Source organism: Girardinichthys multiradiatus, chromosome 5, assembly GCF_021462225.1.
Source record: "Girardinichthys multiradiatus isolate DD_20200921_A chromosome 5, DD_fGirMul_XY1, whole genome shotgun sequence".
NCBI lineage: Eukaryota > Metazoa > Chordata > Actinopteri > Cyprinodontiformes > Goodeidae > Girardinichthys > Girardinichthys multiradiatus.
The window spans coordinates 48611575-48683663 of record NC_061798.1 but is presented as its reverse complement, the minus strand read 5'-3'; the positions used below and the strand labels follow the sequence as shown (position 1 = coordinate 48683663).

Here is a 72089-nt window from a genome sequence, read left to right as displayed (position 1 = left end):
CTCCAAAAGAAACAGGGCCGTTACAACTCAGGTTTGTTAAGTTGTTTCTGAATGAAGTACAAGAATTCCAGAAGGTGTACAGAAAGCAGAGCGTCATGCACAGCAAACCAGCACAAATCCCCCATACAAACGGTCAAGCACAGGGGTGGCAGGATGGTGATCTGGGCTTGGGCTTGCAGTCACCAGACCTGTGCACCTTGAGTTGATTATGAACTTCTCTGTATTCCAGAGTATTCCAGAGTTAAATACTAGGCCATGTGTGTAACAGCTGAAGCTCAGCCCAAACTGGGTCATCAACAGGACAATGGTCCCAAACATAGCAGCAAAGCTACAACAGAAAAGAATCAAAGTATAGCAATGGCCTAGTCAAATTCCAGACCTCAACCTAATCTGACTTGTGCAGAAACAAATGTTTGCAAAGCTTACTGAATTGAAACGTTAGAAGAAGAGTGACCAACATGGAAGACCCAGAATTAAATACCCAGTTGTTTTCTCACAACTGTGTTTTTATTCCACATTTTAATAAAAAGATATATTTTTGAACTGATATATATGCAACATATTTGTGACCGACAAGCAGCGGCTCTCTCTGATGTGTGATGATCACATCAAACACAAACATGGATGAAAGGCAAAGAACCTCCAACACTTCTCCTGTATGTGCCGTTACTTGCAGCAGAGTTCATTAGGCTGAGTGTGTAAGTAGAAATAAAGGCCCCTATGTTGGGGGATTTCCCCCTTCAAGCATGCTGCCTGAACATGACTGCTGCTGCTGCACAAATGCATGGCTGAGGGCGGATTCCCATCAGCTTTCAGATCCCAGATCCTGTCGTCTCTCCACACATAGATGGAAGTTCCTTCTTTTTAGCTTGCTGCTTACATACAGTGATGGAAATATGGCTTTGATACATATAAAAATTGATTTAAGGCTCTACTTTTATCATTGCTCACTCAGAGCTGGCGGCCCCGAGCACTCTATCCTGTGGAAAGGTACTTTTGGGGAGGAAACCACCTGCTTTGATTTATAGCCCCTGTAACCTGAAAGTTGTGGTCTGGACTGAAGAGTGTAAAACCCCAGACATCTCTTTTCAGCTCAGTCACACCTCTGAGCTCTGAGCAGACCGTATCTCATAGTTTAATATGTAAGTTGGAGTATATTAAAAAGTTATAATCAGGCGGCTTTGGGAGTGTATCACAGTACTAAAACTGCTTTAAAAATCTAAATCAGGAAGTTATCTCCTTATCGCTTCCGATAAAAGCCTTCTGTACGTGCTGTTCCTGTAAGATGTTTTGAGATTAGAATAGAAGCAATAAGGTTCTGGGTTCAACTCCCGCCTCGAGGTTTTTCTGCATGGAGTTTGCATTTTCTCCCTGTCCATGCATGGGTTCTCTCTGGGTACTCTGACTTCCTCTCACAGTCCAAAAACATCACTGTTCTGTTTATTGGTATTTGTAAATTGCCTTGCATTGTTGTTTGTCCGTTGTGTCTCTCTGTTGCCTTGTGATGGACTGGCAATGTGTTCAGGGTGTACCTCTAACTTGTAGACCACTGGAGATAGTGGTGCTCCCCTGCGGCCCTGTATGGAAGACGTTGGTATGGAAAATGGATGACTAGATGTATAGAATAAGTCAAAGTCCATACTTAAATCTAACTGGGAATCTGTGGGAAAATTTATATTTACAGAGGCTCTCCATTCCGACTTAAAGCGTAAAAATGTGAGCCTCTTGTGCAAAGCTGGTAGAGACATACCCCAAAAGGCTCACAGTTATCACATCTTCGCACCAGTCTTAGGACCCAAAAGCAGGCACATAGGAGGCCAGTCAAGATGCTAAATTCTCCAACTCAAAACCGACAGCAACATGTTTGCACAAGCTAAATATGACTTCAAAAATACCATGTCCAGGAAATACACAAAGAAACAATTTACCCAAACCAAACATCTAAATATACAGAAATTTACACAAATCCCTCAGTATCATGACAGAGATGTTTTAAGATGTTGCTCTGACTATCTTTGTTTATACAAAACGCAGACCTTCAGAGAAATTTCCACTGCACATAAGATGCTTATTACCTACTTCACAAAACCCTTCTTCAAAAATACAAGCGATGCCTTTTATGTTGATGCTTTATTTTGTAATTATTGTGGACTTTGCCAACACTGTTTCGTGGATTTGTCAGTTCAACAGTTTGCATGGGACATCCTCTGGAGAAGCTCGCTTGCGCTAACCGACGCTCTGAGATCTGCATTGGAAATGCAGTTCGTCTCCCGGGGCTACGGGCCCTTCTTCATTGTTTCACGGCTATCTTGACACCCACTCACCAGAATGGAGGCATGCCGCACTGAACCCTGGGATCTGCGATCCTGCCACCGATAGGCACAGCATCAGCACTGATTCCATTAAGCTCCAAATTAAAGCAGGCACATCAAAGGGGCCTGTGAGGAGGCAGCATAGAGGGGGAGAGGGGGAACAAAAATGAGTGAGAAGAGGAAAAACCTTCTTTATGCAATCCCTGAACGTGACAGAGTCTAATCCAAATCATTATCTGTGAGTGGTGCAGTGTTGCTACAATGCTAGTTTGGAACATATTAGCGGAAGATGAAAGCATCAAAGTGGTTAGCTTGATGAAAATATGTCTTTTATGTCATGAGACAAAATTAGAAGATTCTGTAAGAGTTGTCATATGTTCCTGCCACAAATGGTCCTATAAGGGAACTGATAGCTTTTACTCCTTTTTTTACAGGCTGATGTTTGATTGTTATCCCCGTTTCTAAAACCTCTTCATTGTTATTGCAGTTATAATTGAACTTCTCTTAATACCAGGCATGTAAGAGTAGTTCATGTGACATTTTCATACAAATAATCCCACCACAATAACACTTAAAGCCCAAAATTATTCATACCCCTGGCAGATTTATGTGTGAAGTAATATTTTCATTTTTCCAACATGTTTCCTCTGACTGGAAGCATTTGGAGCAACCAGACAACCAACTAGAATGTGTTAGACAATCTATGGAGGGAGCTAATGTTGAGGGTGATGGCAAGGATGCCTTCCAACCTCAAAGACTTGTAGCTCGATTGTTAAAAAAGCAGTGGAAACAATGCAAAAAGCAATTAAAAAGGGTTTGATGACAATGATGCAATATCAGTAAACATTTTCCCATTAATTATTGAGAAGGGTATAAATAACTTTTGATATGCATTTTTAAATAAAATGTAGACACATTTTTTTTTTCTTTTTTAAATTGATACTCTTTTACATTGTTTGGACCAACTTCGAGAAATACCGGTCTCCTTATCAGAAGCAAACGTCTTGCTCAAAAATATATTTGAAATAAATGTAACTAACTGTAAGTCAGCTAGGTGTATGAATATTATTGGACTTAGCAAGGTCAGATGTTAGGTGTGGTAAAATGTTTTTTTTACCTTGCTTGTTTTCATGGAATTACAGGTCCTTCTCAAAATATTAGCATATTGTGATAAAGTTCATTATTTTCCATAATGTCATGATGAAAATTTAACATTCATATATTTTAGATTCATTGCACACTAACTGAAATATTTCAGGTCTTTTATTGTCTTAATACGGATGATTGTGGCATACAGCTCATGAAAACCCAAAATTCCTATCTCACAAAATTAGCATATTTCATCCGACCAATAAAAGAAAAAAATTTTTAATACAAAAAACGTCAACCTTCAAATAATCATGTACAGTTATGCACTCAATACTTGGTCGGGAATCCTTTTGCAGAAATGACTGCTTCAATGCGGCGTGGCATGGAGGTAATCAGCCTGTGGCACTGCTGAGGTCTTATGGAGGCCCAGGATGCTTCGATAGCGGCCTTTAGCTCATCCAGAGTGTTGGGTCTTGAGTCTCTCAACGTTCTCTTCACAATATCCCACAGATTCTCTATGGGGTTCAGGTCAGGAGAGTTGGCAGGCCAATTGAGCACAGTGATACCATGGTCAGTAAACCATTTACCAGTGGTTTTGGCACTGTGAGCAGGTGCCAGGTTGTGCTGAAAAATGAAATCTTCATCTCCATAAAGCTTTTCAGCAGATGGAAGCATGAAGTGCTCCAAAATCTCCTGATAGCTAGCTGCATTGACCCTGCCCTTGATAAAACACAGTGGACCAACACCAGCAGCTGACACGGCACCCCAGACCATCACTGACTGTGGGTACTTGACACTGGACTTCTGGCATTTTGGCATTTCCTTCTCCCCAGTCTTCCTCCAGATTCTGGCACCTTGATTTCCGAATGACTTGCAGAATTTGCTTTCATCCGAAAAAAGTACTTTGGACCACTGAGCAACAGTCCAGTGCTGCTTCTCTGTAGCCCAGGTCAGGCGCTTCTGCCGCTGTTTCTGGTTCAAAAGTGGCTTGACCTGGGGAATGCGGCACCTGTAGCCCATTTCCTGCACACGCCTGTGCACGGTGGCTCTGGATGTTTCTACTCCAGACTCAGTCCACTGCTTCCGCAGGTCCTCCAAGGTCTGGAATCGGCCCTTCTCCACAATCTTCCTCAGGGTCCGGTCACCTCTTCTCGTTGTGCAGCGTTTTCTGCCACACTTTTTCCTTCCCACAGACTTCCCACTGAGGTGCCTTGATACAGCACTCTGGGAACAGCCTATTCGTTCAGAAATTTCTTTCTGTGTCTTACCCTCTTGCTTGAGGGTGTCAATAGTGGCCTTCTGGACAGCAGTCAGGTCGGCAGTCTTACCCATGATTGGGGTTTTGAGTGACGAACCAGGCTGGGAGTTTTAAAGGCCTCAGGAATCTTTTGCAGGTGTTTAGAGTTAACTCGTTGATTCAGATGATTAGGTTCATAGCTCGTTTAGAGACCCTTTTAATGATATGCTAATTTTGTGAGATAGGAATTTTGGGTTTTCATGAGCTGTATGCCAAAATCATCCGTATTAAGACAATAAAAGACCTGAAATATTTCAGTTAGTGTGCAATGAATCTAAAATATATGAATGTTAAATTTTCATCATGACATTATGGAAAATAATTAACTTTATCACAATATGCTAATATTTTGAGAAGGACCTGTATGCCAAAACATTGTGCTGCCAAATTTTATGGGAACATTACACAATCATGCGAATTTACATGAACCGATCAGTATCTGTGACAGGTTGTCGGTGATATGAAACCTGGTAATGGACTTCATTAAAGGAAAGGTGGTCCAGTTCATCTCTCTTTCTCCTGAAGTCTATCACCATTTCTTTTGTCTTTTTAATGTTCAGTTACAGATTATTCAGTGAACACCACACAGAAAGCCTCTTTTCCCCATCCCTGTATACGGCCTACTCTGCTAGGGAGTCTTCATGTGGATACCTAACCAACATTGCAGCACTTTAGGTTACCACTATCAGTTACCATGGTGACAGACCCAGGTAAACATTAAATTAGCTTCATTATACTGAAAGTCCAGGGCTGAAGTTACCTCGATAAACCACTAATCCTGCTTTTTAGTTTAGACAGTAGGTAAAAAATTTATTGTGCTTACACCATATATAAACATAAACTGAACATGATGTCATCTTCCAACATCCAACAAGTTAAGTTAGACGTTTGTTATGTAGAAAATGTTCTTCTGACAGCCTGTGTCCAGCGTTTCTGTCCTGTGCATCTATTTGATTGATATTTCTCTCATTTCTAAGCCTGTGCCTACTACCTAGCTGTTTTACCTCAATTCCTCAACCATCTCCAATATTTCAACAGAAATAGTTAATTCATTGATTAAATAAGGTTAATGTTTTTTTAAGTAATCTTTGTTCATTTATTCCTAGCTGAAAAATATGTGTTGAAATATAGTTTTGGGACTGAAATAGTGTTGATCCATTTCAGCTTCAGTCTGAGATGGATGTTTGGTTTTCTCGTCAGTATCTGTGAGGCTTCATCTGTGTCATGTGGAGGGTAACACGAGGGGGACCACTGGGATTCTGTTGTCTCACTTGATAATCTGTATTTATTTTTCTGTGAAGGGTGGAAAATTTGCTGCTAATCCCTCAGGTATCTGTAAGTGTTTTATCAACCCGAGATACTGCACGAGATAATACTGGTGATTAAGACAAGGAAGGACTCTACGTGATCCCTACCGCATAATCCCAGCAAGGTTTGTCCAGGAGATTTTCTTGCTCAGTCAACACCCAGAGAACCTCGGAGCTCGCCGCCAGCATCCCTCTCTCTGTTTGTTTCCAGAAGCAGAAAAAGGTGAAGAGGGGTAAGGCACAGCAGCGGTAAGGGTAGTGTTTGTGGCCCTACAGCGGTCTGCCTGATTACATCGCCACACAAGCGTGTCTTCAAAGCCTTCCCCTCCCCACCGCCCAGTTTGACCAGATAAGGGCCCCCTCTTGCTGTGGTTCAGCTAGGGGACAGGAAGACACACGAAGGGGTCAGCAGTAGTGCCATCTGCTCCTCATGTTCAACAAATACTGCACGTCTATGTCAACAAAACCCCTTTACTGTCCAAATACACCCACCCTTGATCATATTGAGACTTTCTCATTTATTTGGTTTAGGTTTATTTGACTGCTTCTACAAGTTTTACAATACAATAAAGACTCTTCACGCAGCAGTTAAACATGATTAAAACTGAAGTATACTATAGTGTTCTTACGTTTCTCTTCCGGGCAAACAGACTTTCTTGTAACCTTTGAAGTGATTCTTGATCTCTTTCAAATGTAAAGGCACATTAATCTTAGTGTAGGTACATTTCTGAATTTTATTAAAGTAATCAAAACAATTTTCTTATTCTGGTATTTAGCAAATAGAAATAATTCTGGTGCTCCTAACTGACCTAAAATAGGAAATATTTAGCCTGATTTAATGTGAGTGAGGAAAAAAGAAATGTACGTGTCTTTTTATACAGTGCAAATATCTGGTTTTACCTATAGACGCTGAGAGGTGCCCCCAGACATTTTTCACAAAGGGTGCCACATGGGGCCTTTAGAGGGGTGGGGTGGACACAAAGTGTTTAGACCTTTACCTTCAGGTGGGCGCTACAGAGCACTATTTGCAAAAACCACCGACATTTTCTTCCACCAGGCTGTCTCTGATAAACAATGTGCCAAGATCGATACCATGCCAATCTGTACAATTCAACCATGTGTTAATATTTGTTAAATTACTGTGTACAGTACTGTGCAAACGTTTTAGGTAGGTGTGAAAAAATGCTGTAAACAAAGAATGCTTTCAAAAATGGAAGTGTTAATCATTTATTTTCATCAATCAACAAAATGCAGTGAATGAACAAAAGAGAAATCTAAATCAAATCAATATTTAGTGTGACCACCATTTGCCTTCAAAACAGGATCAGTTCTTCTAGGTAGACTTGCACACAGTTTGTGAAGGAACTCGGCTGTTAGGTTGTTCCAAACATCTTGGAGAACTGACCACAGATCTTCTGTGGATGTCGGCTTCCTCACATCCTTCTGTCTCTTCATGTCATCCCAGACAGACTCCATGATGTTGAGATCAGGGCTCTGTGAGGCCAAACCATCACTTCCAGCAAGTCTTGTTCTTCTTTAGTCTGAAGAAAGTTCTTAATGACTTTGGCTGTATGTTTGGGTTCACTCACTTAGCATTTTGTAAATTGATAAAAAATAAACAATAATCATTTATATTTCTGAAAGCATATAAGTATATACATATTTACAAAAATTTTTTTATTTGCCGTTTATATTTCTAACATAAATGTCACTGAGAGCAAATTGGAACTCAAGCCAAATTCATTGTTTGTGTCCACAAAATAAAGATGATTCTGATTTAATTAATTAAAGTTTTTTTCCCACATGGGGAAATTAGATTATGTACAAACGTGAAAATATGTGGTTTCTCACCTGTTTCACATGAGTCTAGCCATGTGTTTCACATGTGAATATTAGGTTATGTTGAAACACATGGTTTCTTTTGTGCTTCCCATGTGGTAAACTACATGTGTTTTACCATGTTTCATATGAAATTAGATTTTGCTGTAACATGAATCACGTTAAACCACATATTAACAAATAAAACACATTTTGTTAAACGTGGGTTTTCATTTGTAAAATGCTTAGCATTATTTTCTTTCATGTGTAAAAAACATGTTTATTCAACTTATATGTTAGACCCAATCCCAACCAAATTATTTAAGGAAGTGTTCCCTCTGATTACCAGCCCCATTTTAGATATGATTAATCTATCTTTAGTAAATGGATCAGAACCACAGGCTTTTAAGTTAGCTGTAATTAAACCTTTACTTAAGAAACCTTCGCTTGATCGAGATGATTTAATAAATTACAGACCTATATCCAATCTTCCATTCTTATCTAAAAGTTTTGAGAAAATAGTTGCTTATCAAATGTGTGAACATTTACACAGCAATGACCTGTTTGAAGAGTTTCAGTCAGGTTTCAGAGCTCATCATAGCACTGAAACAGCTCTGCTGAAAGTCACTAATGATATTCTTATGGCCTCAGATAATGGACTTGTGTCTGTTCTGGTTCTGTTAGATCTCAGTGCTGCATTTGATCCAGTCGACCATAATATTCTCTTAAAAATGCTGGAATATGCTGTAGGGATCAGGAGAACAGCGTTGGCTGGTTTAAATCTTATCTGTCTGACAGTTTCCAGTTTGTTCATGTAAATGATAAATCATCTTTAAACTCCAGGGTTAATTGTGGAGTACCACAGGGTTCAGTACTTGGGCCAATTCTCTTTACTATATATATGCTTCCAATAGGTCAAATTATCAGGCAGCATGGGATACATTTTCACTGTTACGCTGATGATACTCAGCTTTACTTATCCATAAATCCTGATGAGCCCAACCAGTTAGATAGACTACAAGCATGTCTTGAAGACATAAAAACTTGGATGACTTTAAATTTTTTGCTTCTAAATTCAGACAAGACAGAAGTTGTCATCTTTGGACCGGAGTCTTTAAAAAAGAAACTGCTTAGTCAATCACTTAACCTGGATGGCATTAAATTGACCTCCGGTAATAAAGTAAAAAAACTTTGGTGTTATTTTTGACTAGGACATGTCATTTAAATCCCATATTAAACAGGTTTCTAGGATTTCCTTCTTTCACCTCCGGAACATTGCCAAAATTAGAAATATCCTATCCAGGAGTGACGCTGAAAAACTAGTCCATGCATTTGATACTTCAAGGCTGGACTATTGTAATTCTTTACTATCAGGATGTCCACAAAATACAGTTAAAAGCCTTCAGCTGATTCAAAATGCTGCAGCAAGAGTTCTGATGAAAATTAAAAAGAGAGATCATATTTCTCCTACTTTAGCTTCCCTTCATTGGCTGCCTGTTAAATCCAGAATATAATTTAAAATTCTCCTCCTCACATATAAAGCCCTTAATGATCTAGCTCCATCATACATCAGAGATCTGATTGGTCCATATGTTCCTAACAGAGCACTTTGTTCTCAGACTGCAGGTTTACTGGTGGTTCCTAGAGTCTCTAGAAGTAGAATGGGAGGCAGATCCTTTAGTTATCAGGCTCCTCTCCTCTGGAACCAGCTCCCGGTTTTGGTCCGTGAGGCAGACACCCTGTCTACTTTTAAGGCTAGGCTTAAAACTTTCCTTTTTGATAAAGCTTATAGTTAGAGTGGCTTAGTTTATCAGGGAGGGAGCCTTCCTCCCTCCCTGTTGGTTGGAGTAAGGGGGAGTCAGGTTTAGCCTAAACCGGCTCAGTTAAGGTTGAGGTGCAAACACACCCTCCATTTCTGCTACCCGTATGACCCCCTTCTCTTTTCCGATGGTTATAATCAGTCTGACAGAGAGAGGTATCCCAATCATTGTGGTTTTTAGTATAACAATGACCATCAGTGGGACCCTTTGTGAGGTTCCTTGAGACGACATTGTTGTAAATAAGCGCCGTTTCACTAAATAATCTGAACTGAAACTATCTGTGTAGTTATGCTGCTATAAGCTTAGGCTGCTGGAGGACATAATGACCACTTTCACCCTCTTCGCTACATTCTCACACTACTCTACAATTTTGCATTATTTGCTGTTATTTCAGCTTTTAACCTTGTTCTGTCTTTTCTCTTCCTAGAAGCTACACCTGGCCTGACTCTGTGTTTAGCCGTTGCACCTTCTTGGAGAGGGGCATCGTCCGAGCTTCTGCTGGCAACAACTTAATGCTCACCTTCTACAGATGATCCACATGGCCCTGTCTTTTAGTGTTTAACCCTTTCTCTCTCCTAGACATGGTGATTGTCTGAGCTTCTACTGTAACTAACTCTATGTGCTCTCTTTCAGACTCTAACCTTGAAAACTGGCTCAGAGTTTATCTGTTCTTTCTTTCTAGATGAAACGACTAAAGGAGCTACATCCATTAACATTTACTTTTCCTTCCCATAGAAAGTACTCCTGGATCAGTGCTTCTTTGTTCTCTTTGTGTCTCTGCTCTGTTCTCTCAAACCCCAGTTGGTCGTGGCAGATGGCCGCTCACACTGAGCCTGGTTCTGGTTCTGCTGGAGGTTTCTTCCTGTTAAAAGGGAGTTTTTCCTCTCCACTGTCGCTACATGCATGCTCAGTATGAGGGATTGCTGCAAGGTCAACGCCATTGACTGTCCACTGTCGCTACATGCATGCTCAGTATGAGGGATTGCTGCAAAGTCAACGCCAGTGACTGTCCACTGTCTCTACATGCTCATCCAGGAGGAGTGAATGCTGCAAGTCACTGACTGGATGCAATCTGCTGGGTTTCCTTAGATAGAAAAACTTTTTATCCAATTTGAATCAATAACTAACTCTGACTGCAATGTTCAATGATTAGGATTAATTGGATTGTGTGAACCTGACTGTTGTGAAGAGCCTTGAGACAACATGTGTTGTGAATTGGCGCTATATAAATAAAACTGAATTGAATTGAATTGAATTATGGTGGAATGAAATTTAATCTGAGTTAATTGTTGTGTAAATGGGGGATACTGTATCATGCACACCAACAGCAGTGTTGGCATGCTCTGCCTGGTTCCTCACCTCTGAGCTGATACATGGTAGCATCATCACCAGAGGCCAGATTGTGTTGCTCACTGAGCTGACTCTTACAACAACTGTTTTTTTAATATCTCCTTCATGGTGTTTTTTACTCGTCCTTACATATGGCGTCACTTGTTTCAGGAGTAAAGCATCATCAAACCAATCATGAGATAATATCTATCATCTCAGTCTACGTAGTTTCTAACAGCAACCTTGCAGTTCCCTTATCCTGTTAGTCTCCCACCTCAAAACATTTCTCTCGTGACCTCGCTTGAAAGGTGGTTTCCACTGATCGGTAGGTGAGACCTACAGGAGTCTGCAGAGGCCCCCCAAAGTCTGAGATTTCTCTAAGAATTTCAGTTACATCTGTGGTTTACAGGGTTTGATGATTGAACGGTTGACAAGGCGGGACAACAAAGGAGCTGGATGCATTCACCATGCTGGGTATTAAAATCTGGTAATATCAAAGTCAGCTTAAAGAATGAAATGTGGCGCATAGAATGAGCTGTTCTCCAAGCATGTGTCTGAGCAGTGAGGGAAGCTGCCATGTGGGGACTTGAAAAGGAGCCAGTGAAAACAGAATCGGCTTTGCATAGAAGAGAAAAGTTACACAACAGAGCCTGTAATACCTGGTCAAACAAACTTGTGACTGTAGGAGGATTTCAGACAATTGACTCGTTCAAGATTGAATAGGATCACAAGACTGTGCCCAAATAGACTTTTGATTTTTTTTTTCTGGGAGGGGCCCTCAGTGCTTTGCCCATTACTAATGATGTTGTGTGTGAAAAACTGATTTATATTTGGACTAATGGGAAACAAATAGTCTGAGCATGCTTTTGCTTTCAGACTCAAAGATTCCCTAATCCTGAACCCGACAGAATAAACAGACCTCAGAACTTTGGTTTGGTGAAGAGGAACAGTGACAACTAACACTGAAAGAGCCGGGTCAAAACCTCCACCAACCTAATAAGTTTGGTGGGGTTGATAGATATAAAAGGGTACTTTGATTTTTTTGTGGCAAATATTGAACAAAGTAACAGAAACATTCCTTAGAGACTTTGATCCATATTGACATGTTTGTTGCTGTAGATCTGCCAGCTGTACGTTCATGGTGAGGATCTCCTGTTCCACCATGTCCCAAAGGTGTTCTATTGAATACAGACCTGGTGACTGTGAAGGCTATTGACGGATCATGATCTGGTAAAAGGCACCATCAGAGGATGGGTTCACTGGTTAGAAAGGGATGGACATGGTCAGGAACAATACTCAAGTAGGCTGTGACATTTAAACAACAACAAGTTGTTACTAAGGAGCCCAAAAAAGGTGACAGGAAAATATCTCCCACACCATTATACCTCCACTACCTGCTTAAACGATTGACACATGGCATGACAGATCCATATTATATTGTTCTGGGAAATTCTAACAGTGCCATCTGAATGCTAAAGGTGAAATCCAAATATATTGGACCAAGAAATGATTTTCGTGGCTGTTATTGTCCAGTTTTGGTAAGTATTTTCAAATAGTTGAGTAGCACAGAAGATGTCAGGGACACACGCTAAAATAAAATCAATCTGGCAACGTAATATAATAATATAATCACATAAGAAGATGAAGTCACACTAAACAAGAAAAAGCATCTGGCTGCAAGCGACCACATACACAATAAAGCTCTTTAATTGATAATTGATGGCTGGAGGAGGAGAGATGCTAATGAACATTCACTTATAGTGCATCTTTATTGATGAGCCCAGATGCATCTGAGTAGAAATACATTTTAGTTTTATTTTTCTTCTCTGTTAAACCTTAGAATGTGGTGAATGTACATTATGGTGGCTTTAGATACAGCTCTGTGTGTTTTATGCCTGAGAGGGACTGCATGTGTGTGTGTGTGTGTGTGTGTGTGTGTGTGTGTGCATTCGATGAAAGGGTGGGGCCCTGAACAGAGGGCCCCTCTCGTCCAGACTTGAAAAGGCATTCTTTCATCATTGCTAATCTCCCAAACATAAACATGAGCGGATCCACACAATCTCAGGGCCAAAGTGGGGTGACCCTCCCAGTACTGGAGGGACTGTACAGGCACAGGGTCGTGCGTGCTGTTTGTGTTAGTGAGAATTACACCAGCAGTATCAATCAACATATCAGGTTTATAAAGTTGTTTAGGAGCAGATTTCCAGAGTATTCCTGGGTGTATATGAGGAAGTGTCTGCGTACTTGTTTTTGATTTAGTTTTCCTGTGCTGCTGCATAAACATCAAACCAGGAACTGATTCATCCCTAACTTTATTCCCATATATAAGTATAGGAAGTGTAATTGTTTGTGATTTCAACAGAAAATTGAGTGAAAAGTTGTTCTTAGATACAAGATAAAAAAAGATGCAATATCTTTGTCAACAAATTTGATTCCCGGCAAACCCTTCCACGGATCTGCTGGGAATTAGCATGTGACTTTCAGTAACCTTGAATAGTTGGAGCCCAGTTGCACAAGTGACAAGTCAGCACTTCACACTTAAAATAGTTTTAAATGGTGTATTTTATGCCAAGATCTAAATGTAGTTTTTACCCCTAAACAACAGTAACACCAAACCTAACCAAAAAGGAGAAAAATCTGATGTGTGGCCTGTCTGAAGAGCACTGGCAGCGAAGTTCAAAGCTTTAGAGATAGCATTAATAGGAGTCTATAACTTCACTGTCTGCTGAGGAGGCAGTTTAACCATTTGGTTCAGGTGTGTTGGAACATCTAAAAATTGCAGGGCACCAGCCCTCAAGGACACCCCTGGTGTAAAGGCATATTAATCTCAGAGTATGTATGCTTCTGTCTTTACAGAAAACACAAATACATAATATCTATTTATTCTGGGATTTAGCAAGTAGAAATCTTCTAGGCAATCCTAACTGACATGAAACAGGAAATCCTGATTTAATGTCAGACATTAAGAAAAAGGTATATTGCATTTCATACAGTGTACATAAATATCTGGTGTCAAGTGTACATGAAAACAGGTTTGTTTGTAGGTTTGCAGATGACTCGGTTTTAATTCGTCTGGTACTGGATGGAGAGATTCATCAAGGAGGCCAGCAGTTGATCACTTTGTAGACTGGTATGACTGGTAGACTGGTGTAACAACCACTTCCTAAAGTTAAACATCATCGGAACCAGAAATAGGACTATTACCTCTCAGAAATCCTCCCATTCAGCTGTTTTAACTGTAATTAGGAGTAAACCTGTTGAGAGCATGGACTGTTAGAAGTACTTGGGTACGATAATGGACAAGAATCGTAACTTCAACCTGAACTCAACGGCAATCTGCAAGAAGGGTGTTTTTGTTGCTTTGTTTCTACAATGTTAACCTCTCAATGTACAAGAAGTATTGTATGTCAGCTGTAGTGAATAAAGTAAGATAACTGGCATGCTGTTTTGTACATGCCTTTCTTTCTGATGGTTTGTCAGTGATCCTCGTTTAAGGAAGGGATTTGCTCTTCTCCCATCTAGTTGGAGTTATAGGCTAATTAGGTCAACTTGAAATAGCTTTAAGTTTTGCTTAGTTTCTAATGCAGGATAGCACCAAAATCCTGAACATAATTTTTTGGAGCACTATTAGAGGGCATTGACCGAAACTTCAATATAAAAAATGTCATAACTTATGCAACCTTTTTCAGGTGTGCAGGGAAGGCAGAAGTCAGGAGTAATCAGGAGTAATTGAAAGAAGCAGGGAAACAGGCATTCCAGTTAAATGAAAAACTGGAATTCTCACTGTAAAACCCACATATGCCCCCAAAGTCAAGACATATCGCGTAAAATCCACTTTTTTAGCCCTTTAATAAAACTTTTGTGCACTTGGCATCTATAGGAGTGCAGAGGAGTTGAATTTAGTGTTTCCAGGTGCTACAGAGATATCTGTTTATACTACAGATATCAGATTGGGGAGGGAAAGTCCATGTCCCGAACAGATACTAATTCTGTTTGGGTCATATTTTTCAGTCAGTTTTCTCTATTCTCTTTTATGTTTTTGAAGTATTATTTCACAGTATTTGCTGAGGAACTGCTTAACAAGGTCATGAACTTTTGGCTGACTGCAATTTTGTAGTCCAAGCACAAATATGTCGAAGCTGTAAGTGGATAAGTCTAAATGTTCGGTTGTTGGTGTATTAACCCACACAATTCATTACACCGTCCAACAACATCAGAACCTCTTCGAAATGCCTGGTTAATGACTGGTTAAATTTTATTTATCATGGAAATGTTGCCACATCAGTGGGGTAATTCTTCTTTGTTTGCTTGAAGCTCTTCAAGGACAAGTTCTTCAGCAACCTCCTCTGAAGGATTTGTTAAAAGACTTCTGCCTATTAAAACAATGGACATAGCAAAGATTCAAAGCCCAAAGCTGCAGATTATGCTCGCAGCCCTGAGGCCACCGTCAACTACATAATAGAGTATGAGACGGCCCACCATTGCTTTTCAGCTTGGGACCAAGACGCGGTTACCACACAACTGAAGCAGCATTCTGGAGAAGAGGTCCCAAGTGGATTTCATTCATTCTCCTTCGTTGGCCAACGAGAAAACTAAGCGAATTAAGCTTACAGGAATAAGAAGGCTTGTAAGTTTTCAACTTTACCGATCGAAGACGTGAGTTTAACACGTGACCAAAAAAAACCACGGAGTTTTCAAGGAGACAAAATTCTTCCTCCTTGTTTTTGTACCAGTCGACTAGTGACGGTCCGTCATAATTTTTCTACCTTTCTGCCACGGAGGCCACCAATGTATCTGCGGACGCGTGGAACTCTTCACTCCCCCCCCCCCCCCTCTGCTCAGAGGAGACAACGACAAGTAAAATCCACCTTTTATTTTTATTTCTTTATTAGGAATAGCTTGGGCAGGGTAAAGGAGGTTTTAGTGCAACGTAGAATCGCCACTTATAGTCTAATGTGTTCTGAATTGTATGTGCATGCAACCTTTTTTTTTAAACTTGACTGCTGTTGAATTTTGGAGGCCGCCGAGTCTGGCAAGTTGTGTTTTCATTGTGCGAAACCTGAGCGCAGGTGTGCTGTGAAACTGGACTGCTATAATAACCTTATGGTGAAAATCAACCATTTTCTTTGTCTTCAAATTCATGTTTTACTGGTTTGCCGCCAAAAAGGTTTATGATCCTTTGTGTGCGCTGAGTTTACAACTTTGCTTGGGGTTTTATGACCGCCCGTGTCCCACTGAGCTACACTTTCTGACGGGCCGCTTCCCAAAACTCCGCTCCGCGTCACATTATCATTTGTTTGCCATAACTGCTGGTTTGATTCCATACACACCCACTACTGTTTTGTTTTATTTGTTTAGTTAGATATTTTTTTACCCTTCTGTGTAGAACTTTGCATGTTTGATTAGGTGAAGAATACTGACTCAGAATAGCGAGGTGTATCAGGCTGTTAATTTAATAAATATTTACGTAGATAAAGAGAAGGCGTTTGTGTTTATTTTGTGTAAGAGTGATTTGTCAGTCAAAATAAGGTCAAAGTTCCCCACGTTTTGGCAGAAACGGTTGATTAAACAGTGACATCTAGTAATAGTTATCAATTATTACTGAGTATTTAACGGTTGTAATTATCAAATTACAACACCAGACGATATCTCTGGTTTCGATTCATAAATGAGGATTTTTGGTTAAGAAATTGATTTTCTGAAATTATGATTTTTAATTATAATTCTTGATGAATATTAATTAATCAATAATCATAATCCTAACACAGCATTACACTGTTATTTCTAAGACTGTGGAACTCCAGTGAACCACAGTGAAAAATATTGTCCACAATGGAGAAAACATTAATGAACCTTCATAGTAGTGGGCAGCCTACCAGAATTACTACAAGAGGAGGTCACAAATTAATGAAAAGAGCAACATCTATAGCTCTGCAGGACTGAATTTTCTCAGTTAAGGTCAGAGTTCATGATTTAAACAGGGTGTTTCAGGGCTGTGGTAGTGTAATGATCTGGCGCTACTTTGGTGTTATAGGACCTGGATGACTTGAGGGAACCATGAATTCTGCTCTCTGGCAAAACAATCTAGAAAGAGAATGTCTGGCTGTCATTTCATGACCTTAAAGTGCATTTGGGTTATCCATCAGGACAATGGTCCAAAGCCAACATCAGGTCTACCTCTGGATGGCTCTAAAAATAACAGAATGGTTTGTATTGGCCTAGCCAAAGTCTCAATATTGATTGGTATGCCTTTGAGTGCCTATGAGTGAGCACACGCACACACACACGCATACACACGCTAAGGCAGTTTTTTGTGGAGCATTTAAGAGATAAGGCCAGTGAGTTAATGCAGAAGAACTGCCATAATCCAGTTTTCCCCCCTTTCCGACTCTCATCCCCCTCTCTGCTCGTCTCTAACAGCTTCTTTGCGCTTCAGCTGCATATCTGTGACAGATTAGAGCAGATCACTGAGGATTACCGCCACCAGACACAGCCCCGGCACGCTGACCAGAGACACCCCCACGACATCCCTGCAGGGAGAGGCCGAGCAGCAGGGGTCCAGGATGGGTTTTAATATTTAGCTGCTTACGTATTGATCACGACCAGAAGGGGCTAACTGACAGTATTCTCTGAGGTTAAGAAATATTCATAAGAATGATTTTATTTGGTTTAGATGAAATGTAAGCACTCTAGGCATTCTGTTGTGTATTATTACAATGCTAGAAGGATGCATAATGCCCCAGTACCTGTTATTCCTTAGAGATTCTGATGCAGAATGAAAATAGGTCAAAGCTCTTCTAATTATTTGCATTTGATTACTGTAAGAAATAAGTTCAAAGTGCTTGGTACCGGAAAATAATCACCTAAAAACACAAAAACTCTCCAGCACCTAATGCCAAATATCTGCCAGAGAAATGATTAGCTTGTTTTCTTAATTCCAGACTCAACAACTTCAGTTTCTTTGGTTTCACATCTCAAAAGCATCCAGTGGTCACTCTGCAGGGATAGAAAGGGGGAACATGTAGAGAGGAAGTTTATCACATAGATTTGATGTGAGTTTGAGATAAAATTAAACTGATATCCCAGCACTTTTAAATGTGATGGCTGTGGGGCTTTTTAAGGGCAACATTTCAAATATGAAATGCATTTTAAATGAGGGAAAACTTTGCAGACAACTTTCCCAGAGTTAACTGTTACAGTCCAGAGAGAATATTTCACCCATTTTCATTAAAAGAGACTCTGAGTAAATTATTATCGCCCTTTATCCCTCCTCATCCAGCTACAGCACATCAGTTAAACCAGTGATATTGTTTATGATCAATAATATATGATTGGAATAACATGCATATATGATGGGTGTATATTAAATCCAGTTCCATTTGAATTTAATCACAATTATGTGCATGTTCTTTGTAAGGAGGTTTTTTGTTGTTTTATATTAAAAATATCTCTCCATATGTGACTGAACCAAAGCAATCGGATCAAAGAGAATATTTAGTGTTATTCCACCATGTAATTTAGTTTATAGTGAGGTTAAGATTAGAAGGAGTCCTCTCCTCCTTTACACATGGCGTGGAGGTGGGGGGGTTAAAACAATATATGTTTCATGAATCGCATGATTATAACCCTTGGATGAGCCAGGGATGCACAATTGATTTCAGTAAAGTGGAAAAAAGTTGATATTGTGTCATGTTGTATTGTACTGCATTACAATTTTTTACACCATATTTGTACCTTACCGCATATTATTTTATATCAGATCAAATTGTATCTTTTTGAATTATATCTTATTGCATTGTATCATATTGTAATATATCCTAATGTATCATGATGAATTGTATCATTTTGCATAGGATAATACTGTACTGGACACAAACTGTATCTTTTTGCACCTCATCAAAGTGTTTCAAATTACATTAAACATTTTCATCTTATTGCATTGGAACTTATTGGATCATGTTAAATTGTATCACATTGTATCACTGACTTGTGCCCATTTGCATTGTGGAACATCATGTTGAATTGCAATATGTCATGGTGTAAATAAAAATTACATCAAAAGAAAACTATTTTTTGCACCAGCATAAGTATATGTGTGGGTGATGGAGCAGGTGTGTTCAAAGCACACACACTGCACTGTTTAATAAATCGTACAGGACTTGAACGTCACATGCTGTGCGGGCAGGGTATTATAGTAGCTCCTGTCACACGGCACAATGGTAAATGCCAGACTCCACGACTTGTTGCTGCAGCACAATGACATCAGAGAGATCATATCAGTCAATCAATAAATGAACAACAAGTTACAGCTGTTCATGTGCTCATCAGGGCAAGAGAGAACAAGAATCAGGCGACTGTCCCAGCCGCAATCATGCTGCATGAATTTCCCAGAAAATATTAGACACTCCTTGATAATTGTCATGGGTTGTTTTCTGTCCTGGTAGCTCTAAATTAAAAGTTGTTGTGTCTGTTACACTAAACGACAACAGACCACCTATTTTAGATCATGACCAGATAATTTAATTTAAATTGAAGGATTGAAGCTAAGCCCGACATTAGGACATGGGACAGGGGACAGGAGGGGCTGGGACTCCACCTGAACATAGCACAAGCAGCAAAAACAACTATTATATTTCATCACACTGTATTGCATTGTATAATATTGGGCAAATATTTTGCACTGACTATTTCCTTATAGATAGATATAGATAGAAAAACAGGATAACAAACAACACAAATAAACATCTACAATCATAAAAAGCAATAGCATAAAATTTAATAAAAGACAACTGTACCAGTGTCTCACAGCTGAGAATGGTATCGTGTAGAGCTTAACCGTGGGTTTACTAAAACTATGATATTTTTACTCTCAGATTCATTTAAACAGTTTATAAACGTAACCACGTACAGCCTGCAGAGTGCTGTAACAAACATTTCACTTGCACTACCCCATCTAGGTCTTTCATAAGTACTCTCAGTGCATCATTGAAGGCAATCTTAGGCCTTTTCTCACTCGGCTTTTTGATAATCTGATCACAAGTATGCAGCATATAAAGGCATGCAGTATGCTTTAAAAGGCCTGAGTGTATAACATACCACACTGCCTGCTAATATCTGTCACGGTCTGCTGTTTAGGTGGACCAAAGTGCAGACAAGAGCTTGGCAGCAGCATGTTGAATAAGTCTTCAGCTTTATTCATAAATGTTTTCAAAAAACGAAGCAAAAGCACTGCAGGTACAAAAACATAGACGAAATCCAAACTTACATAAGTTGACTCTGCAGGCTCAAGGTAACACTTAACATAGTCAAAGGCAGTGAACCAAAGTGTAATAGCAGTGTAACGGAAGGAACCAGCGACGAAACTAAGAACATGACCAACTAATATACCGAGGGAGACAAAAGGCAGATAATCAAAGGAACTAAGAACAGGTGTGACAAGGAGGCAGGAAGGCTGGAGGAACAGGTGGAACTAATGCATAGACTAACACATGGCGAAGGGACTAAGAGAAACACAGACCTAAGCAAACCTATAGACAAAGATAAATAATCAAATGAAGCATAAGAAAACTAGAATAACCATGAACTAAAGGAAACAGAAGAACAATCTGAGACCTGGCAACCTAAGAATAAACAAAAAAAACCATAAAGAGACCCTGATTACAAAAGTAAACAAACATAAAACCACAATGACGGAATTAACTAGAAAAGAAGCAGAGAACACGAGGACTAGAATTAATACAAACAAAATGTAAATAATAACTAAAGCTGACCTAACAGGAGGGAGAACTAGAACTATAGAAACTAAACATAAAGAACCATGCAAAAAGGGACTACAACTATAAAGGAAACTAACACAGAGAAAGTAAGACTAATAAACTAGAAAAGTGCAAAAGAGAACAAATACACAGAGATACTAAACGGGAAACTGAACTAGGAAATCCAAGGAAACCAGAGCACTACAATAATGAATAATAATAATAATAATAATAACAACAACACAGAGAAAACCATATTAAGTCATAACTAAGAAAGCAACAATAACCAAAGGAGCTAAGAACGAGGAGAGATGACAACACGAGGAGGAAATAAACAATCAGGAGCAAGAGGAAATAAATGAAACAACCACAACTACAAAAATCCTAAATATAAACATCTTAGACGAAAAGTAACTAAACACAAAACCACAAACAAAGTCCAAAAATGTTGCACCCCGACAATATCATCATCATCTGTTAGGCCTTAATTACCGAAAATGACCAAGATATTCTGTTTTTTTACTGACACCAACTACATTATCTGGAAATTTTAGATATTTCTCCTCTTTTATTTGACAGATCATAACAGCACTCTTACAGGCAATATGCTTGATATCATGTTCTAAAGCATACATAGAACAGATGTTCAACAGCTGTTGGAGATCTGCACTTGATTGGACTGAAAACCACAAGATTATCTGCATACATAATATGATTAACTAAAAGAGATCCAATAAAACATCCAGTGTTTCATGCTTTCAGGTTCTGAGAGAGTTCCTCCATGTGCAAACTAAAAGAGTTCTATACTTCTATACTTTTCAATGTTTCTTTCAAAAACATATACACAAAGATCAGTGCCATGTTTAGTCTTAAAACCAGGTCTTAGAGTTGATCTATTCATTTATCCTAAAATGCAAGATTATTTTAAATAATTTTGATATAATGCTGTCGTTTTTCAACTACCCACCTCACCTGCTTTATCCTTGATAACTGGAACTAGCAGGACAGACAACATCGACTGTAGTTGCAAACAATGGCACATAAACTCTGTGAAGCTGGGGTTCATTACTTTGCTTTATTCAAGTTATTAGATATTCAAATTATTTTTATATTATTTTTACTGGAAGCAGAACCAGGAGATGCTTGGTTGTTTGTGAAAGAAATCCTGAAGATTTTCCTTCAAAATTGTAGATTTGCCAGGATAAGACAAATGGACACACATCAATAAATATTACCATCATCTGAGGGCTCTCAGTGATATCTCTGCTTTGGATAGCTATCCACCAACCTAATAGATTTTTAGGAAAGAAAAATTATGCTAGGCTTCTTACACTTTGGCGTGTATTATTGCACATATGTTCCAATTTTCAAATTGTTTTGTTACTTTTAAGATTTTCTGTAAGTTTCACACTAAAACATTGGGCCTCTTTTCCAACTAGAGGGAAGCCAAAGATAGTGACTAGAAAGATAGCACTAATGACATCACATTGCATTGTGTGTTGTAACATTTTGCATTGTAGCTTAATCTTATTTTAGATTTCTCAGAAGGATTCATAGATTTTTAGATTTCTTAGCATTTGATTTGTTTTTCTGTGTTTTTTGTGATTGTATTGTAACTGTATGTACAGCGCTTTGAGTGTCTCGTTACTGAAAAGCGCTATATAAATAAACTTACCTTACCTTACCTTATTGAACTGTATCATGCTGTATCATTTTGCATTGTAACAATGTATCAAGTTTATCAAGTTGTATCAAACTATGTCATACTGAGTTGTTTGTATCAACTTGTGTCATATTGTATCTCATTGTATTGTACCTTATAGTATTATTTAACATGGAATCGTATTGTGTCGTATTGTACCTTATTGTTCTGTATCATATTGTGTTGTATAATTTTGCATTGTATCACATTGAATCTTACAGTGTGTGTGTGTGTGTGTGTGTGTACTTGTTTCTGTTTCCTCCTATTTCTGACATCATGTACCTTCTGAACACTGTTAGGTGTTGTGGGGACCAAAGTTTGGTCCCAATCTGGAGGAACATGATTTTTAGGGTTAGGGTTAAGCTGTACATGAGTTTAAATTAAGAGTTGGGTTAGGAATGTACTGATAATGGTTAAGGTTGGGAAGACGTGCATGAATGGATTTAAAAAAATGATTGGAAGTCATTACAATGTCCTTATATAATACGTCGAATGTATAGAAATATAAACTTGTGTGTTTGCTTGTGATGGACCATTGTAACTTGGAAGTCGATCTGGTAATAACCCAACAGCAGACTAGCTCTGGATCGCATTAAATGTTATTATATGGTAACGTGATATTTTACATTGTATTATGTCAAACCTCATCATGGTGTAAATACAAGTAGCTTAACATTAATACAGCCTTTTTTGACTCCATATTTTGTAATTGCATGTGTAGAAACAACATGCTGTTTGTGTTAGATGGAGCAGGTGTGTGTGTGCGTGAGTGTGTGTGTGTGTGTGTGTGTGTGTGTGTGTGTGTGTGTGGCATGGGGGGACCTGAGACTCCACCTGGACTACTTAGAACAAGCGGGAGACCAACCGGGGACACGGACGCTGCACAACACACTACAAAAGGCTGGCGGGGTGAGGTGCACGAACGCCATAACACAGCCAAAGTCCCATTGTTCTGCCCCTGTTTCATCTCTCCTCCTTCTCTCCAAATATTTGGAGGAACGCTCTGAATAACATGCTGGTATTGAGAATATTGTGCTCTGTATATTGTTGAAAGGAACTCAGCCGGTCTGAGTTTTTTGCTCTTCAAAGACGCTTGCTTGCTTTGTTTTGTTTGGGTTTTGTTTGCTCCTGCATTTGAATTGTGCATCGTGATTTCGTGGATATCTCATTGTTCCAGTAGTTGAGATTGTTGGACAGAGAAGCACCCACTGGCTAATTTATTTTTATTACATAACGTGACTCATTGTAACTGGAACACAGTGGGAGAAACAGGCTGAAAAGGGTGTAAAAAATAACTAGCTCCTATTTCCTGCTGTCATAGCTGCTGTTTGTGAAAGAAAGTTTCATTCTCCTCCAACATTAGACATCCATTTGATTCCAGGGGTGCTCATTACCATACCCATGCCAATGGAAAATTGCTGATTAAAAATACAAGACCACAGCTTTTGCTTCAGAGTTCAAACACACAAAGCTGAAAGTGTGGAACTGAAGCATTAATCATGTGATCAGAGGGGGATGAGCTCGAATCGTAACAACGCAGGGTTACAGCACTGCCTTACAGAGCTGTTTGATGGGCCTTTCTGGGGACCCCAAAGTTGATTGGGCCCTGAGGGCACCCTGCAGCGTTGCCCTGTCACAGGGGCCTGACTGACAGCTCTAATGAAGTCTGCCATGGTTGGGCAAGGGACCACTCAAGTAAAGTCACTAAACTTCAATCGGGCTGAGTGACGTCCACAGAGTTTTGATTTCTCAGGAGTGAGGGGGTAAAGAGAAGGACCCCAAAGGGGAAAGGCGGTTCCTGGTCTGCCTTTGAATATTCCTCCATTTACCGCTTGTCAGTTCTTAGTGTCTGAAATGTGCGGAGGAGATGTAGGGGTTGATTGTTGTGAATTTTTCATAAGCGATAGGAGAAAAAGGGAAGGGGCCCACAGTCCCAAGAGAACTATTCTGGAAGCCAGACTCTCCGATGTCACTGTGCCAGTTGACAGTTCCAGCTGTTTTCTGAACTAAGTCCCTCTGATGTGTTTTTACCAACAAACCAAACGAAACCAACTCCAGGTAACTTTAGGTTTTTCTCTTTAGTTTGCATGAATAAGTTGCAACTTTTCAGAATCTCACTCCCTCCCATGCAAACAAATCCCTTCCCTGCACGATGGAGGGATGTTGAAGAGTAGCTGAGCCTCAGTAGACCCATCCTCACTTTGTTCTATTATTCACCATCTCTGGCTTCAGAACTCTCCGGGATCTCCACGGGGTTACACGCTCCGTCCTGATGGAAAGACTCCTGTGCCACTGAGAGCCTGTTTACTCTCTGGCCCTGAGTGCAGATGGAGCGTACAAGCAGTCACTGTACTTTTAACGCACGCATCAGAGCCCTTCAAACGCAAATCAAAACCAGAGCACTGCAAACCATTTGTAAATCTCATGTTTGCTGGCGCTTTTCGAATCCTCTTGCTGGATCAAAAACGATCTCTGAGACTGGCAGCTTGTTTTAGTTATGACATTTGGACAAATGTCAAACAGCTTACGATATATTCTTTCATAATGTTCTTTTCTAGTATAAACCTTTGGCTGATATGAACCACTCTCCTCTGACAATGCTCATTTGTACCCACATAAATAGTTATTTGAAAGATAAAAGCAAACATGTTTATTTTTTATTTGTCTACTTCTCCATTAACTCCCCAAAGGCCTTTATGAGCTCTTTGGTAATAAGGAGCAGAGAAGGATTTTGCTTATGCTTTGATGTACTCTTAGAGTAAGTGAAGTCTGCAGCGATGTCTACAAAAATACATGCGCCGCATAGACGCTCTTCCTCTTCGGTAGCTTTTCCTCTGTGCTCCCAAACCACCACGGCATGAAAAGACGCTATGGATGTTTTGTAGTTGCAGGAGACTCGTACGGACCCTGTCGAGAACTTCAGATGAAGCATTCCCCAATGCAACACAAGCTGGGGAGACTTTTTTTTACCCTTTTATAAACTTGTGTTTCTCCCAACGCCCCCTTCTCCTTGGAAATGTCTCAGCTTGTTTTTTCAATGCTGCTCGTCTTAAAAAAGATTCAGCAACAAGTCAAAACTCAGAGGAGGGAAAACCGTTCAGACGTTTGAGTCACAAGATGATGCGAAGAGTTTTAAGTCATGAAAGACTTTGTCATCTGTCACAAAACTTTCTTATTTAACTATATTACAATTACATTTTCTATGAGGATCTGATTAACCAGAAGCAGCAGCTGAGAATCTGGTCTTCGCATTTAGTACCAAAAACCTAAAATGTTAATTTCTTCAAAAACAGTTGAGCTGATTTTACAAATCAGGACCTTGTTCAGCTTGGGTTTGAGTTGGTTGTTAATGGAAGGTGGCATGAATAATTTAGCATGAACAAAGCGACTGAATTCAGATGAACAGCAGCTTTGAAAGCACATTAACTCCTGCTGGTGTGAGCAGTAATATTCTGGTGATATGAGGCTGACCTCTACTGGCTGGTTATGTAGCCTCATCCAGGGCTATTTCCACACTTGGCTGTAAACCTCAACACAACCTCATCGTAAACTAAAACCGAGAAAGTAAAAGCAAAGAAGCAAACAATCTGGTTGCCTACACGTAAACACCTATAACTAGGACCTTGTTTTAGTACCTTCTATCAGCTTGGCACATCTTGAATTGGTAATATTTGCCCGCTCTACCTTCCAAATGTTCTCAAAATGTCTCAGATTGTGATGACATCTCTTGCCTGTGGTCCTTTTTCAGATCAACTCACAGATTTTCGATTACATGTAGTTCTGGACTTTGGCCAGATGAAGGTTTGACCAAGTCCAGTCCTGAATCTGAGGAATGGCTCATCATCAGGGCTCTGTTGAACTGAATGACATGGTGATGAGGGATTTCATTGATTTGAGTGAGGTTTGTTGGAGCAGGGATGCACCGAAGAGTTGCAGGATTGTAACTCTTGAAGACTGGAGTTGGGCACCCCCTGGGACATGTTTTAACTCACTATGATGCTAAAAAAATAAAATCTCTTTATCTTCAGCTTTATAGCAAACATCTAAAGGTTTCTGGTCAAAACTGTGAGATATTTATCATTATTCAAAATATCATCAGCTGGACAAATAACACAGCTTTTAATCAGATCACTATAATTAATGGCAGGCATGAATTCAGGAAGACTGAATGCAGCAAATTGATCTAAAGGTCCTTCAAATACTGAAATCTGTGTACACTTAAGCAACCATGTAATGGCTGATTTTCTGAAAATATTTTTTCTCCACTGTTAGCGAGTGTTTTGGCTGACCTTTCTTTCCTGCACTGGTAATCCATCCATCCATCCATCCATCCATCCATCCATCCATCCATCCATCCATCCATCCATCCATCCTCCCTCACCCCAGTGACACTCCAGCTCATTCTGGGTTTAGGTAGTGTTTCCACCTTGTCAACTATTTATACAGTTATGGTATAAAGAAAGTACACCTCTTTTCATTTCAACGTTTTATGTATCAGAACATTACATGACATGGTATTTACCAATTTAAGAAAGAAAAGCTCTGTGTGAAAAATTAAGTACACCCCATGATTCAACTGTTTGTAGAAGCATCTTTAGCAGCAATAACTCTCAGTAGCTGCTTTCTGCCTGACTTGATCAGTTTCTCACATCATTGTGGAAATACTTTTGATCCACTGCTCTTTCCAACATTGCTTCAGTTAATTGAGATTTGGAGACATTTGTTTCTGGCAAAATTCTTTAAAGATCCAGTCCCAGCATTTCAATCAAGCTTAGATCTGGACTTTGACTAGGCCATTGCAAAACTTCATTTTTTCATTCGTGTTGTTGTACAGAGGTTGGACAATGAAACTGAAACACCTGTCATTTTAGTGTGGGAGGTTTCATGGCTAAATTGGACCAGCCTGGTAGCCAGTCTTCATTGATTGCACATTGCACCAGTAAGAGCAGAGTGTGAAGGTTCAATTAGCAGGGTAAGAGCACAGTTTTACTCAAAATATTGAAATGCACACAACATTATGGGTGACATACCAGAGTTCAAAAGAGGACAAATTGTTGGTGCACGTCTTGCTGGCGCATCTGTGACCAAGACAGCAAGTCTTTGTGATGTATCAAGAGCCACAGTATCCAGGGTAATGTCAGCATACCAACAAGAAGGACGAACCACATCCAACAGGATTAACTGTGGACGCAAGAGGAAGCTGTCTGAAAGGGATGTTCGGGTGCTAACCCGGATTGTATCCAAAAAACATAAAACCACGGCTGCCCAAATCACGGCAGAATTAAATGTGCACCTCAACTCTCCTGTTTCCACCAGAACTGTCCGTCGGGAGCTCCACAGGGTCAATATACACGGCCGGGCTGCTATAGCCAAACCTTTGGTCACTCATGCCAATGCCAAACGTCGGATTCAATGGTGCAAGGAGCGCAAATCTTGGACTGTGGACAATTTGAAACATGTATTGTTCTCTGATGAGTCCACCTTTACTGTTTTCCCCACATCCGGGAGAGTTACGGTGTGGAGAAGCCCCAAAGAAGCGTACCACCCAGACTGTTGCATGCCCAGAGTGAAGCATGGGGGTGGATCAGTGATGGTTTGGGCTGCCATATCATGGCATTCCCTTGGTCCAATACTTGTGCTAGATGGGCGTGTCACTGCCAAGGACTACCGAACCATTCTTGAGGACCATGTGCATCCAATGGTTCAAACATTGTATCCTGAAGGCGGTGCCGTGTATCAGGATGACAGGGCACCAATACACACAGCAAGACTGGTGAAAGATTGGTTTGATGAACATGAAAGTGAAGTTGAACATCTCCCATGGCCTGCACAGTCACCAGATCTAAATATTATTGAGCCACTTTGGGGTGTTTTGGAGGAGCAAGTCAGGAAACGTTTTCCTCCACCAGTATCACGTAGTGACCTGGCAACTATCCTGCAAGAAGAATGGCTTAAAATCCCTCTGACCACTGTGCAGGACTTGTATATGTTATTCCCAAGATGAATTGATGCTGTATTGGCTGCAAAGGGAGGCCCTACACCATACTAATAAATTATTGTGGTCTAAAACCAGGTGTTTCAGTTTCATTGTCCAACCCTGTAGATTTGGTCCTGCATCTGGGTTCATTGTCCTGTTGATGATGCAATTTGGGCCAAGCTTCAGCTCAGTAAAGACATTATCATATTTGATTCCAGGATACTTTCTTTGGTATTGAGCAGGGGTGTCCAGAGTCTGTCCTCAATGGCCGCTGTCCTGCATGTTTTAGATGTTCCCCTACTTCAGAACACCTGATTTCCATTCATGTCTGATTACCAGGCTTTTGCTAAACTGCAATCATCAGGTGAGTAAAAGCCTAGAAACATGTAGGACGCCAGCCCCCGAGGACAGACTTTGGACACCTCTGGTGTAGAGCATAGTTCTTCAACTATGGGGTCCCGACCCCTAGTGGCTCTGTGGAGGTACTGTAGGGAGTTTTGAGATTTTTGGTTAGACTTTTTTTATACTTTTTTTAAGTTGTTTTAAACACACATTACCATGAATCCAACATGTTGTAGCAAACTGATAGATAGATAGATAGATAGATAGATAGATAGATAGATAGATAGATAGATAGATAGATAGATAGATAGATAGATAGATAGATAGATAGATAGATAGATAGATAGATAGATAGATAGATAGATAGATAGATAGATAGATAGATAGATAGATAGATAGATAGATAGATAGATAGATAGATAGATAGATAGATAGATAGATAGATAGATAGATAGATAGATAGATAGATAGATAGATAGATAGATAGATAGATAGATAGATAGATAGATAGATAGATAGATAGATAGATAGATAGATAGATAGATAGATAGATAGATAGATAGATAGATAGATAGATAGATAGATAGATAGATAGATAGATAGATAGATAGATAGATAGATAGATAGATAGATAGATAGATAGATAGATAGATAGATAGATAGATAGATAGATAGATAGATAGATAGATAGATAGATAGATAGATAGATAGATAGATAGATAGATAGATAGATAGATAGATAGATAGATAGATAGATAGATAGATAGATAGATAGATAGATAGATAGATAGATAGATAGATAGATAGATAGATAGATAGATAGATAGATAGATAGATAGATAGATAGATAGATAGATAGATAGATAGATAGATAGATAGATAGATAGATAGATAGATAGATAGATAGATAGATAGATAGATAGATAGATAGATAGATAGATAGATAGATAGATAGATAGATAGATAGATAGATAGATAGATAGATAGATAGATAGATAGATAGATAGATAGATAGATAGATAGATAGATAGATAGATAGATAGATAGATAGATAGATAGATAGATAGATAGATAGATAGATAGATAGATAGATAGATAGATAGATAGATAGATAGATAGATAGATAGATAGATAGATAGATAGATAGATAGATAGATAGATAGATAGATAGATAGATAGATAGATAGATAGATAGATAGATAGATAGATAGATAGATAGATAGATAGATAGATAGATAGATAGATAGATAGATAGATAGATAGATAGATAGATAGATAGATAGATAGATAGATAGATAGATAGATAGATAGATAGATAGATAGATAGATAGATAGATAGATAGATAGATAGATAGATAGATAGATAGATAGATAGATAGATAGATAGATAGATAGATAGATAGATAGATAGATAGATAGATAGATAGATAGATAGATAGATATAGATAGATAGATAGATAGATAGATAGATAGATAGATAGATAGATAGATAGATAGATAGATAGATAGATAGATAGATAGATAGATAGATAGATAGATAGATAGATAGATAGATAGATAGATAGATAGATAGATAGATAGATAGATAGATAGATAGATAGATAGATAGATAGATAGATAGATAGATAGATAGATAGATAGATAGATAGATAGATAGATAGATAGATAGATAGATAGATAGATAGATAGATAGATAGATAGATAGATAGATAGATAGATAGATAGATAGATAGATAGATAGATAGATAGATAGATAGATAGATAGATAGATAGATAGATAGATAGATAGATAGATAGATAGATAGATAGATAGATAGATAGATAGATAGATAGATAGATAGATAGATAGATAGATAGATAGATAGATAGATAGATAGATAGATAGATAGATAGATAGATAGATAGATAGATAGATAGATAGATAGATAGATAGATAGATAGATAGATAGATAGATAGATAGATAGATAGATAGATAGATAGATAGATAGATAGATAGATAGATAGATAGATAGATAGATAGATAGATAGATAGATAGATAGATAGATAGATAGATAGATAGATAGATAGATAGATAGATAGATAGATAGATAGATAGATAGATAGATAGATAGATAGATAGATAGATAGATAGATAGATAGATAGATAGATAGATAGATAGATAGATAGATAGATAGATAGATAGATAGATAGATAGATAGATAGATAGATAGATAGATAGATAGATAGATAGATAGATAGATAGATAGATAGATAGATAGATAGATAGATAGATAGATAGATAGATAGATAGATAGATAGATAGATAGATAGATAGATAGATAGATAGATAGATAGATAGATAGATAGATAGATAGATAGATAGATAGATAGATAGATAGATAGATAGATAGATAGATAGATAGATAGATAGATAGATAGATAGATAGATAGATAGATAGATAGATAGATAGATAGATAGATAGATAGATAGATAGATAGATAGATAGATAGATAGATAGATAGATAGATAGATAGATAGATAGATAGATAGATAGATAGATAGATAGATAGATAGATAGATAGATAGATAGATAGATAGATAGATAGATAGATAGATAGATAGATAGATAGATAGATAGATAGATAGATAGATAGATAGATAGATAGATAGATAGATAGATAGATAGATAGATAGATAGATAGATAGATAGATAGATAGATAGATAGATAGATAGATAGATAGATAGATAGATAGATAGATAGATAGATAGATAGATAGATAGATAGATAGATAGATAGATAGATAGATAGATAGATAGATAGATAGATAGATAGATAGATAGATAGATAGATAGATAGATAGATAGATAGATAGATAGATAGATAGATAGATAGATAGATAGATAGATAGATAGATAGATAGATAGATAGATAGATAGATAGATAGATAGATAGATAGATAGATAGATAGATAGATAGATAGATAGATAGATAGATAGATAGATAGATAGATAGATAGATAGATAGATAGATAGATAGATAGATAGATAGATCCCATGGAAGCAGCGAAGGAATCGGTGGTGTGTTTTCGGAAACTTAGAAACTTTCGGAAAGTTAGAGTTCAATAATTTCAGAACCTGGTGAAGACCACATATCTTTTATTGTAGTTAAGCCCAAAATTATTCATTCATTATTCAAGTAATCTTTTTAAGCAGCGCTAAATGTTTTATTATTTCATTGTCTTTTCTTTGATGTCCTGTAAAGGACTTTGGATTGCAGCATTTTATGAGAGTCTGACTGAAACACTTTGCAGTCCCAAACTGTTCTCATTTTCAAAAACAACTGTAGCGTTTAATGATATACCTGCAACCCTAAGTAGCTCAGCCCACATCAATCCCCAGTGAAGAAATGTAAATGCATGGTTCAGTTAAAACAGGAAAACTTTTGATTTTCTGCTGGAATCTTGGTCTCAGCTTTTGTCTGAGTTGATGAGGCCACCTTATGTTTTTTCTGTCACTTTTAGGATTCTGCGACCAAATTTATCAGTCTGTTGGCTTACAGACTTATACAGGTACATCTCAGTAAATTAGAATATGAGTTCTGAAGAGGCGCGTTTGTCAGATTAAATTAACCTTTTGAAAATAACCTTTAAGTAGATCTTAAACATGATTTTCATTATGCCCACATTTCTGTATTGAGATTTATGTTTTTTATTAGTCTAATGTAATTTTCTATTCTTAAATGTGGTGTTTTCATTGGCTGGAAACAGAAAACGATCATAATTAATAGAAATGTTTTACTTAGTGAAGAAGCTACTGAACTAACATTCTAATTTATTGAATATGGCTCTATATCCCACTGACTCTTTTTAAAAAAGTCTCAAGACATATTTATTCAGGTGGGCTTTTAGCTAAAATTTGTTCACTGATTTTATATTGTTTTTATTACTGTTATGTTCCTTTTTTGTGAAGCACTTTGTGACTTTCCGTGTCTGTGAAAAGTGCTTTATAAATAAAGTTTACTTAATTACTTACTTACTGTATGAGAAGATGAACTTCCCTCTGAATCAGTGTAAAATTTGCATCCATAGAACTAAAACTTTCGGTGCTGTTGTGTGTTTAAAAAATGCTTTTCCAATAAATGTTTTAGCTTCCTTCACTCCTGTTCTCATTCATTTCTATGGGCTTTTGTCCTCTATTACACTATACGGCAACAATGCTGATTGCTTCACAGCAACAACAATAACAGATTGTGGGGTTATATCTACTCAAACTCAGCAAACATCGAGTAAAAATCACAAACACGCTCATCCAGCATGACTGCCACCCCACCAGGCTCAATTAACACTGCAGTTCCAAGGGCGTGAATTATTCCTCAATAAATTATTAATAAATAATAATAAAGGGACCCAGGAGACGCAGTCTGGTCAATTAGCAGAGAAGTGAAAAGTGAAAGCAGGCGGCGGGGAGTTGGAAGCAGGAGATGTGCTGCTGATCTGATCTGTGCCTCATCATTATCGCTGCCCGTCACACTGAATTAACCTCATCTTCACACACCCTGACACTTCAAACAACGGCCTCACACTCTGACAGTACTCTGGCCAACACACACAGCAGACACACCATCTCCAACAGCACCAAATAGATGTTGCACCATGTCTAAAATTGAAGAAAATAGATTCAATTAATGATTCATCTCATAGTCCAGTAAATTAGAACACATGAAAGAGCTTATTTCATCCTCGATGTTTTTCATCTTTGAAACTCCTGATTTACTGAGCCATCATCATTCCAGCCCTCACCTGTGCTCAGGAGATATGGATCCAGATCTCCTGTGCTCAGGAGATATGGGTCCAGATTCTGGATACAAGCGGCTGAAAGGAGGTTCCTCTGTAAGATGTCTGGGCTCAGGCTCAGAGAACAGCTGAAGAGCTCTGAGTGAAGCCGTTGCTCTTCCTCACAGGAGTTGCTGAGGTTGTTCAGGCATCTGATTTGTTTGCTGCCTGGTCGTCTCACTCCGGAGGTTTTCCAGCAATTCCCACTGGGAGAAGATCCCAAGCAGATCCAGAACTCACTGGTGGAAGTGTATTTACCTTACTTCATGCACAGACTTGCAAAGTTTTCACACCTCGTTTGTTTTTTGTGATAGCCCAACAAGAAGTGGTGCTTAACTGTGAAGAAAACAACTGCACCATCCATCTATTCATTTCTATACAACCTTGTCCTTGCAGGGAAACAAAAGCACATGGTTTAAATTTGCATTTTTCATTCAAAATTTACTTTTTTTTTTAAATCTAGTGCAACCAGTTGCCTTCAGAGGACGCCTAAGTAGTAAACTGACTCCAACTGTGTGCGATTTAATTTCAGTATGATGAGATGGAGCTTAATAGAAATCCGGGAAGAAAGCCTGAAAGAGACTAAAAGACCTAAGATTGGGTGAAGGTTCACCTTCCAGCAGGAGAACTGTAAACATACAGCCAGAGCAACAATGGTTTGGATCAAAGCATGTTTATGTGCTGGGTCTAAATCTCATTAAAATGTTTTCAAGACTTGACAACATGTTTAACTGCATAATGTCATTCAACCGCTGGCTGTCTAGGTGGTGTCCAGAAAACAATGTGGGCTACATTGATAACTGGCGAACATTTTGGGGAAAATCTGGTCTGATCCGGAAAGACGGCATCCATCCCACTTTGGATGGAGCAGCTCTTCTTTCTAGGAATCTGGCCGAATTTATTAGTTCTCCAAAACTCTGACAACCCAGGGTTCAGACCAGGAAGCAGGGTCGTAGTTTAACACCCCTCTCTGCAGCTTCTGTACTGCTACCCACCCATTACCCTATTAAGACAGTGTCTCGCCCACGGCCAAAATTGAATAGTTTAAAAAATAATCTAAAAGGAGGAAATTAGGAAAATCTCATAAAAATAAACACAACTCAGACCAAAAAGAAAAATGAAACAATCAAATGTGGCTTACTGAACATAAGATCTCTCTCTTCAAAGACATTGCTAGTTAGTGACCAGATTTGTGACAATCAGATTGATTTATTTTGCCTCACAGAAACCTGGCTGCAGCAAGAAGATTATGTTACTATAAATGAGTCAACTCCTACTAATTATTTAAATTTTCACATTCCTCGAAATACTGGGCGAGGAGGAGTAGCAACCATCTTTCAGTCCGATTTATTGATTAGTCCCAGACCAATCAATAGCTACAACTCTTTTGAATATTTAATCCTTAGTTTTCCTCATCCAAATTGCAAAGCACTAAAACCACTTCTGGTTGTTGTTTTGTACCATCCACCAGGCCCTTACTCTCAATTTTTAGATCAGTTTTCAGACCTTTTATCTGATTTAGTGTTAAATACAGATAAAGTTATTATAGTGGAGGATTTTAACATTCATGTTGACACTGAAAGTGATAGCCTAAATATAGCGTTTAATGCTATCTTAGACTCAATTGGCTTTGCTCAAAACAGTAACAAACGTACCCACCTTTGTCTTCATTCTCTGGACCTTGTGCTGACATATGGCATTGAGTGTAAAGACATAACAATATTTTCTCATAATCCTGTCCTGTCTGACCATTTTTTAATAACCTTTGAGTTTAATTTAACCAAGTACTCCACACCTGAAAGAAAATGTCATTGTAGTAAATCATTATCAGACAATGCTGTAATCAGGATGACATTGCACCAATACACACAGCAAGACTGGTGAAAGATTGGTTTGATGAACATGAAAGTGAAGTTGAACATCTCCCATGGCCTGCACAGTCAACACATCTAAATATTATTGAGCCACTTTGGGGTGTTTTGGAGGAGCGAGTCAGGAAACGTTTTCCTCCACCAGTATCACGTAGTGACCTGGCCACTATCCTGCAAGAAGAATGGCTTAAAATCCCTCTGACCACTGTGCAGGACTTGTATATGTCATTCCCAAGATAAATTGACGCTGTATTGGCCGCAAAAGGAGGCCCTACACCATACTAATAAATTATTGTGGTCTAAAACCAGGTGTTTCAGTTTCATTGTCCAATCCCTGTATTTTCTGCATCACAAAAAGGTCACGGAGGTTTATTTGTGTTGCACAATTCCGCTAATTCAAAGTGTGCTATAGGAGCATAAATGATAATTTAAGACAAATAAATAGCACAAATAAATTAATAAATACAACTTCCTAAAAGGATGGATTAGCTTTAGCTATGATCTATCCTCTGATCTGAGGAATTACAATTTGAGATAAATTTTCTGAACTGTAGACACTCTGGAATGGACCCAGATCTTTTGCTAGAGGTACTGACTGTAGCAGATTTGGAAAATATACTGATTTCAAAAATAAAAATTTGAGACCACTACCAGTTGTCCAGCACTAGATGGTGGTATAAAGCTTCCACCAATAGTTTCCTTCACATATTGAGCAACTACTTTTTCCAAAAACCCAAATTAGACTTCAGCAATATTTACTTGTAGATTTAGACCAGTCTTATCTGCAACAAATTGTTACTTCATATAAATAATAAAATAATATAATGCTCCTGTGCTTTTGTGAGCAGAACCCTGAGGGGTAAGCTTGTACCTCTGAAAACAGCAATGCTATGCTGACATGTTAGGAACAGAGTCCAATCAGGAGAGGTTCTCCATGCATCTGTACCTGGATCAGTAAGTATTCAACTGTTAGTAAGAAATTAGAAACATATGAAAACAAAGACACTTAGATTTTGTCCTCTATGGAACAACATTATACTGTCAGTTTTCCTACTTATTTAGCTATTTTGCTGTAAATGTTTATTTAATCTGGTAAAATTTCCCAAAAAACAAGTTTCCACATGCATATCTCTGATGACATCACATAAAGCAACCAAGAGTTAAGAGTTAACTAAAAATGTTCTTGTCTTTCCTGTTATCTTTTTTTGTTCTTTACATGTGTTTGCTTGTATTCTGCTCGACTTCAGCAAAATGTAATAAGTCAACAGTGAAAAACACATGGAAGCAGTTTGTGAAAAGGAGGAGAACGGACTGGAAGGCCAGATTTCATTATCAAAGCTCTTTAGCAATCATTTCTAGCCAAGGTGTTATATAGTTATAAGGAAGATTCTTTCCATTTAGATTATTTTAGCCATCCTTTCTATGGTCACTACATGCATGCTCAGTATGAAGGATTGCTGCAACGTCAACGATACAATGTAAGCAACAAGTCGTCTGTCGCTACATGCTAGTCCAGGAGGAGTGAATGCCGACACTGACTTGATCCAATCTGCTGGGTTTCCTTAGAAAGAAAAACTTTTTAGCCAATTCAAATGATAAACTGAACTTGACGGCATTTTAATAAATAGGATGTATTTGGAATGTATGTAATTGACTTGGAATCTGTCTGTATAATTGGATTGAATTTACATTTTCTGTAAAGTGCCTTGCGATGACGTGTTGTGAATAGGCACCATATACATGAACTAAATTGAATTTAACTGACTCCTTGCAACTTAAATGGAAACCCTTAATGCTTCTGACTCTATGTCAAAATCTGTCACAAGTCTCTCATCTACCCTATTTATTAATTCCAATTGATCTGCTCAATTTCTGTGCCTCTTGTGATGTCATCAGTCCAAATACACTCAAAACAGAATTAGCAGTTTTTATTTTTTCTTTGTTGAGGAAAAATTGCAGTGAAAATCCACACTTCATTAACCAGCTATGTTTTTATTGTCACTGTAATTTGTTGTAAAAAATACACCACTGGGTTTTATCTTTAATTTTGCCTTTACATTAGAAATATTTGTTATTCAGTTCTCAGACAACTGTCTATGCAAGCAGACTTGTTTTATATTAAAGTGCTACTTCTCCTCATAACCTAAAGCACATCTGCCAACTCATTACTGAAAAATACTTCCTATAAACCACCTCAATCAGCAGGACTTTAATTTTACTCCTTCAGCACAACCAGAGGATAAATCAGCTGGAAAATAACAAATTAAAGACTGACTGGAGGGAAGAAAATCATTTATTAACAGTAAATTTCTTTTTCCTGCCACCTGACAACTTTGGTGTCGACCAGTTTTGCCCGGCATTGAATCTTGGTGAAAGTTGAACAAATGCACAATTGTAATGAATAAGCATAGCCAGTTTGAGAAGGAAAAAGAATCCACTTGCCACAGGCGGGGTATTGATCATATGCAGCCAGCCCCTCTTCTCTCAGGGTGTATTGATGCATGCAGCCAATCTTACAGGACTCAAAGCACAGCTCTATGGTGGCTGGTGTTAAGAAAGACTGTTAAACGAACAGCTGCTTTTACTGAAATTTGGATCCACGATGTTTTAATGGGATATTGAAGGACGATTCAGGACATTTATCCAACTGAATCAGTTTTGGAGTATTTCTAACTCTATGTGTAGAAGACAGTTTTGAAGAGTGTGCTTATTAAATTGATCCAGGTTTAATGTACAGTGCTGGTTGTATTAACCAGGCTTCATTTCCTTTTATAGGATTAAATATTCATGAATTGAACAGACTCGGCTGCATTGTCAGTTAGACTTTTCCAGAATAGCATTTTGTTCACTGTTTCGGCATTAAACTGGGAGTTAATCCTGGGTGATCTAAACTATTAAACTAACAAGGTAGTCTCACTTCAAAGAAATAGAAAAACATATTTAATAACTTCCAGTCTATGACATGACTGTGACAAAAACATCCGTCTCAACTAGAATGCGTTTCGAAGACCTGATCGTTTTTTTGTGTCAGAGCTTCAACACACATGCAGGTTCATCTCAATAAAACAGAATATCATTGAAAAGTAAATCTGTTTTAGGAATGCAATGATTCTGGCTTACAGCTAATGACAACACAAAGCCAGGCTTCTCTGAAAGTGCCAACATCACATAACACCAATAAAATGATTTTAATACAGAAACATAATGTTGTGGCCTCCATGCTTCTGGGGACAACTGCTGACTTAACAGTTATCTAGCAGGACCCCATCAACGAGGAGGGTAAGCTACAAAATGGCAATGCTAAACAAGCATGCAGTTCACAAAGTGCTTTACCCAAGTATATGGAAAGTTGAGTGGAAGGAAAACATGTGGCAGAAAATAAGAGCACAAGCAACAGGGGTATACACTGCTCAAAAAAATAAAGGGAACACTCAAATAACACATCCTAGATCTGAATGATTGAAATATTCTCATTGAATACTTTGTTCTGTACAAAGTTGAATGTGCGGACAACAAAATCACACAAAAATCATCAGTGGAAATCAAATTTACTAACCATTGGAGGCCTGGATTTGGAGTCACACACCAAATTAAAGTGGAAAAACACACTAGAGGCTAATCCAAGTTTGATGTTATGTCCATTGTTGGGACCCACAGCCACAGATTTCAACATTAAACTCTGGTACGGACTTTTCTGAAACTTTCAAAATAAAGCGCATTAACCTTCTTCTGGCACAGCCAGGAAACGGGATAACTGCGGACTTCCTGTGACGCTGCTAGCCAAATAAAAGCTCAGCTGTTGCTACATCCGCCGTCTTCCACACGGCGTTTCCGAGGGACCGGATAGGGGAGAAAAGTGCGCTGATGTCTCTTTGCTGGCAAACAGACACAAACTCTTCAAACTTGATCCAAGAGTGTCATATGATCATCGATCATATGCAAAGATAAGTACGAATGAAATACTGTCTGTGTATCCGGTATTTTCATTCATGAACGGGTGTAATTAAGGTACAAGCATTGCTTGACTCTCTCTCCAAGCCCCGTAGGAGCAAATGGTGTTCAAAAGAAACCCCCTGCAAAGATGCGGTCTCCCAGTCTGGAAGAAGACAGCGGAGACCGCAGTGGACAGGACGGGCCGCCCAGCTACAGCTCCGAAGCTAACCCTTGTTGACTGTGGATACCTTCTTCAAACTTCATCGTCTTTTCGACAACATTCCTCACCACAGTTCATGAGGTTATGTTTGGGCAGATTAACAGTTAGGATGAAATGATCTAAACGTTTTTCATTTTATGAAGTTTTGTTTGTGTGAAACTCGGCTACCTTAGTGCTAGCAGGCTATCTGCAGCACACGTGCCCTGTTTTGTGTACTTTGTATGTGTTTAAAGTTAAGACAAACTTTATTTAAAGGGTGATTTTAAACAGAACATTGATCATAACGCGCCATCCGCGCTTATGCATTTTAACCCTTTTATTAACCCTGGTATTTTAAAGGTGTGTGTTTGATTCTGGTGCTAAACTATTAGCTTCTTTGTTAGCTCAACTGCTAACCGATAAGAACATGTGCTTGCTACTAAAGAGTATTAAACAGAAAGGTTATTAGTTTTCAAGCTAGTAAATAATAGTTCCCTAAACATTACTTTACTAAATCTGATAACTAAGTAAACACCATTAAGCCCTATTTCTCCAGAAAGATTTGGCTCTTTTCCAAAATACTCCCTTAATAATATTTCTTTAAATATTATTTTAATAAATAAAGGCAGCTAATTAGACACCGTTGAGAAATGGTCATCCAGAAGGTTGGTTTTATTCAGCAGATCATTATTTAAAACATTATTTTATTAAAATAATATTTTATTTTATTTTGCATTGTGAATGGTTGTCTAAACGTTTGCTGATTATTTTCTAAGTTGGTTCCACGACTAATTTAACTTCACTTCCAGATTCTTCAAGATAATCCTTGGTTCTCAAACATAAACATTGCATGGTAATGTTGCATCACTCTTTTGGTCATGATTTCAATCATCTTTAATCAACTTGTTTATATTGTACATAACTTAGTCTTCATTATTCTTTCATTCTGTTTGGTAGTTTAGTTGGATTGTTTTAGCAAAGTAAAGAGTTTGTTGATTGAAATATGTTTGACTTTGAGTTGACTTATTTTTGTTAATAAATTCTTGTATTTTAAGAAATTGTGTGAATTCATTCCATGAGTGTGCAGAGTTTATGCTGTTCAATAATGTTAGAGCTTTGTCCTAATACCATCGCCTTACTGGACTGGTATTCACAGGACAACCTTTAACAGACCGAAATATTATTTGATAAAATATTAATATTAAATAATACTTTAAGATTCATAATCACAACACTTTGCACTCACATTTATCCCAGTCTGCAGGTGTAACCACTCCTGTTGGAGATGACTAGGTGAGCCCCCCCAGGCTCGCTGTGTGGTGCAGATCTGCGGCAGCAGAGAGAAATCTGGACCCCCTGAGGGAAGGCCTGATGTCGGAGAGATTAATTACAGACTACGGAGCTGCAGCACGCTGGGAGCGCACATCGCTTGCGGGTCCAAATAGATTCATCTGTGTACACATACCATGTGTGCAGAGTTTATGCTGTTCAATAATGTCAGAGCTCGTCTCACACCTTTCTATTTTGTCCTAATACCATCGCCTTACTGGGCTGGTATTCACAGGACAACCCTTAACAGACTGAAATATTATTTCATAAAATATTAATATTAAATAATATTCTCAGATTCATAATCACAACACCTTAAAACAAGCTAAAATGAGGCTCAGTATTGTGTGTGGTCTCCACGTGTCTGTATGACCTCCCTACAACGCCTGGGCATGCTCCTGATGAGACGGTGGATGGTCTCCTGAAGGATCTCCTCCCAGACCTGGACTAAACCATCCACCAACTCCTGGACAGTCTGTGGTGCAACGTGACGTTGGTGGATGGAGCGAGACATGATGTCCCAGATGTGCTCAATCCGATTCAGGTCTGGGGAACGGGCGGGCCAGTCCATAGCTTCAATGTCTTCATCTTGCAGGAACTGCTGACACACTCCAGCCACATGAGGTCTAGCATTGTCCTGCATTAGAAGGAACCCAGGACCAACCACACCAGCATATGGTCTCACAAGGGGTCTGAGGATCTCATCTCGGTACCTAATGGCAGTCAGGCTACCTCTGGAGAGCACATGCTGCCCTCCAAAGACATACCACACCACACCATTACTGACCCACTGCCAAACCGGTCATGCTGAAGGATGTTGCAGGCAGCAGATCGCTCTCCTCGGTGTCTCCAGACTCTGTCACATCTGTCACATGTGCTCAGTGTGAACCTGCTTTCATCGGTGAAGAGCACAGGGCGCCAGTGGCAAATTTGCCAATCCTGGTGTTCTCTGGCTAATGCCAAGCGTCCTGCATGGTGTTGAGCTGTGAGCACAACCCCCATTTGTGGACGTCGGGCCCTCATACCATCCTCATGGAGTCGGTTTCTAACCGTTTGTGCAGACACATGCACATTTGTGGCCTGCTGGAGGTCATTTTGCAGGGCTCTGGCAGTGCTCCTCCTGTTCCTCCTTGCACAAAGGCGGAGGTAACGGTCCTGCTGCTGGGTTGTTGCCCTCCTACGGCCTCCTCCATGTCTCCTGGTGTACTGGCCTGTCTCCTGGTAGCGCCTCCAGGCTCTGGACACTACGCTGACAGACACAGCAAACCTTCTTTCCACAGCTCACATTGATGTGCTGGATGAGCTGCACTACCTGAGCCACTTGTGTGGGTTGTAGAGTCCGTCTCATACTACCACGAGTGTGAAAGCACCACCAACATTCAAAAGTGACCAAAACATCAGCCAGAAAACATCGGTACTGAGAAGTGGTCTGTGGTCCCCACCTGCAGAACCACTCCTTTATTGAGTGTCTTGATAATCACCAAAGATTTCCCCCTGTTGTCTTTTCCATTTGTACAACAGCTGTGAAATTGATTGTCAATCAGTGTTGCTTCCTAAGTGGACAGTTTGATTTCACAGAAGTTTGATTTACTTGGAGTTATATTGTGTTGTTTAAGTGTTCCCTTTATTTTTTTGAGCAGTGTATTTAGCCTTGAGGACACACAGACATAACCAGGATATGGACTACAACTTTCGTCATCCAAGTGATGAGCCACATCTGAACTACATACAACATCAGAAGTGTCTGACTTGGAGTGAGGAGAAAAAGAACTGCAATGTTGCTCAGTAGTCCAAAGGCCATCTTTTCAGATGAAACTACATTTTACATTTCATTTGGTAATCAAGGTCCCACAGTTTGAAAACTGGCCTGAAACCTATAAAGAAACTGTGGACAATTGTCAAGGGCCAAAGTCCGCTTTTACATTAACTTGAGCTTCACTGACACACCTCAGCAGGGCCACAGACTGATTGTCTCGATGCCACAATGCATTGATGCAGTGTTTCATACAAAAGGTATCCCAACCAAGTAGTAAATGCCTATAATGTGTATTTCAGATTTTGTTGGTCTGATATAATGCAGACTATATTTTGTGCTTTCATTAGCTGTAAGCCATAATCATTAAAATCAGCATAAATAAATGACTAAAATATATCACCCTATATCTAGTGAATCTATATATGAGTTGCTTTTTTAAATTTAACTCCTGAAAATAAATACACGTTTTTATTGAGATGCAATAGAGGTTCAGTGGGGTACCCAGGGCCGCGTTATTTTCTAATCCGGCAGTACTGGAGCCTGTTTAGTGGTTCTTTTGTGTTGAACATGCTGAGTTATTAACCGACGGGACGTGATGTGAATGCTGTGGTTTCTCGCGTTGGCCCGGGCCTGGCTGGGCTGGCCCTGCTGACTGCTCCACCCAGACACACCGAGCAGAAACACCGCAGTAAGGAAGCGGAGTTAGGCTGCAGAGCCGCGGATGTCGTCGGGAGGAACAGCCTGCTGTCCCCACCTCCTCCATTTCTGAAGCTGTCATCTGATCGGTCATTTACCCACGTTAAAGTGCAAAGCCGAGCAGTGACGGGCTTGTTGTAGGAGGACCATCTGTCGGAATGCTCCAGCGTCAGGGCTGAAGCGGCTGATGAACATGGCTTCGGTGCGGATGGTCGCTAAAGTTGGGACGGGACTTTGGAGAAGTCTTCAGCCTTTTCAAGGCGGTTTCACAGCTTCGCATCCGGTTACAGTTCTTCACAAGGTAAAACAGATCAGAGCCCTACCATTTTATTTCAGCGCATTTTTCTACACTGGCGCAAAGCGTGTTTGTTTGCGCGGCCGTTTCCTGGTTTTCCACGTCAGAACAAGAAATGCTGAGAGAAGGACTCCACTCCAAGTTCTACAACCAAGTTCTGCTCTGAACTCGTACGTAAAGAGAGGGTCTTCTGGAGATCCACCGCGCATGTTAATTGAACGTTTTCACATGTTGTCCCTCTACAACAGTGTCTTATCTGGGTTGTCTGGTCTCTACAAGCTCATTCAGAAACGGAACATTTTACCCTTTATTCTTTGCAAATCAGCTCAAGCTCAGTCAGATTGGATGGAGGGTTTCTGTGAGCATCCGTTTTAAGTCTTGCCACAGTCTCAGTTTAGGTGTGGACTTTGACTGGGCCACTCTAACACATGAGTGTTCCATTGAAGCTCTGGGTTTGTGTTTAGGGTTGTCGTGCTGGAAGGTGAAGCTCTCAATTCTCAAGACTTTTGCAGCCTCCAACCGTTTTTATCCCATGAGTGTTCTGTATTTAGCTCAGTCCAGCAAAAAAGCATCCCCTCAGCATAATACTGGCACCACCATGCTTCATGATGGGGATGGTGTGTTGATAAATAGATAGATAGATAGATAGATAGATAGATAGATAGATAGATAGATAGATAGATAGATAGATAGATAGATAGATAGATAGATAGATAGATAGAGTCCCTTTAGGAAGACTCCCTCAGGAAATCTGTTTGCTGTGTCCCTACATTGCCTGTGGCAAACTGCAAACATTCCCTCTCATGGCTTTCCTGCCACTCTTACATAAAGGCCAGATCTGTGGGAGCTCCTCCAGAGTTATCATGGGCCTCTTTACTGATTGTTTGAATAATGCTCTCCTTTTCTGGACTGTCAGTTTAGGTGTCATCTCTTGGTAGATCTGCAGTTTGTCCATCCTCTTTCCATGTTCTGATGAACAGAGCTCTGTGAGATGTTCAAAGCTTGAGATCTTGTTTTAGAAGCTAACTCTGCTTTAATTTTCTCCTGAACGTTCTCTCTGACCTGCCCGCTGTGTTCCTTGGTCTTTATGATGCCGTTTGTTCATTAATGTTCTCTAACAAACCTCTGAGGCCAGAAACAGAACAACTGGGTAAATGATACACAGAATGACTTTATTTATATTGGGCCACGGTGGCTCTGTGGTTAGAGTAGTCATCTTATAATTGGAAGGTTTTGGGTTCGATTCCTGCTCCCCATGTGCCACAAGATCTGCGTATCGATGTCTGAATGTGTGCAGGTTAGTGAGTGTGATTGGGTGAATGTGGGCCGCTTTGAGTGGGCCATATGGCTGGAGAAGCACTACATAAATTCAGTCCATTTACCATTTATTTATCATTGATTTTTGAAGGCAACTGGTTGCACTACATTGTAATAAGGGGTATTAAAAGCTTTTTTTTCACATTTCATGTTATTTATTTTTAAAATAACACCTATGTATAATTTTTCTTCCCCTTCACATTCATGCACTGCTTTGTGTTTGTTTATAACACAGAATCTCAGCGAAGACAGTTCGTGGTTGTAATGTGACAAAATGTGGAAAATATTAAGGGGTGTAAATGCTTTCACATGGCTCTTTAGGCCTGGACCTTAGGTTTAGTCCTCGCAAAACCAAAACAGCCCTTTCATCATATTTTCTGTCTGTATTGCATCGTTAAGTATACAGTGCCATTCATCACGACGTCTCCGGTTCTCAATGAAGCGCAGCCAATGACTTTCTCCACCAATAACTTAATGCATCTGTGAGTTCCGTGCAGGAGAGGAATGCTGCTGAATATTAGCACATCAGCACCATCAGAAGCTTGTTGTTGCACCAAAACTGTACACAGATTTATTGTAGAGCTGTTGGATTTGAACATCTATTTTTCTGGAAACTGCAGCAGTCAGCAAAGGCACAGCCGTGCAGGATCCAAACTTGCTGAGCAGAAAAAGCTGCCCTGTTATGCTCGACACAATATAGTCTCTCTATTGAGGGAACATTTATATTAGAACTGCAGGACTGACAGGCAAGCTATCATCATGACTCACCTCCCTGTGCATGAATGACTAAGATGAGCTCTACTTTTGGATTGGTTCTTATACAGAACTGGAAGTACTCTCAACATGGGAAGCCAGATATACTTTTTTGTCTCCTGAACATAAAGGATTCAGACTGGATTACTATTTTAATAAAGGAGAAGCTGCACTAAAGCCTTTTCAACAGCAGGTACAGGCCATGCTGGAACAGAACATTTACTATATTAGGAGAACTGCTGATTGAAGACATTTCAGAATCCACACAGCACATCAGCAGGTTTTAGGTCACTATTAAAGCTGCAGAGAAGCTTTGACATCACCAGATATAGGAGTCGGTCATTGAGGCACACGGGGTTGGAGATCATTGAAGTGAGGGAGCCTTGATAAATTTCCTTCCTTTCAGTATTTATCAGAGTGAGTCTTTGCTGACCCAAGCCTGTAGTTAATTTCCCAAAAATGCGAATAGAAAATGTGCAGCAAGAGGTGGGGGAGGGATAGTTTTCTGTGCTTCATACAGCTGGAGCAAACTCTGATTACTCCAGAACGATCTCTGCCCTCTCTAAAGTCAGAGCACATTTCTGTCTCTGCCTGGTGTCATGTGAGTAACAGACTGTTATTCAGCACCAGTTGATCCTGTGTGTTGAAAAAAATTCGTCCTAATTTTGAGTAATGATACAAAGCCTGTGGCTCCGAGTGGGAGGAGATTCCTTTAGGAGATCTCGATGCAGCTGACCATAGCTCAGTTGTGACAGAGATCTTATTAGGGTTACCCGTTGAAAGGCTGCAGGGAGACTGAAAGCATTCGCCACTGTAGGAGCAGGAAGTCACGGCCTGCCTGTGGAGGAAGATATTCACTGTATTCCAGGGAGTTTCCCTCCATTTTTCCCTCTCTCTCCTCATCCCCTGCTGGTGTTGCATTAATTACAGGTGACTGGCTCGCGGGGTAAATACACCCTCCGCTGAGTGTTGGGTACAGCAGCAGCTGGGAGAAATTATTTTATAATGAGCGGCAGATGTGTTTGATTGATTTCTGGGATAGCCGATGACCACCCAGCACACCGATTCAGCAGCAATGTGTTGGTTTTATCTAGTATGTTACATGAGTGTTTGTCATGGCTGGGCTTGTTCAGACTCTGCAGTCAACCATGTGTCCTAAGCTCGAGTGCCATGCAATGCATGGGTGTGTCTCTCTCTGCACCTTGGAGTGCACATGCAAAATGCTGTTGTCTTGCACTGGGGATACGCCCACTGAGTGCCAAACAGGGAGGAACGGGAAACGGCAACTGAGCAATCAATATTTAAAAATAAAGTTTCAGATACTAAAGCGATTTCAGCAAGTTAAAAAGAGATCTGGAATCATTGTTAGTAGGGATGCACGATATATCGCCTGATGTTAGTCAGATTTCAACATATCTGTCTGATAAGTAAAACCGGGCTGATATTAATAACCAATGTTTATGTCCATCTTGTTGCCGTCTGTGTTTCTGGAGGGGAAGGGGTTGGTCATGTGGTATTTGTTTGGTCATGTGACAGTGATGCTAATGCAGCTCGGGATTATGGGGTGTTTAACTGTAGCAGAGAAACGATGTCAGCGGTGCGGCCAATTTTTCATGGTGTTGAAAGGGTAGGGAAATATGTAGAATATCTGTTAATATCGTAATCAGCCATAACAGTAATATTAATATCAGATATCGAACCAAGTTTTCATATCAGTGCATCCCTAGTTTTTAGAGTCAGATCTGTCTGTCTGTCTGTCTGGAGATATAAAGTCACTTTTATTTACATATTTTGTCATCTGTTTTCAGTTTAGTATTATGAAGATTTTTGAAGTACACTAAATAGCTGATTTTGTTTAATTTCTATAAAACCGCACACATTTGGATCAATACCTCCTCGTTTATTTTATGAGATTGTCTGACAAGAACGTATTGGAGAACATTTCATGTTCTAGTCGGTTAACCATACTTCAAGTCAACAGATCTTTATCCTAAAACCTAATGAATGAACGTTTTAGATCATTGCTAATAAATTAACCCACACAGAGGGCACTTTCCCAAGGTAGATTTATTAACCTGAAGGAATGGATTTTCCCAGCATCAGACCCCAGCTGGCCTCCGTAGATACTGGCCCAGCAATTGGGGCCAAACAGATCACCACTGTTGGAACACCCATGAGTTTTAGTAGCCAGAAACCATCTTCCTCTGACAGGTGTGTTATTGCTAACATTTTCTAAATGATTGTCCTGCTCCATGAGGTCATCTGTTGCTACATTTAGGTGGCTACCCAAAGGAATCTGTGTTTCCAGTGCAGCGCGTCGGAACCAGCAGTAATACGAAAGCAGAGGCACAGCCTTGGAGGTGGGCTGTTATTCATCACTCGGCTCGCAGACTGGATTATCCGTCACAACAGCCACCTAATGTTGATTTACTACGGGATGGTAATAAGTGCACACAGCATATACACAGTGCCTAGAGGCAGCTTTTGAATTAGCTCTGGGTCATGATGGAAGACTCACAAAGTCATTTCCATTAAAAAAAGTCAGAGAACCATAGAGACATTTGATGATTAGTTTTAGATCTGTGGTTTCTTGTTAACATTATGCTCAGAAACATGCACCGTTGAAGCATGTGAAGCATGTTGTGTGCTGTTTATACATCCAGTGACTGCACCACACAGCTAAAAAGGAAAATCTGCATGCTGTGGTGTGGGAATAAAGGTTTGTTGTTCTGTGAGATGGGCTGTAATGTCTGTGTCTCCAACATTACCCCTGAGATTCTGTCCGTTTTAACGGACATCAGTGTTATTCATTTCTGCAGTAGTTCCTCTTCTCTGTCCTTTTGTTGTGGAAGGGGATGACCTCAATGTCAGTTGGAACTCGGTCTGTGAATGAATCTGGAAAGAAAATATATGAGGAAACTGGATCGTTGTAACATTTTATGCTTCCCTAGAGAGGCACCGACTACAGTTTTCTGAGCCAATCAAATTTATATTAGTAAAGCTCTGACCTGCTGGTTCAGTGTGAAAAACATATTTCTAAGGTTTTGTCTACTTGAAAAATTGAATGCACGGCTTGGTTATGGCTTTCTGTCAACAATGACTTTCTTCCTGCCAACATTTCACTGTGAGATGTTCAAATCTTTGGGATATTCCTTGATATCCCAACGGTTTTAGAGTCCAGCTTTCATCTGGAACTAGCTACATAGCACCGAACAGATTCATTTTCATCATTATGGTTGGTTAAAAGTGATCAAAATGAAATCAATAAAATCCTTGCTAACAAATTCTTATTACTTCTCTGACTGGTCCTTTCTGGTTCCAGCACTGGAAGTCCTTCCATAGTTGTCCTCATGTTTCGGGTTCCCATTCAAACCAAAGCTTCTCACACACTCCGTCTCCTCTCCAGTGGAGTGGAAAGGGCAACACCACCTCCCTCTGCTCAGTCACTCTGCTGCTAGCCTTGTTTCACACACCGCTCCTTTGGTCCTCTTTAATGTAGTATTGATTGAACAGAGAAATCCCCCCCGGCTATCAGGTGAAGATCCAAGTGGGATTTCTCAGCTGAAATAAGAATGCTGCCGAGGAACCAGTTTAACTAAATTAGTGTTGATTGTGTTATTCATGCCTTTTTTTTAAAAATATTGTTCAAATATTTGTGTTGGTTTACTGACATAAATGACTAAATTCATGTATTTTTACTGGATCCAGATTCCTGTAGCAGAGATGGCACAATGTGGCGTTCCAGCTGTAGGAAGGTGATCCATCGCCATGTGGTCAGGTTTATACTGCTGTTGTCAGAGCTTTTAGGACGAAAAGACTGACAGAAGTCACTGCTGTGGAGAATTAACTGCTTGTCGGCGACCATCTGTTCGCTCTTTGTTTTCTGATGACACGACAGTTTACCTAAGGAAGGGTGTTTGGTTACACCAAGAACCAACCGTGTAAACTCCTCCTCCTTTAACTTTTCTTTTTCTTCCTGTTCAGGTTCAACCCAGACATCCTTACCTGATCTCTGCAGCTTTGTTCTCAAGTTCTCCGCCTCCCTCCAGTGGTAAAATACTCTTACTGCATTCACATAAATTGCTGAAGTATTTGAACCTTTTCACATGTTGTCACACGTTACAACCACAAACTGCAGAGTATTTTATGGGGTTCTTAAGTGATGGACTAAATAACTGTAAACCACAGGGAAAGAATACATGGTTTGCAAAATGTTACACAAATAAAAAATCTGAAAAGTGTGGCATGCATTTGTATTCTAACCTCTTTACTCTGATGTCCCTAAATAAAATCCTCTGCAAATAAATTAGAAACCAGTTCAAAGTAATTGTAGTCCATCTGAGTGTAACGTTATCTTAGTTCTGTGTTATAAATACGGCTGTCCTGGGAACCCTTAGAGATTTGTTAGAGAACATTAGTGAACAGAGAAATTAGAACCGACAAACTCTGAAGGAGCTGCCGAGATCCACAGCTGAGGTGGGAGAATCTGTCAACAGGATAATTATTAGTTATGGTTTCCAGAAATCTGAAACCTTCCGAATCTTCGTGGAAAGGAAGCCAGCACAATAAGTCCTTGTTTGGATTTTTGGTCTACATACAAAGCAGGCTTTCAGGTGGTAGGAAATTACTATTGAATCATCACCTTCCCCATGATGAAACATGGTGGTGGCAGCATGATGCTGTGGGTATGCTTTTCTTTAGCAGGAACAGAGAAGCTGGGTGTAGCTTCGCAGTTACGCAGCACTTTGTGTTGGTATATAACATAAATGCACTGCAGGTTGTGACCCAACGTGAAACGCTGAGATCAACTCTGTAACTGTACCATCTTTCTGCTCACAGCTCGTCAATTTCAGTTCATCTATTTCTGGCTCTAATATATATTTATTAGATTAGATTCATTGTTTCATTAGCTGTGAAAATCTAAACTTCTAAAGCCAGACTTCGTCTCTCGCTGTTGCAGGCGTGTCTTTAAAGCATCAACATGGCCGCCTGGTTCTGGAGGTGCCGTTGCCGTCCAGGAAAGAGAAGTGTCTGTTCTTCCTGCGGCCCATGCTGATGACTGTGGGAGACCTGATTGCTGACCTGCAGAGAGAGGACTCTGGAGCCACTGCTTCTCTTCTCTCTACAGGTACAGACTTCATATTACAGCAGGTTGATTGCATGCTACAAGTGGCGCCGGTCCGGTTGGTCAGGCTGGGTTTAGATCAGCCGGAGCGCAGGCTTCTCTTGACAGGATGTCTCCAGATTTTACGTACTGTTAGTAAATGTGGCAAAATTCTATAAACATTATGTGAGCTGGTTACACTGTGACTGGTCCTATTGTGATCAGCTGTGTGTGTATAACAGATTAAACTTCAGATTTTTACAGTGCATTTTTCACAGTTACAGTCAGGGTAAAAAGAAAGTACACCCTCTTTTACTTTTAGGGTTTTATGTATCAGGGGTTAATAAAAATGATCACAATGTCATACTTTATTAAATAGAAATGAAGCCAAAATTAAACTTAAATTAAACAATTAAATCCAAATGCTTGTGTTTTCCAGAGCATTTTGATATTCAGACTACAGCTTCTTGGTTTACTAAACTCCTCCCTTCCTCTTTCCGCCTTTTCTCCTTCTGCTGATTTTTCAAAACACAATCAGGATGACCCCGATGACTTCGGTCTTCGAAAGGGGTGGAAAAGCTCACGTCAGTCGGCAGACAGTGGGAAAGAAGAGCATGCTAACAGAGCAAAATACTTTTTTTTTTTTTTTTATAAATTTTTGACTTTGTGTTGGTTTGGAGGCTAAATTTAAATTAAATGATAAATCAGAATAATTCACAGTAAACAATAAGTTTTGTTTTGTTAAAATAACATGAATGAAGTGTTTTTATGTATAAAAACCATGATGGTTACCATGGGAATCTTCCAACTCACATACCTTTATCTGATTTTTTACTAAACTCCAAATAAAACAGTGAAATCAGAGAAGGTGCTGTTTCGTTCATGTGTTTAGGGTCTGAGAATTGGTGGGACTTTTCCGTTTTCATGGACCTTGATTACAGGTCAGAGGTCATCAAGGGGAAAACTGTTGCCTAGCGTGAATGCTGTCAGGTTGGATAATCTGGATTTGGGTTTGTACAGGAAACAGCTGGAGGCCCTGGTATTACACACAGTGTTTGCAGGGGAGCTTATTTCTATTTTTTACATCCTGGGACTTTATTAAGCATCTCTGAAGATTAACTTTCAGGTTTTATGGATAAAAACAGAAAGACGTTTGGTCACAAGAGATTTTAAACTGCTGTTTTTGCTCTATAATGGAACATTAACCCCCTTTTGCTATTGAGGAAAAAGTATTTTGCAGCTCAGCAGCAGCAGTCACTGTAACAGAGAAAATCTTCTTTCCTCTTGTGTCTCATTGTAATATGAGACAGCAGAAAGTAAGTCAGTTCAGTAACAATGTTTGGGTCAGCCAATAAGAAATCATCTGAAAACAACATTCCTTTTCTAGACGGACAACGCGTTGCCAACATGACGCTGCTAGACACCCTGCTGGAGAAGGACTTCCAACTCGTCATCAACAATGAAGTTTACAGAGTCAGCGCTCCTGAGAAGGGTAACAACACCTCATCAGAAAAACGGTGGCTCCTATCTCACACGTGACTCCATTTAGTAAATCGTTCCACCCGGTTGCTTCCTCTGTTGCAGTGGTCACCTCCAGTGAGCACGCCAGGAATCTGGAGGACATGAAACACGTTGTGCAACTCCTGCACACAGCGCTCCACCTGCCTGAACACCAACTGCTGCAGGAGAGGCAGCTGCTGGAGAGAATGGACACCATCAAGCAGGAGCTCTCACCTCTGGAGAAGGTAGCAGAAACACCTGAACACTGGGTTGGTTGGTCAAGCTGGTTTCTACATATAGCGTCAGTATCACTCTGAATAGTCAGTAAAAACTCTGGGTAACGTGTTTCTTTGAAAATGCTCCTAAATTTCAGTTCTATGAATACGAGTATGATTGTGAACAGACTGAAGGTAAAATGTTTTTTCCCTAACTTATCCTGTTGTTTCTCCCAGATGAAGGCCCAGCTGTCCCGTACTGCAGAGTTTCAGACCTCCAGGGCCCTCTGGACTGGCATGGCCCTGTTGTCTGTGCAGGGCGGCGCTCTGGGCTGGCTTACCTGGTGGGTGTATTCATGGGACGTCATGGAGCCCGTCACTTACTTCATCACCTACGCTACCAGCATGGCAGCCTTCTCCTACTATATCCTCACCAAGCAGGCAAGATTAACAGAGAATGAACATGCTTCAGTATTTTTCCCTGTTATAGATCTGTATTTGTTAACTCCTTTTAGTATTTCAATTCAATTCAGTTTATTTATATAGCACCAATTTACAACACATGTTGTCTCAAGTCACTTCACAAAAGTCAGGTTCATACATTCCTATTAATCCTAACAATTGAACAGTGCAGTCAGATTCAGTTATTTATTCAAATTGGTTAAAAGTTTTTCTGTCTAAGGAAACCCAGCAGATTGCATCCAGTCAGTGACTTGCAGCATTCACTCCTCCTGGATGAGCATGTAGAGACAGTGGACAGTCACTGGTGTTGACTTTGCAGCAATCCCTCATACTGAGCATGCATGTAGCGACAGTGGAGAGGAAAAACTCCCTTTTAACAGGAAGAAACCTCCAGCAGAACCAGAACCAGGCTCAGTGTGAGCGACCATCTGCCACGACCGACTGGGGGTTTGAGAGAACAGAGCAGAGACACAAAGAGAACAAAGAAGCCCTGATCCAGGAGTACTTTCTATAGGAAGGAAAAGTAAATGTTAATGGATGTAGCTCCTTTAGTCGTTTCATCTAGAAAGAAAGAACAGATAAACTCTGAGCCAGTTTTCAAGGTTAGAGTCTGAAAGAGAGAACATAGAGTTAGTTACAGTAGAAGAAACCTCCAGCAGAACCAGAACCAGGCTCAGTGTGAGCGGCCATCTGCCACGACCGACTGGAGGTTTGAGAGAACAGAGCAGAGACACACAAAGAATACAGAAGCACTAAATCTTTCAACAATTTGCTCCTCATTTTTGAAAATAAATGGTTTTCTTTTCCTTTTAGCTTGTGTAACCCTGCAAGAAAGCTAATAACTATTTCTGTTATGTTTCCAAACAACTGTTTTTAATATTTATCAAAGTCACAAGGCCTAGGCAGTAATATTAATCAGTCAGCTCCGTCTCAGTTCGTTTCAAAACAGACAAGTAGATAAAGATTTTTATTAATTGTCATGGTTTTTCAGAGTTCATGATGTCATACCACCCAACAGGCCCACATCATGACATAACCTCCACCTTACTTACTTAATAAGTTCAATATTAGTCTAATTTGACCAGATTTAAGTTTGGGATATTAGGACAGAAAAGTTTTTTCCTGGCATTCTTTCAAACAAGCAGCTGGAGTGTAGAAGGAGTCTAGCGGTTGTCACGGAGACCTGCTGACCCCTAGGATGCCACTGCCACTACAGTGTTTTAACAGTGAGCTTCGGGTATTTTTTATCTCCCTCACCGTCCTCTTCACTGTTTGATGGCACTGTGTTGTTTGTCATAGTTCTGGTTGTTTCAGACATTTCATTATTTTGCTGCCTATAGATATGTGTAGGTTTAGACAGTAGATCAAGACATGTCTAACTTACAGGTCCTTCTCAAAATATTAGCATATTGTGATAAAGTTCATTATTTTCCATAATGTCATGATGAAAATTTAACATTCATATATTTTAGATTCATTGCACACTAACTGAAATATTTCCGGTCTTTTATTGTCTTAATACGGATGATTTTGGCATACAGCTCATGAAAACCCAAAATTCCTATCTCACAAAATTAGCATATCATTAAAAGGGTCTCTAAACGAGCTATGAACCTCATCATCTGAATCAACGAGTTAACTCTAAACACCTGCAAAAGATTCCTGAGGCCTTTAAAACTCCCAGCCTGGTTCATCACTCAAAACCCCAATCATGGGTAAGACTGCCGACCTGACTGCTGTCCAGAAGGCCACTATTGACACCCTCAAGCAAGAGGGTAAGACACAGAAAGAAATTTCTGAACGAATAGGCTGTTCCCAGAGTGCTGTATCAAGGCACCTCAGTGGGAAGTCTGTGGGAAGGAAAAAGTGTGGCAGAAAACGCTGCACAACGAGAAGAGGTGACCGGACCCTGAGGAAGATTGTGGAGAAGGGCCGATTCCAGACCTTGGGGGACCTGCGGAAGCAGTGGACTGAGTCTGGAGTAGAAACATCCAGAGCCACCGTGCACAGGCGTGTGCAGGAAATGGGCTACAGGTGCCACATTCCCCAGGTCAAGCCACTTTTGAACCAGAAACAGCAGCAGAAGCGCCTGACCTGGGCTACAAAGAAGCAGCACTGGACTGTTGCTCAGTGGTCCAAAGTACTTTTTTCGGATGAAAGCAAATTCTGCATGTCATTCGGAAATCAAGGTGCCAGAGTCTGGAGGAAGACTGGGGAGAAGGAAATGCCAAAATGCCAGAAGTCCAGTGACAAGTACCCACAGTCAGTGATGGTCTGGGGTGCCGTGTCAGCTGCTGGTGTTGGTCCACTGTGTTTTATCAAGGGCAGGGTCAATGCAGCTAGCTATCAGGAGATTTTGGAGCACTTCATGCTTCCATCTGCTGAAAAGCTTTATGGAGATGAAGATTTCATTTTTCAGCACGACCTGGCACCTGCTCACAGTGCCAAAACCACTGGTAAATGGTTTACTGACCATGGTATCACTGTGCTCAATTGGCCTGCCAACTCTCCTGACCTGAACCCCATAGAGAATCTGTGGGATATTGTGAAGAGAACGTTGAGAGACTCAAGACCCAACACTCTGGATGAGCTAAAGGCCGCTATCGAAGCATCCTGGGCCTCCATAAGACCTCAGCAGTGCCACAGGCTGATTGCCTCCATGCCACGCCGCATTGAAGCAGTCATTTCTGCCAAAGGATTCCCGACCAAGTATTGAGTGCATAACTGTACATGATTATTTGAAGGTTGACGTTTTTTGTATTAAAAACACTTTTCTTTTATTGGTCGGATGAAATATGCTAATTTTGTGAGATAGGAATTTTGGGTTTTCATGAGCTGTATGCCACAATCATCTGTATTAAGACAATAAAAGACCTGAAATATTTCAGTTAGTGTGCAATGAATCTAAAATATATGAATGTTAAATTTTCATCATGACATTATGGAAAATAATGAACTTTATCACAATATGCTAATATTTTGAGAAGGACCTGTACTTTAAATGACTCGTTCTTGTCTTTTCTATTTTGAGGAGTGCCTAAGAGAAACAGGTTTGATTTTTCTAAATTTCCCAGTATCAGATTATGCTATCACAATAAAAGATGCATGTACTTTAAGGCTTTTTACATCAATAATTGTAGAAATGCTGTAAAACCTTCTCACTAACAGCTTTTTCTGAAGTAATTACATTTAGTTTTATGGTTTTATTAGTCTTCTGTCTATGTTTTGTCAAACAGACTAATGTCTGTGGAAGATATTTCTAGAATTCAGCTCATCTGTACGATGTGAACTGATGTTTTTCCTTTAACTCGCTCCTTCAGGATTATGTTTATCCAGATGTTAAGGACAGACAGTTTCTGCGTTACTTTTATAAGGGGGCCAGGAAGAAGCAGTTCAGCGTACAAAAATACAACAAACTGAAGGATGAACTCAAACAGGTGACTCATTTAATGTATTTAGAGTTCTTCTTTTTAAATGTTAATCTCTACACAATCTCTAAACAGTTAAATATGATTGGATTTTGTCAGGTGGAAGAGGACTTAAGACGTCTGAAATATCCAAATCAACTTCAGCTACCGCTGGAGCAGATCCAGCAGAAGCCATAAATGATGTCAGCTGGAAGGACTGAGACTCAAACAGAGCCAAATGTTTGTTTTATTCTGATGATGCCGTATTTTTATCTTGAAGTCTATGATTCTGTATTAGTAACCTTCTTGATATGGATGCCGTATTGTATCCTCAAGAAGTTCACAAACATTGATAATTAAAGTTGCATTACAAATATTTTTAATCTTTGTTGTGTGTCAGATCATGTATTTTTATGTCCTTGTTATCTGCATATTAAGATAAATACTGGAGAGCGTGGTAAAGCTGCACAACATATCACGAATATATCGTCATCTTAATATCAGCAGTATTGTTTTGCAATATTTATGTCCCAAAGGATGTTTTGGAGTGCAATAATTGCTGGCTGATATATTCCAGTGTTCTGAACTGGTATTTTACATTCTAGTGTCATATTTAGCCGGTTGGATGGAGTTTCACAGCAGCAGATGTTCACACCGGACACAAGATGCTGAAGGTCACAGAGTGAAAGAAGAAAATAGGCAGATTTTGCAACTGATATCACAATATTTACTAGTACCAAGCTTGTGCAGAAGGTTGAGAGATGCTGGGAGCATCTCTCTCCGTCCAGCTGAAGAGGTCCTGCAGGAGTCAGAAGAATTTAACAGATAAACAGGCACGTAGAAGTTACCTCAGTAGTGTCTTGTTTTGGGTCAAGTTCTTGGGGCCATTCAGTTACATGGTCTCACTGAGCAAGGATCTTTGTACCAGAGTAGTTTGAACCAAGTGTGAAGTAGTTGTGATGAAGAGCAGAACCATGAAGCTCAGCTGGACATTTCGAGGAGTCCCTGGTGGTCAAGCCCTGGCTCCAGGGCCCGGCCCGGTTCGGCCAAAATAGCAGAAATCAAAAAAACAGCCTCTTCTTTGGGGGAGCTGCGCAGCAGATCTTCTGCTTCCTCTCACCTGACACCCAACATCCTTCTCCTTCACTACATCCATCAACCTTGCTCCTCTTCTACGTTTCATCCTTCCTGGCAGATCGGTGCTCAGGATCCTTTGTCCAGTTTATCCACTATCCGTCCTCTCCACATGTCCAAACCATCTAACTCTGTCTGTGAAGTACTCATCTCTAATCCTGTTGAGCCCATTTTTGCCCTCTCCTTGTTGAATCATGACCTCTAACCTTGCCTACAGATGTCGTTCTGGGTTGTTTTGTGACCTCCTGGTTGAATCGTTGTTGAGGTCTTTGGAGTAATTTTGGTGGACTGTCCTCTCCTGGGGAGGTTCCCCACTGCTGCGGGTTTATTCCAGTTGTGGATCATGGTTCCCACTGTGGTTCTCTTGGGTCCCAAAGCCTTAGAAATGGTTCTACAAACCTAGATGTCAATGACTGTTTATTAATCATTTTAGGCGACTTGTTGCTTTTTCAGACCCATCAGCTGAGAAGTTCACGTTCAATTTCTTTATTACACCTGCAGGTCAGGTAATAAAGGCCTTTAGATGATGAAAGTCTCAGCTAGGGGGGGCAGTTACTTTTTCTAGAGGACCAGGTTGGGTTAAAGCTTTTTTTCCGCCTAATGAATTAAGATAAATCTTGCTTTTACACAGCTGATCTTTTTATGATACTAAAATATGTTTTATGGTCTGGAACATTAAATTGTGGAAAAAAGCAAAACCCGAAGAAATCCGTAAGGGAGCAAATGCTTTTTCCCGGCACTGCAGGTGACGAGACTTGATGTTTCACAAGTAGCTTCATCTCACCACGTTTCTACTCACATAAAATGCGTTTTTAAATACGCCAACATATGTAGCAAGATATGTAAGTGAGTGGCAGAGATTTAAGACATAAGACCATTGGATGATGAAGTTCAAGTTTCTACTGTAGGAGTTCATTAAACACTAATTGTTAAACGACACAAGCTTTGTGCGTATTAGAGTCAATGATCAGCTGGCCTTAGGAAACAGTAGAGTAGCTGCAGGATGAGCAGCTTTGACAGATGTCAACATGTCTGACTGCCAGCTAACGCTGTTTATTTCACATTAGTTCCCTCTGGTGTTGAGGAATGAAGCCGACGGTCTTGATGGTGCATGGCGATCGTTCTCAGCGTTCATCCTGCAGAAAACATACTTTAATCCAGCAGCTTTTTTACCACAGACGTTTTTCTGAATACAAGGAAGCACCCTTGCCTTATGTGATGTCACCAGAGACGTGAGTGAAAGCTTGTTTTTGGGAGTTTATCTTGCTAACATTTACAACAAACCAAAGAAATGCTGACCATGACGTTTTAAAGTGAGGGATTTTATAGAAAGGTCTGGTTAGTAGCTTTAGGATAAACACCAATATTAAAAAAAGCTTTCATTTTGTTTTGTTGGTCTGATTCTAGTGAAGAAAGTAATGTGTTTAAATGTGTCAGAAGAAAATGATTGAATTCAGTGTTGATGGCCATATAAAAGGTTTTTATTTTTCACAGCTAATGAACACAGAAATAGGACCAGTGAGACAGTTCATCATGATTTCAGACCACAGTACAGCTTTGAGAAACACCCTCTCTCCGAGGCTTTGTCGCTAGTGTTATCAGTTTGGGTGCAAATCTGCATTTTTAGACGTACCAAGAACTGGTTGAGACAACAGCACACACATGAATTCCCTTTTTTCTTTATGAGGAATGAGCTTTAAGGCACAGCATGAAGACAGTGTTTGTACTGCAAGTTGCTGAGATATAACTGCTGCCTCTGAGGAGTTACCTGAGAATAGAAAACACCCTGAATCATTTCTGCTGCTTCCCACCACAGATTCATTAAAACTAAGATTAAAATCCTCTGACAGTTTTAGCTTTATCAGATACAGTGATTTACGAGTGAAAGGCTTCTATGTAAAAATGACCTCCTGGTTTCCTCTGCTCTTCAGGAATGTTTTAACATCTAGGCGGTCTAACATCATAATAAACCTGCTGTTAAAGATGTTCTTAAAGTACGACATTTGTTCTTATTTTTGTGGGAAAACGCAGTCAGGAATGCCAAAATCTGCAGCATCAGCTGAAATATGAAGGCTTACAAAAGGATCGGACCTCAGCTGTCCACTGGTCAGGTTGCTGCTCGTTTTATATTTTAAAGCAGCTAATTAAACCACTGCGTTCGCAGGACGCTACTTCTTTGGTCGGAAGTACAGCTTCTTGGTGAGCATGGAAGCGAAGCACGGTACTTGTTTCTTGCCAATAGCACTCCGGTCGTTGCTGTTCCCGACTCTCCTCATCGACACCTTTCTGTTGACCAGCGTGAGCAGCTCCGTGAATTCTAGGGAGCTGCCGTACTTCCACAGCAGCTCGCACAGATCCTGGATGTACCACGAGCCGTTGATGGTCTCTCGGTGGGAGTAGTAACCTAAGGGAGTGAAGTTTGTACTGCATGTTAGGTTTAACACACTTTTCATTGAAGTTACATTTCTATAACAAATGATTTTTATTGTTCTGATGTAATTTTTTTTTTTATCTTAAATGTTATGTTTTCTTTGGCTGGAAGCAGAAAATTAACAGAAATAAAGGCTTGAAAACATCAGTCTGTGTTTAATTCATCTATATTATGTGTTTCAATCAGTGATGGAGTTACTGAAATGAATAAAATTCTAATTTATTGAATATGACTGTACAGTAAACACGATATATTGTCACAGGAACTACTGTTCTGGCATTTTTTCTCACCATCATCTCTCAGATGATAACGTGGACAGCTCACCTTCTGCGACAGAATAACACATGATGAAATCAGCCCCAGCAGGGAGGGTCTGGATGGCGCAGGAATCCACCACCGTCTCGTTTGTCTTCAACTCGTTGTCCACTACATCACAGGGGGTCACCGGAACGTCGTGTTTGTCTCCACGGCACGCCTGTCAGACCCACACATGGAGACATCCCAGTTTAAATCCGTTGTTTCCTAAAACCAGAGATTTCAGGGAGACTCCTCCGACCTACCTGCACAACAAAGATCTTTGGTTTTCCGACGAGGGTCTGGCACCGGTCTCCTTTGAACATGGACGTGATGTCCTGGATGCTGATCTTGCCATCATACGTGTAAACATGATCATTCTCACCGTGGCTCAGGAAGGCGAGCAGAAAGCAGTCAGCCTCTGAATGATCTTCCTCGGCAGCTGGAAGAACATCATGTTTGTGAAAGGTTTCTTTAGTAGCCAAGGCTCATTTCACGTCTTAGATTAGGAAGACAGATCTCCTTCATTTGTCCCACATTTTCAATTAAACATTTTATACGTTTTAATTTACGACAAAGAAATGAATTAAAAACAGTCTTTTTAACAAGGAAGCTTGGATTCAGGTACCTTCATGGATTTTTTCCAGGACGTCCACCTGTTTGTAGTCATCATAACTCCTGACCTCAAAGTTTAGATCCAGCAGTCTGAACAAACAAAAAAATGAGCTCAGATCAAGAGGAACATGGAAGAAACATCACAGCGTTCCTTATTCTCACAAACCCTTTCCACTGAAAAGACTTCCAGCTGCCGCACATGTGCAGTCAGTCCTTCCTCCAACAGCTGGCTGAGAAAAACGTACCTTTTCTCCAGGTTGTAGCGGTCAGCGTAGGTTCCACTTCTGTTGTTCAGGCCCAGGCGCCAGAAGAAGCGCTCCTGGTTGAAAATGAGAGCGAGGCCTCGACGTTTGTTGGTCGTCTTGTACTCCTCCGCAGGATCCAAAACCAAAGAGCTGTTTCACAAAGAAAGATCAGCAGACAGACACACGAGTAAATCTGCACGTTGTTAATGTCAGGTATCTTCAGCTGACGCCAACACAAAATAAATGTACCTTTTGAAGAACGCATCAGTCTCTGTTAAATTCTCTGTAGATGCTGTAGAATAAAATGGATTTCTAAATTAATAATCCATGAAATGTGCAACCATTTGTCAACGTCAATACTGCTCTTCAGGCTCTGGTGTCTTTGCTACAGAAGTACAGCTGATCCTAACTGGGTCCACCAGCCTGTGATGTGAAACCTCTGCAGATGGCTCAGAACGCAGCGATGCGTCTGGTCTTCAATCAGCCTATAAGAGCACACGTCACCCGGCTGTTTGTTGAGCTCCACTGGCTACCCTTAGCTGCTCACGCCACCTGATGTTAGCCTACAACATGCTTAATGCACCAGCTCCCATCTCTTTCCTCCCGCAAAGGCTTACATCAGGACTTGATCACTCCGGTTGGCTAGCAGTGCCTAACTCACACTTAAGACAATCTAGTCTTTCCATGTGTTGTTCCACGATGGTGAAATGACCCATCGAGCACCACCAGAACCGGGGCGTCTCCATCTGTCTTTAAGAAACTCTTCAGAGATCATCTCCCACCTTGTACTTCCCTACCCTCTGCAACCCTGTCACAGCCTGACTGGTGGTCTTTCTTCTAAGTTGCTTCATGTTAGCTTTCATCCTTATTTGGAAGTTGCGTTGGATAAAGGCGTCTGACATTCCTGCAGCTGTTGAACAATTATGCTTCTGCATTTGGCAAACAACTTTTCTTATTATCAGCTCAGAGATCTGAGACTTTCATTGGTTGGGATGGCAACCAATAAGGAGGCAGTGAAACTGTTAAAGGTTATAGTTCTGATGAAAATATGACTGTTGAATACTGAGACAAAGATATTGATTGCAATTAAGATGTTTTTTTCATTATTCTCCTTTTCAGTCATCATTAAATCCAGACTGTTAGCATCAGGTTAGCTTAATTTTCAACCATGTCAGATCAGTTTAAACTACATTCTTGAACATTGTGAGGAGTTTACTGTTCTCCAGTGGCCTCCAACAAGTCAGCAGGAACTGTGATACCATCAGGTCCAACGTGGAAAGGATCTGTGAAAAATGTTTTTCTGACACCTTGAATCTATGTCACAAAGAATGAACGCAGCGCTGAAGGCAAAGTGAGCTCCAACCCTGTGCTGGTAATATGAACCTGGCCTGTGAGTGTTTCCCACACCTGCATGTGTTTGCATGTCCCCTGAGCAGCATCTTTTATTACTAAATATTTAGGTGCACATTCCTGCAGCATGTTTGTCACCAGGATTTACAATCCAGCCTGTCAGGAACCTTACAGATAATAAAAACCCTTAATGAAAGGCTGTTCAAATATATTACTATCAATGAGATGTAACAAAAATGTTATCTTTTTATTGCACAATGAATATTGATATTAGGGATTACAATAAAAGAGTCAACTCATTTTAATCAAGCTTATTTGTTATTTCTTAATCTTCTTAGTTTCGCTTTTATTTTATTAGAGAGGTGCACAATGTAAAGGTTACTCACCCACACTGTCTGTGGCTGTGGAGACACTTCCTGGTGAGAAGGACGGATAATAAAACAGTTTCAGTTAAATGATCTACTGACATTCCTGAACCTGTCTAACAAGTTGCAATAACCCACAAACAGAAAAAACACAAGGGGCTGAAAAATTCGTGTTCGGTATATGAAACCAAACACAGTTAGCAGCCAATTTAAGTCGTGAATGTGATGGAGTTCAGTTGTTTTAAGACTTTAAATGTTACATGCAGGTCGTGTTTTCTGGACGCTTCGAGATTCAACATATAAACGTGTATTAAAGGTGTTCTTTACCTGCGCTGCTGCCCGACATGGTGACGATAGTCTTCGCTCCGACTGGGAGACTGCTTCCTCAAACAGCCAACAAACTAGCTGACATTTAGTCCCGCCTCCGTGATTTGATTGGCTGGAAATTAGAACCGGAAATAACGATTGGTCGTTACATACCACCTAGCAACACGTCTAGGCGGAACGGAATCGAGTGGCGCAATCAAGGGCCCTGTCCCAATTCCCACCCTACGCCCCTCTATGAAGTGTGTACTTTGTACAAGTGCATGTAGGGGTTGAAGTGCGCAGGTTACAAGCTGCGAAATTGGAGAATTGGGACAGTAGGGGTTACGTCATCGACTTGCACCTCTGCAACGTCAAAAAGGGCGGGAACCAGCACTGTTTTCACAGTCTTGCTGCTAAAAAACTATTTAAAACCGCATCAAGCAATTGTTTTGAGGAGAAGAAAGAACAGGAAGCAAAGGAGGTTTAAACACCAGACTCTCACCGCACCAGTGTTTGTTTGAAAGGTAACTTCAGTATTATGACCCAGACTCACTCTGAACCCACTGGTTTCTTACAATGTTGAGCCTGGAAAACCAGTAAAAAATATATATATTTGTCGGCTTGCTGTCTAAAGTTTACGCAGTTCTTATTATTCTGATTGGATGGCTGGTTACGTTGACGGTTGTGATTGGTGTTTGCTCAGAACGTCATCTGCAGCAGTGAATTGTGGGTAATATACTTCGGCGAAGCCCGCATCGAAGCGGACTTCGCTGAAGGGCGGATTGAGGGCACAAAGGGGGCGGGGCTAAGGACCACTCTGGAGAATTGGGACTCGAACCATCAACGGACTCGAACCATCAACGGGAACGCGCAATTCAGGGACACAAGGGTGGAAGTGCGGGTATTGGGACAGGGCCAAAGAAAGCGTAAGGTCCTCAATCTGTGTCGGAACAACTTTACTGACAGAAGCAGGAAGAACACGGATTTAAAAATGCAGCTGCTCGGTCCAACCTTGGCGGGGGTGTCCAAAGTGCGGTCCGGGGGCCATTTACGGCCTTGGGTTGATTTTGTTCGGCCGCTGTTCTTAATTCAAGAACTGAACATATTTGGCAAACCAGCACAGCCGGTTGATGCAGGTGGAGAGTTTTTAAATTTATGATACGGAAAAGTTTGGGAGCAATATTGAGTATTCATCTTTCAATAAAACTCCTTTTCACTTTATTTTTAATTTCATAATAAATAGGACCACAACTATCCACCTGGGTCCTCCCATATCTGCATTGAATCGATTTATTAAATTTGGCTAAATATAGCACGCATTTTTAATAAAAAGTTTTACTAAATTCCTTTCTTGGCCCCGAGAATACAGGTCCTTCTCAAAATATTAGCATATTGTGATAAAGTTCATTATTTTCCATAATGTCATGATGAAAATGTAACATTCATATATTTTAGATTCATTGCACACTAACTGAAATATTTCAGGTCTTTTATTGTCTTAATACGGATGATTTTGGCATACAGCTCATGAAAACCCAAAATTCCTATCTCACAAAATTAGCATATTTCATCCGACCAATAAAAGAAAAGTGTTTTTAATACAAAAAACGTCAACCTTCAAATAATCATGTACAGTTATGAACTCAATACTTGGTCGGGAATCCTTTTGCAGAAATGACTGCTTCAATGCGGCGTGGCATGGAGGCAATCAGCCTGTGGCACTGCTGAGGTCTTATGGAGGCCCAGGATGCTTCGATAGCAGCCTTTAGCTCATCCAGAGTGTTGGGTCTTGAGTCTCTCAACGTTCTCTTCACAATATCCCACAGATTCTCTATGGGGTTCAGGTCAGGAGAGTTGGCAGGCCAATTGAGCACAGTGATACCATGGTCAGTAAACCATTTACCAGTGGTTTTGGCACTGTGAGCAGGTGCCAGGTCGTGCTGAAAAATGAAATCTTCATCTCCATAAAGCTTTTCAGCAGATGGAAGCATGAAGTGCTCCAAAATCTCCTGATAGCTAGCTGCATTGACCCTGCCCTTGATAAAACACAGTGGACCAACACCAGCAGCTGACACGGCACCCCAGACCATCACTGACTGTGGGTACTTGACACTGGACTTCTGGCATTTTGGCATTTCCTTCTCCCCAGTCTTCCTCCAGACTTCTGGCACCTTGATTTCCGAATGACATGCAGAATTTGCTTTCATCCTGAAAAAAGTACTTTGGACCACTGAGCAACAGTCCAGTGCTGCTTCTCTGTAGCCCAGGTCAGGCGCTTCTGCCACTGTTTCTGGTTCAAAAGTGGCTTGACCTGGGGAATGCGGCACCTGTAGCCCATTTCCTGCACACGCCTGTGCACGGTGGCTCTGGATGTTTCTACTCCAGACTCAGTCCACTGCTTCCGCAGGTCCCCCAAGGTCTGGAATCGGCCCTTCTCCACAATCTTCCTCAGGGTCCGGTCACCTCTTCTCGTTGTGCAGCGTTTTCTGCCACACTTTTTCCTTCCCACAGACTTCCCACTGAGGTGCCTTGATACAGCACTCTGGGAACAGCCTATTCGTTCAGAAATTTCTTTCTGTGTCTTACCCTCTTGCTTGAGGGTGTCAATAGTGGCCTTCTGGACAGCAGTCAGGTCGGCAGTCTTACCCATGATTGGGGTTTTGAGTGATGAACCAGGCTGGGAGTTTTAAAGGCCTCAGGAATCTTTTGCAGGTGTTTAGAGTTAACTCGTTGATTCAGATGATTAGGTTCATAGCTCGTTTAGAGACCCTTTTAATGATATGCTAATTTTGTGAGATAGGAATTTTGGGTTTTCATGAGCTGTATGCCAAAATCATCCGTATTAAGACAATAAAAGACCTGAAATATTTCAGTTAGTGTGCAATGAATCTAAAATATATGAATGTTAAATTTTCATCATGACATTATGGAAAATAATGAACTTTATCACAATATGCTAATATTTTGAGAAGGACCTGTATTCAGTTTTGTGGCCCTCAAGCTCTTTCGACTGGATGATTTTGGCCCATCTAGCAAAACGCTTGGACACCAATGATCTAAGGTAATATAAGGGTGGATTCAGAAATGTACTTGAAAGGTACTTTTTAGCTGTGGATGTAGAAAACTTTTAAATAGGCTCTTTAACATACCTTAAGGCACATTTGTGAATTGTCATATGTAATAAAAAACTAAAATACAGATATTTTTGGAATTATTAAGCATTTTAAGCACAAAATCATAAACCAATTACACGATGAACAAGACGATAAAAACTACTCAAACTCTCTACAGTCTTCAATTGTTTCCTAAATGTATAATAACACTAAATCAATCAACAGTGTAAAATGTTTAAGATGAACAGTTGTAAACGCCATACACCAAATATTAAAATGACACCAAATAATTCATCCAAGGTCCTGATGTTGTGGTGAGGTCTAGATACATTTTGTACCTCATTAAACCTAAAACAGGATTTTAAAGCCTGAAACATCTTCTGTACTTTTATCTTCTTTAAACCTCTCTGGTCCAGACGTTTTTCAAGGTCTATCAAAGTTTTTCTTTGACTTTGGCTGCTTTCTCAAATGTTCAGCCCTAATTTTAGAGGAATGCTCTTTTTACTGCTCATCTGCTTTATATCTGTTTTACAGCTGGAAATGTCTTCTTTGGTCCTCCATCCGGTTTTGTCAGGTTCAGGAAGAAGGAGTGGACAGACCACTTTAAAGAGATTACAAGAACATCTGTGAGAATATTGTGATAATAGTCTAAATAATACTGAATTTCTTTTAAGAGTTTTTCCTCTAGGTTTCCTAGGAAGAACAACACAGTTCGGTACGTAATGTTGCAGAATGCTGATGTGTGCTTTATTGCTTAGTGTTGGATTGTAAGCTGACCCTTGAACATTGTAAAAAACCTCTTTTATTTGTGCTGTTTGTTAAAATATTGCGTCATGTCAAAGCATGAATGAAATCTGAACCAGTTTTCATTCCATCACAGGACCTTCAATGAAACAGTATTTACCAAAACCTATAAATAGTGGATTGCATAGGGACAAATATTAGCTACCACCTAAAAGAAACAAGAATTTTTTTACATTCACTTTGCATTGCACAGTTTAGCTCTAGTAGTTCTAGTCCCTGAGAAAATCTAAGTGTTTTAAGAAAAGTTTATTCCTGGCGTCCAGATTTCAGAGTCTCTGTGTCTGCCGTGCGGTCACAGCTCCTTCTTCACCTCATACTGACACACACAGGCCTCCCGCTGACTGTCCAGGTACGGCTTGCAGCCCAGGTGCATGACGGCATCGAACAGGAGGGTCACTGCAGACTCACATGCTGCGATGGGATGGAGAGCAGAAACACAGGGAGGAAAATCAGCAAACACGTCACATGGATCAGATTAGGAGTATTCAGTGAATTAAATAAATAAAGACTTTGTTGAATAGTTTGGGAGACTGTTGATCAACACAACCTTAAAATCTTAGAAAAGAAGTATGAGTAAAATCTTCATTAACCCTAACCCTCGAATTAAACCTTCAACTTTCTCTCTTATCCCCTTAGCAACAATAAATAGCTAAATTTATGAATAAATGAAGACGTCTAATTTCAAGTTCCTACAAAGGTTTTAACGGTTCAGTTCTTATAACCCAGCAGAAGCAGAAAATAGTGTAAATAAATAGTTCTGTCTGGTCACTTCTGCTTTAATTAGGTCAATTAAAGTAACTAATGTTTTTAACGATACAGTGTTGATTCGGCATAGAAGATCAGAACAACATAGGCAGCAGATAAGCACTTTATGTCCCTAAAGGTGTCTGGACCGAACAAACAGACATGCGCTGTAGTTGGAGAACATGCAAAAACTTGTAATTCATTTAAAAACATGTTTCTTGATATATGAAAAGTGCCAATTGGGCTTTAAGTGGAGTGATTTACAGCTTTCTTTCAGGTCCAGCATGCTGAATATATTTTCTATCAAACAAAAAAACAAAGTAACTCATTTAGGTCAAATTTGGTTTAATCAAAAGTCAAATGTAACAAATCCTGACTTAAGATGTTGCTGTTCATTTGATCAGATTCTCGATAAAATATTGATTTTAGCTCCAAACGACCAGAAAAACAAACTATTTAGAAACAAAATATTATTTGTTAAATTATTTCGCCTTTTTTTGGATTGCTAATTAATTAAATAAAATGAATCTGTATACTATCATAAACAGCTTGTTTGTAGCAGAACTAAAGAGTAAGAACGAAAAGGTAGCACAATGTGTTGAAGTTCCACCTGCAGCTACATCAGGAAGGTGCTTAAGCATCTTCTGCTTTTCATCTCTGTAGTTCACTGCTCTGAAGGCGGTGAATGAATATTTCATCAGGGGTTCAATAAGCTGAGAAGCAGATCAAGTTATCACATTAACCAGTTAGTGTTACCCAGAGCTACATTTATTCTTTCTCTTTATCAGAATCTTCATACTGACTTTCATGTTTGAGGACACATCATCAATCATAAGATTAGGTCGATTTCTACCAGTGAAAACAGAAAAACAACCCTTCAGACTAAATGTCTCACCTTGGACACTCTGGGCCAATCCAAGAGTCCTTTGCACATTCCTGCAAATGGTCTCCAGACAGTCCTGGAACTGCTCATCGCAGTCATGCTTCTCTCGACCACAGGTGTCATAGCAGCGGTCGTGCTGGTTGCAGCATTTGGTCATGGAGGGGATTCCCAAATCAAACTGGAAGAACATGCACAGTCAGTGGGTTTTCTGGACAGGTACAAAACAAGAGCATTTACTAAAGTTGTGCAAAAACACACACTTAGTAGCACGGACGCATGACATCTGTTAATAAAGTTATTTCCTAGTATTTCAACTGTTGCTGGAGTCTTTACCTCAAACAGGACCAAATTACCTGAAATCCAAAAAGCGGGGAACCACATCCATTGGGTGGGGGATGCCTGTAGCCGGGACGAGGCATCGGCTTGTATCCTGAGAATCAGAAGGAAAGGTGAGCACCTTCTAATGTTCTTTCACAGTTTCAGGCCACTTTTCCCTCCAGATGGCCTTATTGTGTCACTCTGGACAATTTCTAAGACATCTGTGATCACAGAGTTGGGATGAAACATAAGCTGCCAGTCACAAAGGTTCAGGCACATTCAGTGCTTGTTGATTGTACTTTATCTTCATCTCAACTCAGAGCCTTTCTGTAGAAAGTGTTTTTATTGGTCTGGTTTAATATTCTAATCTTAAATGATGTGTTTTTAGAAGCTGTGGAAAATCAGCTATTTCTGTGAATTAACAGAAATAAAGGCTTGAAAACATCAGTCTGTGTATAATTAACCTACACGTGTTTCACTGAGCTACTGGAATAAATGAACTTTTCAATAATATTCTAATTTATTGAATATGACTATAAAAGACCAGCAGTACTAACCAGAAATTCCTGCAGCTCTTGTGTTGCTAGCAGCCTCTCAGTAGTCTTTCTGCCCAGTTTACATCCTGTCTTTACATTTGTTTAGAGAAACGTCCTGGTTTTGGATTCTCTCTCTTGTCCTATATTTGCTTCAAATGCTGTCATGGCAACAATAATGTGGATTTTTTGGTAGCCTTCTCCTGACTGATGCCGTTGACCTGAGATCATTTTGGTGTTTTATGACCTCCCTGGAAACTATGGCTTTAGCCAATGGAAAGGTATTATTTCTGCTTCTTCTCATGATTTGAAATTTTCCCTACAGCGGATTGGTCTTTTTAATTATGTCACATTTCATGTGGAAACATGGCGATGATTTATCATATTTCCTATGTCACAAAAACATTGTTTTAAGAGTTGGACCGACTTTTTTCAGCTTGGTGTGGTGTAACACAGGCATCAATATTTCGCATCTCCCAGTAGGTTGGTGACCAAAGAGAAAAAGGCCCTGAATAAGTTCTCAATCTCACCATCACTGCATCTGTAACGACAGAGTCCGTCATATCCACCGAACAGGTCCAGTGCTACGTTCAGGTACGTGTCGATTTTGTGAATCCCGTTCCGGATGGTTCTCAGAGTCATCCTCCAGTCCGGGGTCTCCGGTTCTTGTTTACAGGCAGAAACATCTGGGACCAGCCCACAACTGCAGCAGAACAACCCGAGCAGAACAACCTGAACGTAGCTGCCGCAGAGAAGCGTTTCTCGATACATTATCTTAGCTGAAGTTTTACCTCACCTCCCGCTCTGAGTGTCATGTCACTGTCCAGGTTTACTCATCCATGTTTCACCTAAAAACAACGACCCTACATCTATCGGTTGTGACATTACTTCCGGGTTTAACGGTGTCACGTGGTCCCGGACCACTAAGGAATGCTGTGACACTTTAAAACCGACACCAAGAAAAGGTCTCCGACTTACATCTAAGAAACAAGTTTTTTAACAGTGAAGTTGTTTAAAACTTGATTAGTAATACATGGATTCACTGCGAACTACATTACCCACAGTTCATAACAGCAGCGTAAAATCTCCATACGAAAGTCTATAATCAGATGTGATTCTTTACGTTCATACTGATGACAATGTAACGCTAAAATAAGGGGTATGTTGACGGCAACTTGTGGGTTTATGAGCTGAATATATTTCTTGAAGATCATATTTTCTCGCAGCTCTGCCAGCAAGAATCAAACGAAGTTCAGATAAAATTGAAATCCTCTGTGTTTAAAAAGTGCCACAGCACCCTCTGGTGGATGGTCAATTTAATACAGTCGGATTAAATGTGCCTTTTCCAAAACATCCTTTAAGCAGCTATTAAAGATACTTTCATTTAACCCTTATTTTTGTTTTACATTTTTTATTGTTTAGATGTAATATTCTAATTTTAAATGATGCGTTTGCATTAGCTGCAAGTGGAAAATCATAATTGACAGAAATAAAAGCTTGAAAACCTGTCTGTTTTGAATTAATCTAAATGAACTTTTCAATGTCTAATTTATTGAACAAACATGTATATAGATAGAATAGAAATATCCTTTACTGTCCCAAAGTCATAAATTTGACTTGTGTTGAGTCTGTGAATTACTTCAAGGTTCAACATGTTCATTCACAGATGGTCTGCCTACACCAGGTTGGAGTGAATAATTATTCTGAGCTTTCTCTTGAACCATTGTTTCCATGTTCTTTTGACAGCAAGAAGGCAATTTTATCCAAACATCTGCTCACTGGAATTTGCTTTTCCAAATGTCCTGTTTTGGCATTTCAGGGATGCTATACAGAGAAGCTGGTTGCCTACATGTTGCAAGTGCAGTTTAAAAAAAAAAAAAGATGAAATCTTAATTTCATAATTAATCTTATTAAATTGAGACTGGATCCAGTATCAAAGTAGGCAGGCCACATTGAGGTAACAGTAACCTGTGTTTGTATGACCAGTTTGGATTATCTGTGTTGGTGAGTGAACATGTGTAGATATACAGTGGGGAGAACAAGTATTTGATACACTAGTGATTTTGCAGGTTGTCCCACTTGCAAAGCATATAGAAGTCTTTCATTTTTAATCATAGGTACTCTTCAATTGTAAGTGGTGGAATCTAAAACAAAATGCAGATTACTGAGTTAAAATTACTGATATCAGATGTTTCCTGTCGATTCTGACGAGGTTCGCACACACTGCAGTAGGGATTTTGAATGGTGTTCTTGGGGTTTTACTCATCCTTCTTCTTTCTCCAAACACTGAGTGGAGTTTAGACCAAAAAGCTCCACTTTTGTCTCATCAGACCACATGATCTTCTCCCATTCCTCCTCTGGATCATCCAGATGGTCATTGGCAAACTTCAGACGGGCCTGGACCTGCGCTGGCTTGAGCAGGGGGACCTTGCGTGCTCTGCAGGATTTTAATCCATGGCGCCTTAGTCTGTTACTAATGGTCTTCTCGGAGACTGTGGTCCCAGCTCTCTTCAGGTCATTGACTAGGTCCTGCTGTGTAGTTCTGGGCTAATC

The 72089-nt window shown here is 39.9% G+C and overlaps 3 protein-coding genes across 4 annotated transcripts; 1 reads left to right on the top strand and 2 right to left on the bottom strand.

Moving 5' to 3' along the window:
• Window positions 1-43234: 43234 nt before the first annotated feature.
• On the top strand, window positions 43235-56784 carry LOC124868272 (calcium uniporter regulatory subunit MCUb, mitochondrial-like). 2 transcript variants are annotated; one of them, XM_047365325.1, is made up of 9 exons: window positions 43235-43649; window positions 47992-48153; window positions 49698-49764; window positions 50674-50841; window positions 52205-52309; window positions 52402-52562; window positions 52770-52973; window positions 56315-56431; window positions 56522-56784. In XM_047365325.1, exons 1-9 carry the CDS (start codon window positions 43536-43538, stop codon window positions 56597-56599), a joined length of 1176 nt encoding a protein of 391 aa, XP_047221281.1. In that variant the 5' UTR covers window positions 43235-43535; the 3' UTR covers window positions 56600-56784. The 2 variants fall into 2 exon arrangements, with proteins under 2 accessions (XP_047221281.1, XP_047221282.1); XM_047365326.1 differs by lacking the exon at window positions 47992-48153 and having other exon boundaries at window positions 43244-43649.
• A 2210-nt stretch (window positions 56785-58994) lies between these two features.
• On the bottom strand, window positions 58995-63249 carry LOC124868274 (caspase-6-like). Its single transcript, XM_047365328.1, has 8 exons — window positions 63163-63249; window positions 62857-62886; window positions 61370-61412; window positions 61121-61270; window positions 60889-60965; window positions 60527-60702; window positions 60291-60441; window positions 58995-59939 (listed from the first exon to the last, which is right to left on the bottom strand). The coding sequence occupies exons 1-8, from the start codon at window positions 63179-63181 to the stop codon at window positions 59704-59706; spliced, it is 882 nt and encodes a 293-aa protein (XP_047221284.1). The 5' UTR covers window positions 63182-63249; the 3' UTR covers window positions 58995-59703.
• A 3728-nt stretch (window positions 63250-66977) lies between these two features.
• On the bottom strand, window positions 66978-70529 carry pla2g12a (phospholipase A2, group XIIA). The gene is made up of 4 exons (XM_047366652.1): window positions 70067-70529; window positions 69039-69115; window positions 68698-68863; window positions 66978-67469 (listed from the first exon to the last, which is right to left on the bottom strand). The coding sequence occupies exons 1-4, from the start codon at window positions 70305-70307 to the stop codon at window positions 67351-67353; spliced, it is 603 nt and encodes a 200-aa protein (XP_047222608.1). The 5' UTR covers window positions 70308-70529; the 3' UTR covers window positions 66978-67350.
• Window positions 70530-72089: the final 1560 nt, after the last annotated feature.

Excerpts from the sequence above, each read along its gene's own strand:
- LOC124868272 (XM_047365325.1), top strand. The coding sequence starts at position 43,536 with ATGAACATGGCTTCGGTGCGGATGGTCGCTAAAGTTGGGACGGGACTT. Across the intron at positions 48,154-49,697 it reads TGTTGATTTACTACGGGATG|GTTCAACCCAGACATCCTTA; the intron begins GTAATAAGTGCA and ends CTTCCTGTTCAG. Across the intron at positions 52,563-52,769 it reads AGCTCTCACCTCTGGAGAAG|ATGAAGGCCCAGCTGTCCCG; the intron begins GTAGCAGAAACA and ends TGTTTCTCCCAG.
- LOC124868274 (XM_047365328.1), bottom strand. Across the intron at positions 61,271-61,369 it reads ACTGATGCGTTCTTCAAAAG|CTCTTTGGTTTTGGATCCTG; the intron begins GTACATTTATTT and ends TTTGTGAAACAG. Across the intron at positions 60,703-60,888 it reads CCTGGAAAAAATCCATGAAG|CTGCCGAGGAAGATCATTCA; the intron begins GTACCTGAATCC and ends ATGTTCTTCCAG.
- pla2g12a (XM_047366652.1), bottom strand. The coding sequence starts at position 70,307 with ATGTATCGAGAAACGCTTCTCTGCGGCAGCTACGTTCAGGTTGTTCTG. Across the intron at positions 69,116-70,066 it reads TCGTTACAGATGCAGTGATG|GATACAAGCCGATGCCTCGT; the intron begins GTGAGATTGAGA and ends TCTGATTCTCAG. Across the intron at positions 67,470-68,697 it reads ATTGGCCCAGAGTGTCCAAG|CATGTGAGTCTGCAGTGACC; the intron begins GTGAGACATTTA and ends ATCCCATCGCAG.